At 40.6% G+C, this 53,809-nt stretch overlaps 1 long non-coding RNA gene across 2 annotated transcripts; it reads right to left on the bottom strand.

Moving 5' to 3' along the window:
* Positions 1 to 21,491: 21,491 nt before the first annotated feature.
* On the bottom strand, positions 21,492 to 52,449 carry LOC141786545 (uncharacterized). 2 transcript variants are annotated; one of them, XR_012597825.1, is made up of 4 exons: positions 51,941 to 52,449; positions 31,458 to 31,563; positions 25,339 to 25,555; positions 21,492 to 24,828 (listed from the first exon to the last, which is right to left on the bottom strand). It is a non-coding gene; the product is annotated as an uncharacterized LOC141786545 (long non-coding RNA). The 2 variants fall into 2 exon arrangements; XR_012597826.1 differs by lacking the exon at positions 51,941 to 52,449 and adding an exon at positions 31,673 to 32,897.
* Positions 52,450 to 53,809: the final 1,360 nt, after the last annotated feature.

Genomic DNA, 53,809 nt, shown 5'->3' with positions numbered 1-53,809 from the left:
TACAGAAACACAAGGAGGTGTAGGAAGACTGCACTGCTCTGTAATTCCCACAGCACTGCATGAACAGTGTTCCCTAAAGAGACTGTCCTTATATGTTCATCACAATGATGGGGAAGGTCAACAGAGTGCAGCACAAACAGTGAAAGTAAAAATATGAATATTTTCCAGTCTCTTGTCATCAATCTCCCACATACACTTAGATGTAACTTACAATTTCCATTAACTGTCATCAAAGCTTTAGGCATAGTTATACATCAGAACTTCCTTCCAGAATACTCTGTTATACTGACAACATGACTAAGCACTTTAACTTCTCTATCAATACACAGACACAAGGACTCATCATTCTGATGCACAGGCATGTTCATTGACACAGAAATTTACTTTTGAGGGATGAACTAAAGATTTTTCGAACAATAATGGCTTTTGCAGGTAATTGATGGTGTTTTGCTATTTGTACAAACTGTTCTGAAAAATGCTCTTATTGTTTTGCAATTGGCAATGATGATTCGAGAAATGTACCAAAGCAACTGAAAAAAAAAAAAAAAAAAAAAATATATATATATATATATATATATATATATATATATATATATATATATATATATATATACTATATAAGTGTTGTCAGGCGATTAAAAATATTAATCTGATTAATTACAGGATTTGTTATTAATTAATCTAATTAATCCCATTTTAATCTCATATCAGTTTAAGGTCCCAAAATAAAGACTTTGAATTCCAGGACATTAAAATTACATTAAAAGACATTTAAAAATAAGGTGGGAATATATACAACACATTTTTAGGTACCCTGAGGCATAAGGAACGTATTATGAAAAGTTGTATGGTTCTATCTTTACAAAATCTACACAGTCCTGCACCTAAGGTAAGCTGATTTGATTTTTAGGACGTTTTTTGCTTCTGTTCACATTTTTACTCGATGTGGACTCAATTTTCACTGCAATATGAACTTCTATACTTCTATGAGGTCAGGAGAACCAGGGCTAAAGGCTAAAAACTGTGAGGAACTATATACAAAACACTTTTTTCAAGTCTTGGATCAAAGAAAAGTGAAGTATTCTCAGTTTAACATGCTCTGAACACACAAACTGTTGCTCATTGGTGCAGAGCAGCCCCAAGCTAACACACGACACAAGGAAGATGGAAGGAAATTTTCAAAGAATTCTTTAGATTTAAACACATGACATTTATCGATCATTCAGGGCTTGTTTGGTGCAGTAAAAAGTGTAAAATGACCTGTTTTTTACAGAATTGAGCTAGACCAAACGGTTGATTTTCTGTAGATTTTCAAATAGGACGTATATAAACAAGATGTGGACGGCAGTCCCATTAACAGTGCTCTCTCTAACCCCCCGTGCAAAGCATGTTGCTGACGTCAGGTGTGATACATTCAGGGACCGTCCGAAATTTGAAAATCTGACGAGAACACCACTTCTTCCATGTAGGACAAACGGTTTGTAAATGCTAGGCATTTGAAAATAAGTGCGTCTTTGAAAGCCTCGCATGTTTGGGATCCAGATTAATCTGCGTTCATTTTTAGAACGCGTTAATTTGCGGTGTCATTAATTAATCTAATTAACTGGTTAAAATGACAGCCCTAATATGTGTGTATATATATATATATAAATATATATATATGTGTGTGTGTGTGTGTGTGTGTGTGTGTGTGTGTGTGTGTATATCAGTGGCGATTGCTCTAAGACTGCAAGGGAAGCTCAGCTTCCCCTACAAATGTCCCCCAAAAAGTGGTGCTATGTACTGCTGTGTGTACATTTCATTGACAAAATGAATTCCTTCATCTTTTGTTCAGAATCAGCTACCTATCACAGGTAACAGGCTTAACCTCCTCCTCGTTCATCCCCGCAGCATCTCAAGCGCTTAAACACAGTCAGACGCTGGGCGTCTTCTGACTTCACGGAGAAGCGGGTTGTTCCACTGTGGAAACTGGACGGTTATTGGATAAACGCTGGGCTTTGTCTCGTCCTCGGACACGAAGCGTCTCTGGGGGTCTATGAGACAGTGGGCTGGCCTGGACGCTGGGCTTCTGCATGGTGATTGGATGATCTGTCAGAGGCCGAATCCCTTTTTGATTGACAGTGAAATGAGCCAGTCAGAGATCTTGAAGTATAACCCTCCACGGGAGCATCTTCTCAGTTGTACATTCAGTTGTTCTGGACTGATTCGGTGGCTTTAGCGATCCCAAGCGAGTTTACCTTTCTTAAAAACGACGAGCGTTGTGTTTAAAGATTCTCTCTCTTTTCACCAATACAGCTACAGCTACAGCTATAGCTGCCGAGTTTCTCCCCCGTCACTCACACTTACAGCCTGCAGGTGTAGAGAGGAGCTTCTGTTTAAAGCGGCTCAAGTCTAACACCCACAACACAATGGGCCAAGACCCTTTTAGCAGTCTAGCTCTGCTGGCCATTGAGAGAACACTGGTAAAATCCCTGGAAAAAACACCTGGTTGATACGACAGGGTCACAGATCATTTTCTTGAGAAGAATGGAGGGTAGAATTTACGTTTAAATATATAATCCAATTTATGATGAAGGCTGGAAAAAATGAGCTTCCCCTCCTTGACTTGACCAGCAATCAATTTTACTGTAAAATAACAGATTTTCAAAGTAAAAATTTTAGATCCTAAAATAAAGGAGTAATAGCTGTGATGTTTTGGTGGCTTTAAATTTTTATGTTAGCCATAAGTTCTGACAATTCTTGGTCTGGATGTTTTCACTACTACTCTGACTTCTCACAAACGAGAAACCAAGCGATTAATGTGGAATAACATTAATTTTTTTTGTTATCCATGAGTTCCCACAAATTTTGTTCCGTATGTTTTTGGTACCTGTCTGACTACTTACAAAAAAATTCAAGAAATTTTATTTTAGAAAGAAGAGATTTTCAAAGTTTAAAGTCTTACACTATAGAATTGAAGGAGTAATATCTCTGATGATTTGGTGGCTTTCTTTTTTTTTCTTTTTTTTTTTTTTCTTTTTCCCCCTTGTCCTGTTCATTGTCACAACAACAGAATTATGGTCTGGCTACCGTATTGTGCAGAACACATTTGCTTTTTCCAAAAGGGAGCCGTTAGTGTATAAGGCTCCCTTTGAGTGTTAAAATTGTACTCTTTATTACTGTTTTTGGATATATATTTTATACATATATATACATACACACACATACGTATATATGCACACACACACACACACACACACACACACACACATATATATATATATATATATATATATATATATATATATATATATATATACACACATACGCATACATGTATCCATACAGTTTCCCTCCCGTATATTGCCAAGTTTGAAGATTACTGCTTAACCAGAACAAGGTGATATCAGGAAAGAAACAGTGATAAAGGGAAAGAGTGTAGAGAAGAGACTAGACAGAGGGGGAGAGAGAGACAACAAAACAACAGTAGAGAGCAACCACAACAACTGAACAAATGACTACAGACAGGAGAAATAAACAACCAGCTACTGAGCCTGAAAAGAGGCAGTATCCTGAGGTCTTTGACATCATAATCACAAGAAGCACCTGTGGAGAAATGAACTGGAGAAATCATGAGTAGCAGTGAGCACAACAACGACAATTGTAAAAAGGTACATATACGTATATAGAAATATACACAGAAGCATATACTCACCTACACATATAGGGGTACAGGTGGCAGTACAGAATATTGGGTTTGATTTAGGTCAGGTGATCATGCCAAGGTGTGATCATGCAGATGTGGCCCCGCTGTTCCCAGAGGCCAAACACGCACTGAGACAGCCCTCATATCCGGGCATCTAGCAGCCACAACAGAGCACAGGGCCCAGACAGACCACCACGGAGACAGCAGCACGCCAACCCAGGAGGAGGCAAGGAGGGGGCGTCCCCCGACACTGCGGAGGGAGGACCCCAGGGGGCCAGGGACTGAGGCCTACAGGCCCCGCTAGACGCAGGGCCCCCGATCGAGTGCAGGGGGTAGGACCCAGGGTCACCTGTGCCCAAGGGCCACTCACCCCCGAGGAGGGAGGGTTCGGCCAGGTACCCGGGAGGAGGGACCCAGCCCAGGCCACCACCCATCACGAGTCGGTGCCAGCCCCCAGCGCACCCGGCCAGACACCGGAGACCACAGAAGTCCTCTCCCCAAAAACCCAGTGTCCCCCTTACACAACCCCCTGTCCCAACCCACCCCTATCCCCCTCTCATCTGTACCCCAGCTCACCAGCCCTCCACTGGGACCCTGACACCCGCACATAAACATTCTGTCCATCCATACCCATACGTTGACACAACAGCACAACGACACCACAGCACCACAAAACGACCACACAACAACATCACAACACGGCAGCACCATATCACAACACACCTTTGGAGCCTCCAGCCACTCAGGTGGTGAAATACCCCTCCTTTTCCTCCTCACTCACCAAAAAATAAAAAAAAAAATTAAAATTTTTTTTTAAAAAGGATTAAATAAATAAATAAATAAATGAATAAGTAAATATGTAAATATAAAGCCATGGGCATCCCCCGGGGCGCCGCAGGATCCCCGCTGTGCCACTTGCCCAGAACCCAAGGCAGCAGATCCCTTTTTTACCCCATGCCCCAGGGGGCACTGTAGAAACAGGGGTGTGAGAAGAGCTCCCTACCCCACCTCTGATTTGGTGGCTTTCAATTTTTTTGTTATCCATAGTTCTGACAATTCTTGGTCTGTACGTTTTCAGTACCACTCTGACTTCTCATAGACTCAATCAATTTTACTGAAGAAAGACAGAGATTTTTTAAAGTTTAAAGTCTTACATTTTAAAATGGAGTAATATCTCTGGTGTTTGGGTTGGCTTTTAATTTTTATTATTATTATTTTTTTCTTTTTTTTTGTTATCCATAAGTTCCTACAATTCTTGGTCTGTATGTTTTCAGAGCCACTCTGACTTCTCACCATAGAATGGAACTTATTGTCAATGTAACAAGTACAACGAAATTGAAGTCGCAGCAGCAATCAAGAAAACAAAAGTAAGAAAGTGCAAAAAGGTCCATAAGAAAAAAGATTATGATAGCTTGTCTATCATTCTCCAGTTCAGCCAGCCTCCACCTCCACACGGTCCGGACTGAGCTTCTTTCAGTCATGCTCCATCTCTGTCTTCTGTATCCTGTCTACTCAGGTGAAGCTCTTCCAACATGGCGTTGGTGTCTGATGTTAGCTTCGTTAGCCATGTCTGTGAATAGCATGATGCTACTCTGCCCTCTGGAATTCCCTCTATTGCTGGGTTAGCATGGATAGTTTGTCCAGCTTATTGGAGATAGATCTTACATATCCAATAACGATGGATCCAACAGGTCTATGTCTCAAACAGGTCCATGTCGTCACTTCTTAGTTCACACCTGAGAACCATCACGTCGTCCTCACCTCCTACTCCTCACCTTGTAGGAAGACATCGGGCCTTACACCAGTTAGCGTTGACATGCTACAGGCTGCAAACAGCTGAGTTCACATGTAAACAATGCAGCCATGGTTACATGTAGGATCCCCAGACAAACACAGGAGCAAAAGTTGTAAAAATATCACTAAGCCACAAAAAGTTTGGTGTCCATGACCAACAAATGAGTCACACAAAGTAATGATCCACTCCAAATACAAAGATTACAAAATAAGAGACGAAAAAATTACTAGAAACGGACAGGAAAGAGAGAGCTTCTGCAAAGGCAGCCATAACCAACAGAGCGGCGCCTAGCAATAGGTTGTATTTTGTTATCTATATTTATCTTATTTGTGTTAACTGAAACATATTCCTACCTGTACAATAATATATTTCTTCATTGCTGCTCTGGGTGCTCCATAAAACCCTATTCAGTGTTACTACAAGCTTAATCTTTATGATTAGACTTTTAAGACTTTAGTCTGACATGTGAACTGCAGGTGTCTTGCCGCCCTGCTCTTGCACTCCATGAACACTGCTCAAACAGGGTGTATATCAGTGTATCATGGCTGACGACCTCAACACCTTCTACTGCAGATTCGAAAGGGACCACTTCACACCTGCCCCTCTCCTCTCTGCAGTCACTCTGCCCCCCCTGCCACCACCCACTGACACTGAGCCCCTCATCTCAACTCCATCTCACCCCCGGGGCTCCAGCACACCCACCCCCCAAACCCTCCAAGTGAGCGAGGAGGAAGTGACCCGGCTGCTGCAGGGACAAAAAAACAGGAAAGCTCCAGGCCCTGACGGGGTTTCCCACTCCTGTCTGCGAGCCTGTGCAGACCAGCTAGCTCCTGTCTTCACCCAGCTCTTCAACCGGTCCCTGGAGCTGGGGTGGTCCCCTCCTGCTTCAAGCGCTCCACCATCATCCCTGTCCCCAAGAAACCCTACATCTCAGGACTAAATGACTACAGGCCTGTCGTGCTGACATCTGTGGTCATGAAGACCTTTGAGCGGCTGGTGTTGGCCCACCTGAAGACCCTCACAAAGGACCTGCTGGACCCCCTGCAGTTTGCCTACGGGGCAAACAGATCAGTGGACGACGCTGTCAACTTGGGGCTGCATTACATCCTGCAGCACCTGGATCATCCTGGGACCTATGCCGTGTCCTTTTTGTGGACTTCAGCTCGGCCTTCAACACTGTGGTCCCCCCCTCCCTCTGCTCCAAACTGGCCCAGCTCACTGTGCCTCCTGCACTCTGTCAGTGGATCTACAGCTTTCTGACTGACAGAAGTCAGCAGGTGAGGCTGGGGCAGGCCATTTCGGACATTTGGACCACCAGCACAGGGACTCCCCAAGGATGTGTCCTGTCTCCACTACTCTTCTCCCTCTACACCAATGAGTGCACCTCCACAGACGCCTCTGTGAAGCTGCTGAAATTTGCAGACGACACCACCATCATCGGTCTCATCCAGGACGGTGATGAGACTGCTTACAGACAGCAAGTGGATCAGCTGGTGCTCTGGTGTAGTCAGAATAACCTGGAGCTGAACTCGCTCAAGGCGGTGGAGATGATAGTGGACTTTAGGAGACATCCCCCCGCCCGGTCCTCAACAGCCCGGTGTCCATTGTGGAGCACTTCACATTCCTGGGCACGATCATCACGCAGGATCTGAAGTGGGAGCAGAACATCAGCTCCATCCTCAAGAAGGCTCAGCAGCGGATGTACTTCCTGCGCCTCCTGAGGAGACATGGACTGCCCCCTGAGCTGCTGCTGCAGTTCTACACTGCAGTCATCGAGTCCGTTCTGTGCTCCTCCATCACTGTGTGGTTTGGAGCTGCCACCAGGCAGGACCGATTCAGACTGCAGCGCACTGTGAGGACTGCTGAGCGCATCATTGGTGTCCCCCTGCCCTCCATCCAGGACCTCTACTGCTCTAGGACTCAGAGGAGAGCAGGAAACATTGTGAGGGACTCCACTCACCCTGCTTACGGACTCTTTGAACTGCTCCGGCAAGCGCCTCAGAGCTCTGCGGACCAGGACAAGCCGGCACAGGAGTAGTTTCTATCCGTCTGCAGTCTCCATATTAAATAATAAAAGCTGTTACTAACACTGGCACCTTTTTAGAACAGTTTATAGCTGCACTACGGACCGCACAGTTGCACTTTTCCAACTTCAATTGTAAATATCCCAGTATTCTGTAAATATTTCTGATGCACATTTTATCCCAGCCCTTTTCTACACCCACATCTTTTTATTTATCTATTGTTTATTGTCATGTTTATGTGTCATGTTTGTGTGTACCTCTTGTGCTCGAGACAACAACTGCCGGAGTCAAATTCCTTGTATGTGTTGCATACTTGGCAATAAAAACAGATTCTGATTCTGATTCTGAATCAGTACAGCACGCACAGTGCAACCTTTTCTCAGAACAGTACTCAATTTGTTAATTGATCAAGGGCGCCATCTAGCGACCATATTTAACTCATACACTTATCTAACAGCAAACACAGGAAAAGATACAAATCAGTGTCATCTTATAATGCTTTTAATATTTTGTCATACACAAGTTCGTTTCGCTCCAAAAATTATTTTGGTTCAAACAAACAATGTGATTCAGGTTAATTTGAAAAATCTAAAATTTGTTTTAATGTCATCACTATTAGGAGGATCACTGTGCAGAAATTCAGATCACCTATCATTGTTCTCCTTCGCTTTTTCCTGCAGTAGCTGTCACACTCGACAACCAACACATGAAAAAAACAAAAGCAACTGTGTTTAAATTATAGGTCATTTCTGGGTGTTTCTGGCTCTGCAAAGCATGTTGGTACATTACCACGACTCTGCGATGCAGGTACAAGAGAACTGTGGAATCATTATGCGTCTATGAAATAATAACCTGTTCGGTGCTGTTTTGGCATCCAGCATATTATTGTTGTGCTTTCTACGATCATTGCACCTTTCTGCATTCTCTGTCCTCTTTAGCTTTTTCCTGCAAAAGCTGTGATATTTGACCCCCAAGACATGAGAAACTTTCAAAGTTAAGGGGAAGACAATCGCGAATGAGTGTACCTGCAGTTTAAAGTTTGATTTAAATTATATGTCATTAATAGGTTTTTCTGGCTAAGGCAAAGTGTTTTAGTGCTTAACCGGGATTCTATGATGCAGGTACACGAGAACTGTGCAAATCAATCGTGCTTTTGTGACACAATCACTGAAATGAATAATTCCGAATACACTTCGAGTGTCGTGAGCCTTTTCGGGTTTGTTTTTGAATGCAGCATGTTATTGTGTTTTTCGGGGTGTTTGTCGCTCTACAGAGCGTTTGGGGTCATTATAATGACTCTTTGATGCAGGTACAAGAACAACTGTGGAATCATTATGCTTTTGTGACACTAATACTGAAATTATAAAAACAGAGTACAAAAACATGTAATTCCGTGTCCTGAGCATTTTCTGTGCTGTTTTGGCATCCAGCATGTTATTGTAGTGCTTTCTACGATCATTGCACCTTTCTGCGTTCTCTTTCCGCTTAGGCTTTTTCCTGCAAATACTGTGATATTTGACCCCAGAAACGCGAGGAACTTTCCAATTCAAGGGAAGAAAAGTATGAATAAGAGTTTACAGTTTGATTTAAATAATAACATTTTTATGTTTTTCTCGATAAAGCAAAGCGCTTTTGGTGCTAAACCACGACTCTATGATACATGGGAACTGTAAAACAATTGTGCTTTTGTCACACACCTACTGAAATGATAAATCAGAGTACTTCTCCCGTTTCCTGAGCCTTTTTTGTACTGATTTGTCTTATTTAGCATGTTTTCTAGTCTTTTTGGTGTTTCTCTCCCCGCAAAGCGTTTTGGTTCATTACAGTGACTCTCTGATGCAGATTCAAGAAAGACCGAGGAATTATTATGCTTTTGTGACACTAATACTGAAATTATAAAAACAGAGTACAAAAACATGTAATTCCGTGTCCTGAGCATTTTCTGTGCTGTTTTGGCATCCAGCATGTTATTGTAGTGCTTTCTACGATCATTGCACCTTTCTGCGTTCTCTTTCCGCTTAGGCTTTTTCCTGCAAATACTGTGATATTTGACCCCAGAAACGCGAGGAACTTTCCAATTCAAGGGAAGAAAAGTATGAATAAGAGTTTACAGTTTGATTTAAATAATAACATTTTTATGTTTTTCTCGATAAAGCAAAGCGCTTTTGGTGCTAAACCACGACTCTATGATACATGGGAACTGTAAAACAATTGTGCTTTTGTCACACACCTACTGAAATGATAAATCAGAGTACTTCTCCCGTTTCCTGAGCCTTTTTTGTACTGATTTGTCTTATTTAGCATGTTTTCTAGTCTTTTTGGTGTTTCTCTCCCCGCAAAGCGTTTTGGTTCATTACAGTGACTCTCTGATGCAGATTCAAGAAAGACCGAGGAATTATTATGCTTTTGTGGCACTAATCCTGAAATGAGCAAAACACAGTGCAAATACATGTAATTCGGTGTCCTGAGCCTTTTTCTTTGCTGTTTTGGCATCCAGCATGCGATTGAAGTGCTTTCTATGATCATTGCAAATTTCTGCATTCTCTGTGCTCTTACGCTTTTTCCTGCAAATACTGTGATATTTGACCCCCAAAACGCGAGAAACTTTCAAATTCAAGGGAAGACAAATGCGAATAAGAGTTAACAGTTTGATTAAAAATAATAGGTCATTTTCATGTTTTCCTCGCTGAAGCAAAGCGCTTTTGGTGCTAAACCACGACTCTATGCAGGTAGATGGGAACTGTAAAACAATTGTGCTTTTGTGACACTATGACTGAAATGATAAATCAGAGTACACTCCGTTTCCTGAGCCTTTTTTGTGCTGATTTGTCTTATTCAGCGTGTTTTCTAGTCTTTTTGGTGTTTCTCGCCCCGCAAAGCGTTTTGGTTCATTACAGCGACTCTCTGATGCAGATTCAAGAAAGACCGAGGAATTATCATGCTTTTGTGGCACTAATCCTGAAATGAGCAAAACACAGTGCAAATACATGTAATTCGGTGTCCTGAGCCTTTTTCTGTGCTGTTTTGGCATCCAGCATGCGATTGAAGTGCTTTCTATGATCATTGCAAATTTCTGCATTCTCTGTCCTCTTACGCTTTTTCCTGCAAATACTGTGATATTTGACCCCCAAAACGCGAGAAACTTTCAAATTCAAGGGAAGACAAATGCGAATAAGAGTTAACAGTTTGATTAAAATAATAGGTCATTTTCATGTTTTTCTCGATAAAGCAAAGCGCTTTTGGTGCTAAACCACGACTCTATGCAGGTAGATGGGAACTGTAAAACAATTGTGCTTTTGTGACACTATGACAGAAATGATAAATCAGAGTACACTCCGTTTCCTGAGCCTTTTTTGTGCTGATTTGTCTTATTTAGCATGTTTTCTAGTCTTTTTGGTGTTTCTCTCCCCGCAAAGCGTTTTGGTTCATTACAGTGACTCTCTGATGCAGATTCAAGAAAGACCGAGGAATTATCATGCTTTTGTGGCACTAATCCTGAAATGAGCAAAACACAGTGCAAATACATGTAATTCGGTGTCCTGAGCCTTTTTCTTTGCTGTTTTGGCATCCAGCATGCGATTGAAGTGCTTTCTATGATCATTGCAAATTTCTGCATTCTCTGTCCTCTTACGCTTTTTCCTGCAAATACTGTGATATTTGACCCCCAAAACGCGAGAAACTTTCAAATTCAAGGGAAGACAAATGCGAATAAGAGTTAACAGTTTGATTAAAATAATAGGTCATTTTCATGTTTTTCTCGATAAAGCAAAGCGCTTTTGGTGCTAAACCACGACTCTATGCAGGTAGATGGGAACTGTAAAACAATTGTGCTTTTGTGACACTATGACAGAAATGATAAATCAGAGTACACTCCGTTTCCTGAGCCTTTTTTTGTGCTGATTTGTCTTATTTAGCATGTTTTCTAGTCTTTTTGGTGTTTCTCTCCCCGCAAAGCGTTTTGGTTCATTACAGCGACTCTCTGATGCAGATTCAAGAAAGACTGAGGAATTATTATGCTTTTGTGGCACTAATCCTGAAATGAGCAAAACACAGTGCAAATACATGTAATTCGGTGTCCTGAGCCTTTTTCTTTGCTGTTTTGGCATCCAGCATGCGATTGAAGTGCTTTCTATGATCATTGCAAATTTCTGCATTCTCTGTGCTCTTACGCTTTTTCCTGCAAATACTGTGATATTTGACCCCCAAAACGCGAGAAACTTTCAAATTCAAGGGAAGACAAATGCGAATAAGAGTTAACAGTTTGATTAAAATAATAGGTCATTTTCATGTTTTTCTCGATAAAGCAAAGCGCTTTTGGTGCTAAACCACGACTCTATGCAGGTAGATGGGAACTGTAAAACAATTGTGCTTTTGTGACACTATGACAGAAATGATAAATCAGAGTACACTCCGTTTCCTGAGCCTTTTTTGTGCTGATTTGTCTTATTTAGCATGTTTTCTAGTCTTTTTGGTGTTTCTCTCCCCGCAAAGCGTTTTGGTTCATTACAGTGACTCTCTGATGCAGATTCAAGAAAGACCGAGGAATTATTATGCTTTTGTGGCACTAATCCTGAAATGAGCAAAACACAGTGCAAATACATGTAATTCGGTGTCCTGAGCCTTTTTCTTTGCTGTTTTGGCATCCAGCATGCGATTGAAGTGCTTTCTATGATCATTGCAAATTTCTGCATTCTCTGTCCTCTTACGCTTTTTCCTGCAAATACTGTGATATTTGACCCCCAAAACGCGAGAAACTTTCAAATTCAAGGGAAGACAAATGCGAATAAGAGTTAACAGTTTGATTAAAATAATAGGTCATTTTCATGTTTTCCTCGCTGAAGCAAAGCGCTTTTGGTGCTAAACCACGACTCTGTGCAGGTAGATACATGGGAACTGTAAAACAATTGTGCTTTTGTGACACTTTGACAGAAATGATAAATCAGAGTACACTCCGTTTCCTGAGCCTTTTTTGTGCTGATTTGTCTTATTTAGCATGTTTTCTAGTCTTTTTGGTGTTTCTCTCCCCGCAAAGCGTTTTGGTTCATTACAGTGACTCTCTGATGCAGATTCAAGAAAGACCGAGGAATTATTATGCTTTTGTGGCACTAATCCTGAAATGAGCAAAACACAGTGCAAATACATGTAATTCGGTGTCCTGAGCCTTTTTCTTTGCTGTTTTGGCATCCAGCATGCGATTGAAGTGCTTTCTATGATCATTGCAAATTTCTGCATTCTCTGTCCTCTTACGCTTTTTCCTGCAAATACTGTGATATTTGACCCCCAAAACGCGAGAAACTTTCAAATTCAAGGGAAGACAAATGCGAATAAGAGTTAACAGTTTGATTAAAATAATAGGTCATTTTCATGTTTTCCTCGCTGAAGCAAAGCGCTTTTGGTGCTAAACCACGACTCTGTGCAGGTAGATACATGGGAACTGTAAAACAATTGTGCTTTTGTGACACTATGACTGAAATGATAAATCAGAGTACACTCCGTTTCCTGAGCCTTTTTTGTGCTGATTTGTCTTATTCAGCGTGTTTTCTAGTCTTTTTGGTGTTTCTCGCCCCGCAAAGCGTTTTGGTTCATTACAGCGACTCTCTGATGCAGATTCAAGAAAGACCGAGGAATTATCATGCTTTTGTGGCACTAATCCTGAAATGAGCAAAACACAGTGCAAATACATGTAATTCGGTGTCCTGAGCCTTTTTCTTTGCTGTTTTGGCATCCAGCATGCGATTGAAGTGCTTTCTATGATCATTGCAAATTTCTGCATTCTCTGTCCTCTTACGCTTTTTCCTGCAAATACTGTGATATTTGACCCCCAAAACGCGAGAAACTTTCAAATTCAAGGGAAGACAAATGCGAATAAGAGTTAACAGTTTGATTAAAATAATAGGTCATTTTCATGTTTTTCTCGATAAAGCAAAGCGCTTTTTGGTGCTAAACCACGACTCTATGCAGGTAGATGGGAACTGTAAAACAATTGTGCTTTTGTGACACTATGACTGAAATGATAAATCAGAGTACACTCCGTTTCCTGAGCCTTTTTTGTGCTGATTTGTCTTATTTAGCGTGTTTTCTAGTCTTTTTGGTGTTTCTCTCCCCGCAAAGCGTTTTGGTTCATTACAGCGACTCTCTGATGCAGATTCAAGAAAGACCGAGGAATTATCATGCTTTTGTGGCACTAATCCTGAAATGAGCAAAACACAGTGCAAATACATGTAATTCGGTGTCCTGAGCCTTTTTCTTTGCTGTTTTGGCATCCAAGCATGCGATTGAAGTGCTTTCTATGATCATTGCAAATTTCTGCATTCTCTGTCCTCTTACGCTTTTTCCTGCAAATACTGTGATATTTGACCCCCAAAACGCGAGAAACTTTCAAATTCAAGGGAAGACAAATGCGAATAAGAGTTAACAGTTTGATTAAAATAATAGGTCATTTTCATGTTTTTCTCGATAAAGCAAAGCGCTTTTGGTGCTAAACCACGACTCTATGCAGGTAGATGGGAACTGTAAAACAATTGTGCTTTTGTGACACTATGACAGAAATGATAAATCAGAGTACACTCTGTTTCCTGAGCCTTTTTTGTGCTGATTTGTCTTTTTTAGCATGTTTTCTAGTCTTTTTGGTGTTTCTCGCCCCGCAAAGCGTTTTGGTTCATTACAGCGACTCTCTGATGCAGATTCAAGAAAGACCGAGGAATTATTATGCTTTTGTGGCACTAATCCTGAAATGAGCAAAACACAGTTCAAATACATGTAATTCGGTGTCCTGAGCCTTTTCTGTGCTGTTTTGGCATCCAGCATTGTATTGTTATGTTTTCTTTGTATATATTTATTCTTCATTCACTGTCCTCTTTTTTTTTACTGCAAATGCTGTCATATTTGACCCCCAGAACGTGAGAAACTTTCAAAACAAAGTGAAAACAATGGCGAATAATTGTACTTTGGGCTTAAAGTATTATTTTGAATAATAAGTCATTCATAGGTTTTTCTTGCATAAACAAAGCGTTTTGGGGCTTAGCCAGGATTCTTTGATGCAGATGCATGAGAACTGTGCAAATGAATAGTTTTTCATTATGGAAAAATAACCAAAATGAGCAAATCAGAGTACAAATCCATGTTCTTCCGTGTCATGAGCCTTTTATGGCATCCAGCAGGGTATTGTAGTGCTTTCTATGATTCTTGCACCTTTATGCATTTTCTGTCCTCTTTAGCTTTCTTTTTCCTGCAAAAGCTGTGATATTTAACATCCAAAACGTGAGAATCTTTCAAATGCAAGGGAAAACAATCGCGAATAAGTGTTTTAAAGCTTAAAGTATGATTTTGAATAATATGTCATTAATAGGTTTTTCTCGCAAAGGCAAGGTGTTTTGGTGCTTAACCACGACTCTTATATGCAGGTGCATTAGAACTGTACAAATCAGTAGTCCATTTGTGACACAATCACGAAAATTACTTGTTCCGAGAATTTCTCCTATGTACTGACTCTTTTCGGTGTTGTTTTGTCATACAGCATGTTATTGCAAATGCCCTGCACATGCCCTGCAAAGCGTTTAGGGTCATTACACTGACTCTTTGTTGCAGGTACAAGGAAACTGTGGAATCATGATGCTTTTGAGACACTATTACTGAAATGAGCAATTCAGAGTACAAACACGTGTTATTCCGTGTCCTGAGCCTTATTTCGACATCCAGCACGTCATTGTTGTTCTTTCTGTGATCAATTGCACTACTGTGTTGTCTCTATCCTCTTCAGCTTTTTCCTGCAAAAGCGCTGGTATTTGACCACCAAACCTGAGAAACTTTCAGATTCAAGGGAAGATAATCCGCGAATGAGTGTACCTAGAGTTTAAAGTTTGATTTAAATAATATGTCATAAATAGGTTTTTCTCGCTAAAGCAAAGCGTTTTGGTGCTTAACCACGACTCTGTGATGCAGGTACATAGGAACTGTAACATAATAATGCTTTTGTGACACTATGACTGAAATGAGTAAACCAAAGTAGGTACTTTTTCCCGTGTCCTGAGCCTTTTCGGTGTTGTTTCGTCATACACCATGTTGTCATGGCTTTTTGGTGTTTCTCGCCCCGCAAAGCGTTTTGGTTCATTACAACGACTCTCTGATGCAGGTTCAAGAAAAACTGTGGAATCATTATACGTTTAAGACACTTTTACTGAAATGAGCAATTCAAAGTACCGATACATGTAATTCCGTGTCCTGAGCTTTTTCGATGTTGTTTGCCATGCAGCATGTTGTTGTGTCTTTTTGGTGTTTCTCGCCCGCAAAGCGTTTTGGTTCATTTCAGCGACTCTGCGATGCAGATTCAAGAAACTGTTGAATCATTATGCTTTGGTGACACTGTTTCTGAAATGAGCTGAAAATCCATGTAATTCGGTGTCATGAGCCTTTTATATGCTTTTATGGCATCCAGCATGATATTGTAGTGCTTTCTATGATCATTGCACCTTTCTGCATTCCCTGTCTTCTTTAGCTTTTTCCTGCAAAAGCTGTTCTATTTAACTCTCACAACGTGAGAAACTTTCAAATTCAAGGGAAAAAAATCGCGCATAAATGTTCTTCAAGCTTAAAGTATGATTTTGAATAACATGTCATTAAAAGGTTTTTCTCGCTAAGGCAAAGCGTTTTGGTGCTTAACCAGGATTCTATGATGCATGTGCATGAGAACTGTGCAAATCAATAATGCTTTTGAGACACACTCACCGAAATGAGAAAATCAGAGTTCACCTCCCGTGTCCCGAGCCTTTTCGGTGTTGTTTTGTCTTACGGTATGTTGTTGGGTTTTTTTGGTGTTTCTCGCTCTGCAAAGCGTTTTGGCTCATTACCACGACTCTGCGATGCAGGTCAAAGAGAACTGTGGAATCATTATGCTTTTGTGACACACTCACTGAAACGAGTAGTTCAGAGTACATTATCCGTGTCCTGAGCCTTTTCGCGATTGTTTTGTCATACAGCATGTTGTCCTGTCTTTTTGGCGTTTCTTGCTCCGCAACGCATGATTATGCTTTTATGACATAAGAACTGAAATGAGCAAATCAGAGTACAAATCCATGTAATTTCGTGTCATGAGCCTTTTATGTGCTTTTATGGCTAAAGTCAAGCGTTTTTGGTCCTTTACAACGACTCTATGATGCAGATTAATGGGAACTGTGACAAAATAAAGCTTTTGACACTACTACTGAAATGAGTAAACCAGAGTCCAGTGTCCTGAGCCTCTTTGTTGCTGTTTCGTCATACAGCATGGTGTTGTTGCGCTTTTGTCATTACACATCAATACCTCTGCTTTCTCTCTCCTTTTTAGCTTTTCATATTTGACATAGTTACGAGTTACATCAAAATGACTTCGGAAACAGCCCAACATGTTTTCATGAGAACTTAAAGCACGATTTAAAATATTTTTTCATTTTCCTTTATCGCTCTGCAAACCATTTTTCTTTCACTAAACAGGTCCATGGGTATTGCCGTCCTCACTACTTTGTCACTTAATCACTTCTGTGTGATCTGTGTTGTACAAAAATCCATCTTATTCACTGTTGTGCGTTTTCAGTGCTGTTTTGGCATCCGGCATAGTACTGTTGTGATTATTGTCATCATATCATATTTCTGCTATCTCTGCCCTCCGTAGACTTTTCCTGTGTTGCATTCATATCCAGGAGAAAACAATCGGAAAATGTGTGTTCAAGAGTGATTTTGAATGATGAACAAAAAGCTTTCAAAATCAAACATCAAACGCTTTGAGTTACTTACAAAAAGCTGACAGACGCAATAAAGATGTCTTCAGCATCTCAAATCATAAATTGAATCATGACATGGTCTTTTTTGCTCTGCAAAGCCTTATATGCATAAAACTGTGATGTGCTTTTTATTTGGATCAGTATTTAATTAACACATAATTGCTTTTAAGCTCATGTCACATAACTTTAGGTAATACTTTTTGAATGAGTTGTAACGACGTGCTATTTCACTCTGCAAAGGTAGAAACTCAGCTATGGCTTCTAAAAACATGAGCGGTTGTTGCTTTTTAGTGAAAAAATTACAATATTATCACTCAATATTTTTATGTGCTTCAGAATGCGTTATCAGCAAGTTTTACTGCCTTTATGGTACTTGGAACTAAAACGTGCAAAGCTGTACATTGTGACCACAAGATGGCAGCATGTGACTACAAGTGAAATCACCGCAAAACAATTTCATCTTCAGTATTCAGGCTGAACAATATTGAACTGGAAAGGTGCCTTGCAGAAAATGCGTTGAAAGGCTGACACCAAATACTGCAATGCAAAACTGTGAAATTAATTGCACAAAAGCAGTGCATGACAACTGAAAATGCAAAACATGTAAAATAAAAACTACATAAAGTTGTGGTACAAAGCAATGAATGACAAAATGTGAAATAATATTGCACAGAGCTGCGAAAACATTTGCCTGTGGAAAGACAGTGAAGATCATTGTCTTTACACCCCAGGAATAAACTACTTTCTGGGAAGTAGAACCAACCACTTCCACAGTAAGTGATACTTCATCATGTAAAGCCTAAATGAAAAACATACACACAGATGCATGCATGATGCACACACACACACACACACACACACACACACACACACACACACACACACACACACAAACGAAAGTTGAGTTTATGTGTATATTCACGTGTAGTCTATTATTGTCTCATTTTAGTCTGTTGGAGCTATTCAGTGACCTGATCCCATCCATTCACAAGAGAGGGCCACAAGAAAAAGATCTAAACCACCAAGCTACAACCTCACAAGTGAGGAACACCTTAGCTACATTGCCACAAAAGATAAAACCAAACCAAAGCAATTAAAAAAAAAAATAAAATACAAAAGGGTAAAAAGGTCAACAGGAAAACACAGCAAGACAACCAGCCATGTCACTTCTGTATGGCTCGCCATGGTACCTGGTGATCCAAAGGCAACAGAGGAATGGATCATCAAGTCTCTAACTGCTCGGTCAGGTGCCATGAGAGCTATGGCGAAAAGAACGGCATCTGTGGCGATGACGGCTTCACCTGTTAGGAATGTGTCTAAATTCGTATTTTAAGTAACAGTTTTTGCATAAATCCCATTTTAAGGCCTAGTAGGTTGCAGTTTTTATTGTTTTTATCAATGTGTTTTATGCCAAAGTTCACATTGCAATTTGCGATGAGCATATCAGTTGGTGTCTATTTATTCATTCATTTATTCATCATTTACTATGTAATTAATTGTCCTGATAATATGAAATAAATTATGTTGCCACATCGATAGTTGTTTAACAATAAAAATTAATGACTATCCCTTTGCAGCTGGACTGGCCCAACTTACCCGATAAGCGTCCCATTTTACCTGATCAGCTGACCCATTTTACCTGAACTCTGCTTGTGTAAAAAAGTTGGCACAGCTGACCAATCAAGACCTGTAGGGCCTAAAAAAAATACTGCATAATTCCAACACAAAATGTAAAGAAAACAACCATTATTATTAGCCATAAAACCACATTTTAATAGAATGCATTGTTTTTTGTAAATGCCTGAAGCTATTTACCAAGAAGTGGCCCAATTTAGCTGATGTCACCCTACATTGTGACCACAAGATGGCAGCATGTGACTACAAGTGAAATCACTGCAAAAACATGTCTTCATCTTCAGTATTCAGGCTGAACAATATTGAATTAAAGATACACCACCCACCCACCAAACCCAGTTATGAAATTAATGGTACAGGCGTAATTTTAGTATGTTCTGTCTTGATGTGCGCGCTGCACAGGATCTCATGTGTTCACCTCTGCTTTATTGTTCCAACGGTGGCACAGCAGCAGCCTTTGGTTTTCTCTTCAAGCCTCTCAAACCTTTTCTGAAGATTTTCTGAGTTTCCTATCTCTCATTTACCTGCAGGAGGCCTTGTCTCCATTGTAACTCCACATCACTCATCCTTCCTTGCTGGACATGACTGACCCGTTTTCTTGAGCTCCATGTCATTTAAATCCTCTTCACCTTTGGCTGCTATAGAAATACAAAAGAAAAACAATTCCCACCCTGATCATTCATCAGTGTTTACAGATGCACGTTTTCTGTATATAAAGTCAGCGCAAGCAGAAGTGCCCCTGTCACTCTGTGGTTTACATTTGCTTTAAATTTCATCCTGATCAGTTTGCGGAGTCTGATATGATGATCAGTGCGGTGCTTACGCTGAGTTCACTCGTGCATATTACACTGCAGCTGATCGCTGTTCCTTCTCCCGCTCCCCCAGGAGTCACCTTTCTGCTCTCTTTGGGATGGAAGTTATAGTTTTGCTGTTTTCCTCTCATTCTTTAAAAATCAGCAGAGGAGTTTTCCTCCAGCTTTCAGAGATCAAACCTGAAAGCCTTCATGCCACTCTGTACCTCTGTGCAGGGGCGTGTCCAGACTTTCAGACTGGGGGGCGCAAACATATAAATTATTACCATTTGTCTTGACTCACTACTTTAACTATGAGTAACTATGGTTGTATAACTATTATAACCCAGTGTATGATTTTAGAATAAAATGTACTGTGCATCAGCCTGTCTAATAAATTAAAAAAGACTTTTTTTCAAGCCCAGATAAAAAGATAGAGCTGACTGTAAACTGTGCCATTAGATAAGGCTAAACTATGTTTGTGTTAAATTGATAATTAATCTATAAAGGTTTTAAGATGTAGTATGTTTTTATGTATTTAGCAGTCGGGGGTGGGCCGCGAAAATGTCTGAGACTTAAAAGTGGGCCCTGAGTTGGAAAAGGTTGGGAACCACTGAGTTAGAGCATCCTGTCTCTTATGAAACTCCTGAGCGCAGTGAGTGTGTGTTGAAATTTTCAGTTTGCAAACCAAAAGCAATTCAATGATACTTGTTCAGTAAACAGCAGTGACTGCATGCAGAGTATCTAATCCTAAAGAGTAAATTAATACAAGACCACATCTCTAACAAAGACATCAAAATTATGAGTGCTTTGCATTATGTTGAAGAGATATAGTGTACTTTATAGTGGACGTGAGAGATTAAGTGTTGGTGAACGATAACCATGTGTGAATGATACAGCATTCATTTACAGAAGTCAGTGCTTCAGAGTAAGGGGGCCCCCAAATGAAATTTGCCTAGGGCCTCATACTCACTTGGGCCCTGTTGTATTATTTGGTTGCAAAGGGAAACTGATATCATGGAACCAAAAATATGGCTCCAATATTGTGCAGATCTACTACTCATGCTTAGCTAAAGGGGTGATTCAGATAAATGTTAGGGAAGAAAAAAGCATTTCAAACAGGAATAAAGATATCGCCTCATCTTAGAAATAGAATGGACCTTCAGAAGTCTAAAAGAGTACCAAGTGTAACACAGATCAGTAGCTATATACACACTATGTAGTCTTGTGTGTATATACAGGAATTTTTTGGGAAAATTGTTTCAAAGTGTGCTTTTTAACAAGGATTGGAGAATGGACCCTTGTATGCCTTCTGTTGGGGTTAAAATCAAGAACACCTATAATGAAAAACTGTGGAATGTTGACCTATGCTGCAAGAAAGTTTGTAACTTAAATGGATTTCAGAAAAGACACCAACCCTCTCAAGAATGGCACAAAGTTACATTTGCACTGCTTCCCATAGATTATTTGACATATCGCACCAAAAAGGAAAATTGGAACATTTCATCATACATGGACTCCCTTTCTTGATTATGTGGGACCGAGAATGTGTATGGTATTCTGGCAGATGCATCCTAGACTGAAGGGGGTTCGCTAAAAGAGAAGGAGAGGTTCTGTTGTCTGTATCAGTTCATTCCCCATATTTATCTATGTTTATTGTGTGTAAGTTTTGTCATGTTCATCTGTGCTGTGCCTGTATACAAGTTTGGGGGATTGTGTTGATTGTGTGGGAGAGAATAGAACAGAAAATAATAGAATAGAACTTTATTGTCATTGTAACATGTACAACGAAATTGAAATCACGGCAGCAATCAAGAAAACAAAAGTAAGAAAGTGCAAAAAGGTCCATAATAGATGATGACAGCTTGTCCATCATTCTCCAGTTCAACCAGTTCAACCAGACTCCACCTCCACAGGGTCCAGGACTGAGCTTCTTCAGTCATGCTCCATCTCTGTCTCCTGTATCCTGTCTGCTCACAGCAGGTGAAGCTCTTCCAACATGGCGTTGGTGTCTGATGTTAGCTTCGTTAGCCATGTTTGTGAATAGCATGATGTGACTCTGCCCTCTGGTTTTCCCTCTATTGCTGGGTTAGCATAGCTAGCTCGTCCATCTTATTGGAGATAGATCCTACGTCCCCAATAACAATGGATGGAAAGACAGGTCCAAATCGTCACTTCTTAGCTCACACCTGAGGACCAGCATGTCGTCCTCACCTCCTTCTCCTCACCTTGTGGGAAGACATCAGGCCTTACACCAGTTAGCATTGACATGCTACAGACTGCTAACAGCTGAGTTCACATGTAAACAACGTGGCCATGGTTACATGTAGGATCTCCAGACAAACACAGGAGCAAAAATAGTAAAAATATCACTGAAGCCACAAAAAGTTTTGTGTCCATGACCAACAAATGAGCCAAACAAAGAAATGATCTACTCCAAATACAAAAATTACGAAAAAGAGACAAAAAAAAAAAAGACAAAAAATGGACAAAAAAAGAGAGAGCTGCTGCAAAAGGCAGCCATAGCCAACAGGGCGGCGCCTAGCTCTGTGTTTCTGACTGTATGATGATCCATAATAGGAATACTTGAGTCCAGATCAATGTGAGAGGATGACAAATGCCCACATTAAAAGTTATGTGGGTGATTTAATCAGTTATTATGTGAGTAAAGCAGGGTCACATTATCTGATGGCTACGCTGTTGTCTCCTTACAGCATGTTCTTAAATAGTTGTTTTTTTAAATTATAGCCACAACACTCATTTTAAATTTTTACTCATTTATTGAACATGTTTAGAGGGATTACATTATATGACGATCGTGAAGATAAGTATAGATGAACTAAAACGTAAATTTAAAAGGATTTGTACATGTATCTCATGAGAGAGCAGGCACAGCGAACTACATATTTGAAACAGTTCATATAGACTTTTACATAAAATGTAGCTCTTAGCAAACGTAGATTATAGTATACATTTCCTTTAAAAGTCGCCTGATCTAATGTAGGGTTTTTAGTTCCTGGGTTATGTAGCTGTATATACGATGGTTTCTCCTTTATCAGTAGGAAGCCATCACAAGCGGTGCTTACTCGTGGGTAGCAGATAAAGCAACATCAATCGACTGCTTTGTATAAATTACACACAATTTCTTCAGATTTTGCAAACATTTACCCCAGATGTATCTTTGAGTACGCCATTTATGTAACTCAACTTCTCCTCCTCTTTTTTGGACAATGCACACATAGTCAATGCCCGCCATCGCCCCCTGCGGTCACATATTCCGATGGTCACAGGTTTCAGTGCAGCACCGTTCAGACATCTAGCTGCATGCAATTATTTATTTCGTCCACTAGATGTCACAGTTGTGCCGTGTAGCACCGCTAAAGGAACAGAGGTACAAGGGAAATTTTAGAAGACAATTCATGTGTTTTACTGTCTTCTTACACTGAATAAATACTGGAAGAATTGTGAATATGTCAGCTCTCCCTCCATGTGCCAATCATCGCACGTTTCACAGACCTTGAAAACATTTTATTGCTCCATTCATCCCTTGTGGCAAGTGTTTGCAAGTTTCAATGAAGGTAAACTACCGGGATAGATTACAGATTAACTGCAGTGCGCATGTTTCGTTTCGACATAAAGTTGTCCTCTTTTTGCTCCTTTTAAGTTCTAGAGTTAATTTGATGAAAGAAAAAGAAGCATGGAGCTATTTTTTTCTAGGAGGAACTAAAAACGGGAATTTCTTCAGTGGCTTCTAATCAAACTTTCTCAATTCACACAAAAATTGCCCCTAGATGTGGACTATTTCCAGTTTGTTGTCAACCAGGAGATGCAACTTTTTAGAACATTTTCCAGCCAGGTTGAGATGCCGGAGAACATCACCCATGCTTTTACTGAGCTGTTAGCGCTGCACAAAGTCTGATCAATGAGACCAAGGAGTTGAAAATGCTGACATAGCACGGTGCATGTTCACTTTCAGGGGGTGTGGCAGGGGCAGTTTCCCGTCAGGAAAGAGGGTGCACAATCAATGGTATTTATGCATTTATTTATAATTTTCAGCAAAAAAAATCATCTATGGTAAAAAAACAAAACAAATGCACTGTGAGAATTTGAAGTTAATTGTACTTGTACTAGAACTTGTACTAGAACGCCTGTGGCGAGACGCAAGGATGGCTGTAACAAATGTGCACTATGAGAGTCTTCACAGCCTTGAAGATGAAGGTCTTCTAGATCCCTCTGATAGCATCCACCTCTTCTTTGTCCAGCATGTTTTCCTTCCGCATCTGCAAAGGGACCTGGGCCCTGTTCTACGAAGCAAGTTTAGCCTAGCGAGATAGCCTTGGAGCTACCTCGCTGAAGAGACCACAATCAAAATCAGTCAGAGAATATTGTGGGCTTTTGTTATGTTGAGGTCCCTCAAAGAATCGACCTTCAGTTCCAGTCACCATTTCAACATAAAAACAAAACAAAACAAAACAAAACAAAGCATTTACTGTGGTGCTCAAACAAAATAATTTGCATGTTTTTATAATTCTTCTAATTTGTACCAGCAGTAAATAAGACTTTAGACAGGAAAAGACAGGAAGAGAAGAGAAACAAAGTTTGCAGCATAACACACTTCTCAAGAATAGAAATCCTTCAGTAAGTGCATATCTTTTTTAACAGATGAAAGTTTAACATAGGATGGCCTCTTTTTTATTTTCATTTTTTTACAAACTCTCATTCAGTAGCTTAAAGATCATAAAATTGAACCCCTTTAAGACACATGGTTCTTAGGAGAATCATGGACAGGGGTCAGGGACACAGTTTTGTTAGAAAAGCCAGAACAATATGACTAAATAATTAAATCAATATCTAAGTCTTGATCTAATTTTCTGCTTGCTCTGTAAGACTCTGTGTAAGACTGAAAAAGTGTTGCTGGTGATTTACCAGTGACAATTTTTTTTCGGACGCCACCTGTGTCCACCCCTGTGGACACAGGTGGGTGACTCCAAAGAAGGTGACTGCCAGTGTAGCAGTGGGGGAATTTTTCTGCTGGCGTTACCACTGCAGAAGGCCTCTCTCAAGGATGTTTGTTGAGATCTGGATATGGAACTGCTTTTCAACATCAACTCCTCGACACATGGTTTCCAAGATATCATCAACACTGTCAAACAGTAAGCATAATCAGTAGATGTAAACTACTTGTGTTGAAAACAAATGCACAAGGATAACTTCATGTATTTACACACTAGATTTACGTTTTGATGACTTCTCCATTTTCCTGGCTCAAGGCATTTGCCTTACCCGTCTCAAAATGGTCTATTCCTCTACAAAAGTACAATAAGAATCTTGGTTGAAAAGAATAGCAAAAACGGGTAATGTAAGTTGCATCTTCAAGTAAAATAATCCCATATAATACATGTAGTATCTTCAGATATTTATGAAGAGAAGCACGCATTTACTTATTATTCGACTTAGCTTTTAACTTGGGGGGGGGGGGGGGGGGGGGGGGGGGGGACTTACAACAGGTTTTCTATCACAGCAACTTGTTTTTTAATCTTCTTCACTCTTCAGTGCTGTGTTTTGTAGATTATCTACAACACTAAATCAGTAATCAACTAATTTGCATAACAAGTCACTTGTATGTTACGGTTGCATTTTCTTAATATATCACCTCTTCATGGCCCATATCCCTGGACATGTCGGCATGCCTTTTTCCAAGACCAGCCTGGGCAAGGTCAAACTCTTCAGAAAGAGGTTGGGGTTGTCTCCGGATTCAGGTTTAACAGTTATCCATAGATGGTATCCATAGCTAAAAGGCCTCCGAATTTTTAGATGCTGTGCCATAGGTTTTCAAACTCTGTATCTTTTGCTTTCCAGAACAAGATTTCCTGTGAAAAAAAATGGGAGAGATCTGATTTTGAAATATAAAGTCCGAATTTGAAATATAAAAATACTGTTACCATACTATACTAAAAATACAAAAAAGAATTAAAACATGACACACACACACACACACACACACACACACACACACACACACACACACACACACAGAGATAACCTGGGCCCATATTCACAAAGGTTCTCAGAGTCCTCTCAGAGAGCTCCTAACTAAAAATTCCTAGCAAGGAGTCTTAGCTTAAGAGTGATTCAGGAAGGTTGTAAGAGCAACTCTGAGCAAGGAGGAGACAGAAACTTTTATCTTAGGTTGTGTCCGAAATCATTCACTCATTCTCTACTCACTCCTCACTATATAGTGAATTAGATGTAGTGGACTACATCAGCTAAATTAAAACAACATTTCCAACACTACTCACTCACTCGCCAGCCGCTAACAGTGACGTAATTACACTTGCATCGCTCATGGACGGCTAGGGATTTACAGTAATTATTACTCTCAAACACTGCAAAACGGAATGCAGCATAAAGTCGAAATGATGAGAATAAAATTGAAATTTCAAGATCAAAGTGGAAATGACTAGAATAAAGCTGAAAAACAAATTCAAGATCAAAGTCAAAATGACGGGAATAAAGTTGAAATGACAAGAATACAGTCAAAAAATAATTTGAGATCAAAGTCGAAAGGACGAGAAAAAAAGTCAAAATAACCTGCTCTGATGTTTACCGGCAGTACGCCGGTTACAGTCAGGTCCTCAACAGTCACAGACACAACTTACAGTAGTAACAGCTGCCATACAGGAGCCTAAATGACAATCTTCGGAATCTGTGTTTGTGTGACAGGGTTGGTCTTTTATATTTTTATTGCATGTGGCGTTATATGAAGTGTGTGGGTAGGTAATGACTTTTCTGACTGGCCCTGAAGTACCCCCCCCTAAAACCAGCTCATTGGAGACCGGCGGGCAGGACTTCAGGACAGACACCTAAAAAGAGCAGCAGATAGCAGAGAGGGACGACAGTAGGACCGCAAGCAAAGCACGAGAAGCAACCCTGAAAAGACCCGATTGCTCTAGGAAGAAGAAGCAGCAGCCAGTTGTGGGCCTTTACGGTTTCCTGTGAAGAGAAGGAGGCTGATGTTGGGGAGTCACCGTGGAGTTGCCAAGGGGACCGTTGCTGTGAGGCACTGGCATTAGCTTTGAGGAGAAGCAACGTTGGATGCACCCCTCTCTGAGTTAAGTACCCTCACAGGACCTTTTTATATTGAACCTTGGACACGGTTATAATTGGGTCAAGGAACTTTTTAAACACAAAACACCAGTTTCATTCTTTTCTCTTTGTGGGTTTTAAGTGTTTTAAGGGGTTTAAGATCCTTTAGGGAGCTATTCTTTTATGCTAGTTCTTTTTTAGGATTTTACTCAGACACTTCTTTCTAGACCTGCAACCTGTCACAGAGCCATAATGTGTGTGTGTGTGTTTTTGTCAAAGATTTTCGTTATATTTTCTGTTATGTGTACAGGAAAGAAAAAGACATTTCAGGTACACAAAGCAGAACAATTTCGGAACAAAAACATTATATTCAATCACACTTATTCACACTACAAGAACTAAGAGACAAGACAACACACTCAATCAACATGGGGTATCAACAAGTGGACAAGTGGTATCGCAGAAATGAAGGGGAAGGGAAAGACAAGAGAAAAAGAAAGAAAAAGAGGAAAGGAGAAACATGCATTTAAGTATGTAATAATATTCAAATAATGAAAATAAATAAATAAATAAATAAGAAAATTAATAAATAAAGAAAGAAAGAAAATCAGCAAGTCAGTAGTTCATAGGTTTTCAGCCTCAATGACAGGGTATCTATATGAAGTAAAAAGGGTTGCCAGATTTCATGGGAGGTCTTAAGGGAACCTTTCAGGGAGAATCTGATTTTCTCAAGTCTCATGCAATGTAAAATTTCTTGAATACATCTGTTATGTGTAGGTGGGGATAAATGAGTCCATTTAAGAAGAATGAGCCTACTTGCTAGCAAGGTAGAAAAGTCAAAAATACAATATGAAAATTTTGACCAGCCAGAGGATGGAAACAGTCCAAAAAGAGCAATAAGAGGGTCGGCGTTCACAGTGCAGCCAAGGACTTTCCCTAATGTATCAAAAATGGTGCCCCAAAAATCAGTCAGTTTAGTGCATGACCAAAACATATGCATGTGCTCAGCTGGAGACAGTTTACACCTGTTACAGGAGTCGTCTCTATCTGGATAGATTTTGGCTAGTCTCACATTAGTGAAGTGTCTCCTGCGTAAAATCTTACATTGTAGAAGTTGTTGTCTGGCGCATATAGAAGAAGTATGAGCAAGGTTAAGTATGCGGTTCCTTTGTTTGTCGGAGATTGTGATTCTGGGGTCCTGGTCCCAAATAGCCCCGAGGGAGTGGAGGGAGGTGGGGTTTATTCTGAACATTGAGTTTTACAAGACTGAGGTCTGGGATTTATGGTTTACTTTGGTCAAAAGAAGGGAATCCATCAAGGTCTCTGGTCTCTTTATTTGACCAGGATTCAAAAGCTGAGTCGGAGCAGGATGGAAGAAATAAAAGGTTTTGATAAACTGGAGCAAGTTTCGATGAGGAATGTAGGCCAAATTGTTTCCTTAATTGACTCCAAATTTTCAAGGTCTCAGAAATAATGGCGTTCTGTGCTATTCGCTTGATTGGTGAAGGTAACTGTGAACAAATCACTGACCATAACGCAACGGGTGAGGAGGCTAGTTCCATGCAGGCCCATAGAGGGTGATTATTAGGAGCCATCTTAACATTCCAATAAAGGATTTGCTAATATTGCTAGCCCAGTAGTATCAGTAAAAATCAGGTGAGGCCAGACCCCAGAGAGATTTAGGAAGTTGGAGAGTTGATCTTTATTCTAGCTTATTTATTGCACCGTAAAAAAAGGAATTAATCAGCTGGCCAAGTGAAGAAAAAAAAGATTTGCAGATGAGCACTGGAACATGTTGAAAGATATAAAGAAAGCAGGGAAAAGTACCGTCATTATGATCAGGTTGATACGACCTGGTAAAGGTAAAGGGATAGTGGACCACCTGGTCAGATCTGATCTGCAGTGCTCAAGTAAAGGTTGAAAGTTTTTTGCAAAAATACTCAGAGAATGGTTTTGTTACAAGAACACCAAGATATTTTAATCCTTGGGTCGTTTTCCTAAAAGGAAAGAGAGCGAGAGGGAGGTTCTCTGCAGTGGAGTTAATTGGAAGGTACTCGCTTTTATGTAGGTTAATTTTTAGAGGTGTCCCAGTCCGATATTAATATCGGATATCGGTCCGATATCAGCAAAAAAAAACAAATATCGGTATCGTATCGGAATGCATCTAAAATCTCCGATATAAGCACTCTGATATAAGCAGTCCATTCCAGACTCCGCTCCTGCTGTTTTTATTTGATTTATTTAGGTTATTTTCTGGATTTTCTAATTTATTCTTTATTTTATTCAATTACTAGTATTTTTTCATGTTTAATGTTAAAATTTCTGTTACCCGTTGGTTAATAATAGATGGGTCAGTTTTTCCTCATACCTACTGTTGCTGACTGCTGTTCTTTGTTTGAATAAAATCACTGAATCAAGTCTTTTCTAACATGACAGACATACTACAAAATAAGTAATAAAAGTATGCATGTTTAATGCTGACATTGTATCGGATTAATATCGGTATCGGCCAATACTCAATGCTGCAGTATCGGTATCGTATCGGAAGTGAAAATGTAATATCGGGACATCCCTATTAATTCTATAGTCAGATAATTTCATAAATTGTTCTAGAATATCCAAGATAACAGGAAGTGATGAAGTTGGATCGGTGATGTAAAGCAGAAGGTCATCTGCATAAAGAAATAAGCCAAATCGAGAAAATCCCTTCAAATTTATCTTCATAACGAAGCCATACAGCTAAGGGCTTGACGGCTAGAGCAAGCAGAGATGGGGAAAGCAGGCATCTCTGACGAGTGCCCCAGGATAAAGGAAATGAATTAGATTTTATACCGTTAATATTAATCTTAGCCACAGGGGGAAATGTAAAGAAGCTTAATCCATGATATGAAGTTGGAGTCAAAACTGAATTTACTTAGAATATGGAACAAGTAGCTCCACTCGACCCGATTAAAAGCCTTTTCGGCGTCTAGAGATAGGATGATTTCAGCCGGGATGGAGTCTGAAGAAGAGCAGATGATGTTGAATAACCTTCTAGTATTACTGAAAAAGATTGTCGACCAGAGATGAAACTGGTCTGGTGCGGGTTCGTTAGCGTAGGGGTGACCTTCAGGAGACGAGTGGCGAGCACTTTGGACAATTTTTAGAGTCAACATTTAAGAGGGAGATGGGCCTATAGCTGCTGCAGTGGAGAGGATTTTTATCTTTCTTAAGTAACAAAGTTATTGACACTTCTGAGAATGTAGAAGGAAGTTTCCCTCTTGCAAACGCATCATTAAATACCCTTGCTAGGATGGGAGCTAGTTTGCTAGAAAAGGTTTTGAAAAATTCAGTGGAGTATCCGTCCAGGGGATTTGGAGCTTTGTAAAGACCCGATAGCTTCTTGGACCTCAGCAAATGTTATGGAGGCTCCTAGATTACTAAACACATTGTTGTCTACTTGAGGGAATGTAAAGTAGTCTAGGGGGTTTGGCTCTGACCAGTTGTGGAAGGAGATTTCGGACGAGTAGAGTGTTAAATAACAATTAGAGAAAGTATTAAAAATTTCCCTAGGATCTGTTGTAACTAACCCAGCTGGGGATGCTATGTTAGGTATGAGTTTAGAGGCAGTTGCAGAGCGGGCTTGATATGCTAATAGTTTGCCAGGTTTATCAACTTGTTCAAAGAAGCGTTGCTTTGTTTGTAAAAGCTGAATTTCAACTTTGCTGGTTGATAGCAATTCATATTGAGACTGTAGCTGTAATCTCTTTTTGTATAATGCAGCTGAGGGATTGGAGGCGTATTAGGCATCTAAAATACGGATTTTATCGGATAGTTCTGTCAACTTAGAAAGCTATGATTTTTTAGAATGGGAAACAAATAAGATGATCTGCCCGCGTAAATATGTTTTAAAAGAATCCCACAGTATATCACTGCTGATATCAGGCATGTCAATTATTGTAATTGTTAAAGAAGAAATTGATTTCCTCAATGAGAAATTCTTTAAATTTAGCTTCAGAGAGCAACTGTGACTTAAATTTCCAGAATTTGTGAGCAGGTCTGCAGAGGGAGAAAGTAATGTCTACTGATGCAAGGGCATGAACAGAGATGACTATACTATGATATTCACAGGCAACAGTACTGTGCAACAGTTTATTATCCAGTAGGAAGAAATCTATTTGTGAGAAGCTATGGTGCACATGAGAAAAGAAGGAAAATTCTTTGTTGTAAGGAAACCTAGTTCTCCAAGGGTCAGACAATCCCAAATGGTCTGTATGAAATTTTAAGGTGGTTGCTGATTTTGTTTGAGCGATATGTTTAGCAGATGATCTATCAAGTGTGGTGTCCTATACCAGATTAAAATCGCCCCAAACAATGATAAGGTGGTCTTAAAGATTAAGTGAAGAAGAAAAAAAAAAAAAGATACAAATTTTTCATCATTCCAAGTGGGAGCATACACTGAAGCCAGGACTACAGGGGTGGTTTGTCAGAGACTATAACAACACGTCCGTTAGGATCAGATATAGTAACAGAGGTTTCGAAGGAGTTGTATAACAATTGCAAGCACCCCTTACCCTCTCAGTAAACCCAGAGTGGAATAAGTGACCCATCCAAGCCCTTTTTACACAAGATATTTCAGAATTGCGAAGGTGAGTTTCTTGTAAGAAGCACAGATCTCCCCTTCAGGTGTTGCACGTGTGATATTACCTTGTTGACTTTGACGACATCATTCATTCCTTTGACATTCCATGAGACGAAACGAAGATTTCTACCAGACATCAAGATGGATTATTCGCAGAACTGGCTGACTGAGCTGTGAAAAGAGCAGAGAGAGAAAATGAAACAGAGAAAGAGAGCAGAAAAAAGAAAAACAAGGAGGAGGGATAACAAGATACAAGGAGAGACAAAACACACACACATACTTGTCATCAGTGGCGAATCGTGGCCCCAGCCACTGGGCCTCCAGTAGGACCATGGGACCACACGTGGCAATAAACAATAAAACAAAGAAATAAAAACAATAGCCAGAATCATGTGACATGGAAGTTTAGTATATTGATAGTTTTGTGGGATTACAAATTTATCATGTGCCTGAACACTGCAACACTTAACACAACTTCAAACAATTAAAAAAATTAAGATATAAAATTGTACAAAAAACAAAAACAGGGTTTCAAGTAATCCAGCAACCACACAGTCTTCTCCATTACTTTCCGCCATTTCTATTCACGTTCTGCCAACTAGATCTTCTCTTTTCTCCTCACTCATTCACAGCTACAGTTAGGCGTTTATCCATCAAAGTGATACTCTGGGATGGAACAAGTTGGGTCCTATCACAAGGTTTAGGGCAGAAATTACCCCTACAGCAGTGTTTTTGTGCAGCAGAAGCCCAGAGCACTCACACCAAACACCTCCTCCCTGCTCGTGTGCCGGTTTCTAGTGATGCTACAAGATGTGCCGAGGCTTCGAAGCGCGCATCGAGGCTTGCTTCATTAGGAGGAGGAGCCAAAAATGATGACGTCCAAAGCCTCGTTGCCCGACTGTACCACGTGACTGCTTCGGAAAGTGGTTCAGAGCTTACCGAGAGGTTTGACAGCAGCATAAGCCCATCAGGCTCCATTCCAGGTGATATTTTTTACTACTTTCTCCTGTGTTTGTCTGGAGATCCTACATGTAACCATGGCTGCATTGTTTACATGCGAAATTAGCTGTTAGCAGCCTGTAGCATGTAAATGCTAACTGGTGTAAGGCTTGATGATTTCCCTCGAGCTGAGGAGGAGGTGAGGACGACGTGCTGGTTCTCGGATGTGAGCTGGGAGGTGACGACGTGGACCTGTCCTTCCATCCATCGTTGTTGGGAACGTGGGATCTAGCTCCGGGGGATGGACGAGCTAGCTATGCTAACCCAGCGGCATCGTGCTGTTCACAGACGTGGCTGACGGAGCTGACATCGGATGCCACATTGGAGGAGCTTCGCCTGCTGTGAGCAGACAGGATCCAGGAGACAGAGACTGAACAGACTGCTGGGGAGGCTCAGTCCTGGACCCTGTGGAGGTGGAGATTGGCTGGGCTGGAGAGTGGTGGACGGGCTGTCATCATCTAATTTCTTATGGACATTGTTGCACTTTCCATGCTCTTTCTTACTTTTGTTTTCTTAGATGCTGCGGTGACTCCTGAATTTCCCCTCGGGGATAAAGAAAGTATTTTCTATTCTATTCTATTCAAAATGTAGGCTTTTGATAGAGTTGATCAGTCACTTATAGTGTTGATACTAGAGTTGGGAAAGCAGTTTTAGTTTTCAAAATAAAAAAGAGTAAAATCTCCCCTGTACTGTATATTATATTATATTGCCCATATATAAGCATATTCAGTGCTCCCTAGTTCCACACTTTCACTGTGCTCTGCCTGTTTGAGCTCATGCAATTTTCCTAAAGCAACAGAAAAGCATTATTACACAACCTGCCATATCATTGATACTACCATTTATGGGGAATTTACACACAGAATATTAAAAAATGCTGTTTTATATGAACATGTGTTCATTTATGTAGAGAATTTATTTTGTTGAACATTTTTTTATTTTCATTTTTGTAATTAACAGTCGTTCCCAAGAGCAAAAATAGGCACAGAAGTTCAATCACACATTATGTGGTTAAGCTATAACTGCCTGTGATTGTGTGCCTGATCAGCAGGTGGTTTCGTGAGCACATGAAGCTTCGCGAGATGAACCCTTTCTCAAACCACTTGGGCTTAAGTGGTTCGATGCTTCATGAGGCTTCATCTCACCATCACCACCGGTTTCCTCTGCACTCAGACGGGGCCATCTTTTACTTGACCAAAAACACAAATAAACGGACTCCAACCGAAAAAATCTGATATCGGTCTGAATTCACGCTTTATTTAGAGAATTTTCAGCTCGTTACTTTCACATAAAAACACCATTAAATAAGGCTCTAGTTCTCATCGTGTCTCTTCGTCCTGGCAGACTACCTGCGTTTGTTTATATCTGGCACGCCGTGCGCGCGGACTGATAAACTAAGCGGCGAGATCCTCGTAGCCAGCTGTGGCTCTGCAGCAGAGGTAGCGCCGTTTTACGACACGATGAGAACTAGAGCCTTATTTAGCGGTGTTTTTGTGTGAAAGTAACGCATTGAAAATTCTCTAAATAAAGCGTGAATGCAGACCGATATCAGATTTTTTTTGGTGGGAGCCTGTTTATTTGTGTTTTTGGTCAAGTAAAATATGGCCCCCTCTGAGTGCAGAGGAGCAGGGGGGGGGGGGGGGGGGGGGGGTGTTTGGTAAGTATTCGCGAATGGACGGAAGATGACAGGAAATGATCCCACCCACACCTGAAATAAATATGATTGGCTAAGACAGCTGTCATTGTAAAATTGTGTCCACATTCCCTTGAGTTACACAGGCATTCGTTGCAGTTACTGAAGGCCCTGCCTGCCAGAATGTGTCGCTGATTTACCCAGATACCATCAAAAGGAAAATTGTGATTGGTCCATTTTTCATTTAGTTATATAAACCCATTGTTTGCCAGGACAAGTTTATAAAAATAATATAAAACTCATTACTATGATTTCATTGAGTAAAATAAATAAATAAAAAATAAATAAAGAAATAAAATAACTATTAAGGAATTCTTTTAATATTTTTATTAGGCCTCCACTGAATACCTTGAAAGGCCCAGAGGGTTCCCCTCTGCTTCTCATGCACTCAAAACAAAACAAAAGAATCCCTTGGGAAAACTAAACTTCTGTATCATACAAGATACAAGACTTTCTATTCCTACAACTCCATCTTACCCCTGCTCCCATTACAAAACAAGAAAACATACATGAAGAGAATTAACCCCTAAAACAAGGAATGGCAACTGCTCAACAGATTATGCAAAATAGAGCAGCACCTAAAGCACTAAAGTTTCCAGTATGTGAGTATTAAATGTTAAAATATTCAAAGCATATAACTGGTGGTGGTCGGATTCACATTGGGTCACTAAGTTATCTCATTTATCACTACTAATGCACAGCTGCATAATTCAGGTCATTGCTGCCTTTCATATGGTTGTGGGGGCTCTGCACACTGTCGTTGCTGACACAAAGGTCGTCGGACCTCCGCACACTGTCACTTCTGTCACCAATGGTCATCGGACCTCTGCTCACTGTCACTGCTGACAAAAGGTCGTGGAACCTCTGCTTACTGTCATTGCTGACAAAAGGTCGTGGAACCTCTGCTTACTGTCATTGCTGACAAAAGGTTGTCGGACCTCTGCACACTGTCATTGCTCAGTTCCAAGGATGTCGGACTTCTCACCTCTGTCATTGCTCACATCATGGGTTGAGTTGCAATCATCATATTTCCTTTCTATCTTCACTTACCCCAATTATTTGTGTTATTTAACATTATTTCTATGCCTTCTCTTTGCTTTTATCTAGAATCATCAGACTCCCCCTAAGGTACGTATTCTTACGGGTGATAATCATAATTCATGCCATTGTACCCCCTACATTGATTATTTTGCTCAACGCTTGATGGGTTCTAACCGCCAAACTTCATTTGCATGCATTTATTCATTAAATCTGTTCATAACTTTTTCTGTTGTATAAGTCTCTCTTAATTGAACTACTGTCATATCTGAGGTGTGGCATTTTCTTCAATGTTACTCAGTGAATGATTTGACCTCTGCAATATATCAAGCCACCTGAAAGATCAAAACTTTATTAGAACACAGCATTGTCTTTCACACATGGTATGAATCATAGCAAAAAACAGATCTTAAAGAGTTCAAAACAGTCTGCATGATAGGCCTGGGGGATATATCGATTATACTGATTAATTGCTGTGAATGCAGCAATGCATTCACAGTATATGTTCTTCTGTGACAAAAAAATTTATTCTTCTTCTTCATTCTTCCGCCCGCTTTTTTGGACCGCTAAAACTCCAGCAAACTTCAACCGATTTTCACCGTTCAAACTTCAAAACGTGTGTTTCAGTGGGGACAAGGGGGCTATGACTTTTCAGAAACTTTTCACGAATAATTTCCGAGATATTCGACAATTTACGAAATTTTGGTCACATAGAGATGAATGGGGAATTTTCAAAATTTTCTCCCTTCAGGACATTTTCTCAGCCTGCTTCAAACCCTCCTCATTCAGTCATACATTCAGCTACAAACTCCATTCAAACTTCAAAATATTCAGCTATCTTTTGGCTTCATTCAGTGGGTTTCAAATGTTTCCTAGCATTCATAGTTTCTTCACAATGACCCTTCAAAGGTCATGATGCATTTCAGCTCTTCGAGCCGTTTAACATTGGTGTGTATTGGACGGAATGTTTTGGCTCAGAGTGGGAGATTCAAACGACAGAGCACGGAGAGGGGGAAACAAGACCTGAGAAACTTCTGGGTCAACTGCTCTCTTGGCCACATTTTTTGAGCTATCAACACAAATAAGCCCTCAGCATGTAAGTAGTCTTGTCCTGCTTCTGACAAAGTGGTTTTTAAAGCAAAAGGATGGAGCACTTTTTCACAAAATGGCCAACTGTCATGAGAAGTTAAAAAAAATCCCCATATACCTCCATGTTAATTCCTGAGGGGTTTTCTCAGAGATCAGTAAATTTTCCCTCATCTATCTATCGCTCTCGTGGGTTCGTTTCTTGACCTTCATGCATGAAATTTAGACGGACAGCTTCCTCTGGGTCTCAGGATTCCTACGGTGTGTTCATTTTTATTCTAGCCCTCACGGTTTTGGCAAGGTGACAGGAGATTCGGACTCTTGCTTTGCCACAAAATCTTCATAAGATTACAGTAACAAGGGCAAAGTTGTGCACCTGCACCTGCTGCCCTTGACGAGCTGGTCACCGTGGAAACCTTTGATCTCATGCAGCTGTTTATAGTAACTCATCAAAACATCCAGGAACAAAGACAAGCATGTGTCTGGTAATTTATCAGTAATAACCAATGTAAAATCTGGCTTCAGATAAGCCTCAGCAGACAGGTTTACATGATTGAACACACACACACACACACACACACACACACACACACACACACACACACACACACACACTCACACACACAGGGCAGAAAGTATCACACTTTAACAGCATTTGACTTCCATTTCCCTGAGTCAGCTCCTTATTTTCCTAGATTTTTTTCTTTAAATTTAAATTCCTTCCTTTAATTTCTGAATTGATTCAGCCATTCAAACTTTTAAATCCAATTTTAGATTACACTGATTCATGCTTCATCATCATTCTTTTTGTCAGAATTGCAAGCACCTTTACAGCCTGATTTCAAAAAGGGGTGTTGGGAATCAACAGACTCCACCAGCTCTCTGATGGCAGTTGGTAAACAATAATCACCATGGCAACATCTGGCTTCAGATGGGCCTCAGCCTACAGGCTTACATGGTTAAAAAACTCACACACAGTACACACTGGATTACATTTTAACAGGGTTTAAGATAGCAGACTTACATTTACCCTCAGTCAGGTCATTATTTCCATCAATGTTCTTTAAAATTTAATTCATTCCTTTAATTTTTGAATAGACGCAACCATTTCAACTTTAAATTCCTTCATCCATTCAATTTATTGTCCATTTATTTCCTTTCATCCAAGAGTTCATGGCAGGTTAATTTAGCATTCTGCATTAGCATTTGAGCGCAAGCTTTTACAGGACTTCTTTAAACAATTTTCAGACATATCCTCAGTCATTTATGATCAGCATTCTGCATCAGCAGTTGAGCACAAGCTTTTCAAGACTTCATTCAACCATTTTAAGACACATCTTCAGTCATTCATGTTCAGCGTTCTGCATTAGCATTTCAGTGCAAGCCTTGCCTGACTTTATTCAACCATTTTCAGACACATCTTCAGTCATTCATGTTCAGCTTCTGCTTTAGCATTTCAGCGCGAGTTATTTAAGACTTCATTCAGCCATTTTCAGACATATCTTCAGTCATCCATGTTCAGCATTCTGCATTAGCAGTTCAGCGCAAGCTGCTTCAGCATTCTGCATTCACAGCGCAATTTCTTCAGAAATTGCTTTTCTAGTTCGAACTTTTTCTTGTGGACGATTTAAAAAATTTGAATTTGAATTTTTCTCCCCCGCTATTGTGCACCTTTTATACTGCAGCAAGCGCTGACTCCACGTGTGTGCAGCATGCTTTAACAGTTCACTAACGAAACAACAGAAACCTAAGTGTCATAAAATGTTCTTAAATATCTTTGACACCCAGCACCTTGACAGACACGTGTTCCTTATGGTCTGTATCAACAGCCCTAAGAGGTTAATATAAACTAGACCTCTCGTCAGTAAACGTTCAAATCCCTTTCCTCCAATCCTCTGTTTTCTATCAGTCACCTTTCAGGAGTTTGATTAAGATCTTTAACTCAAACATTTCCAAAGCTGGGACCCTTTCATGTTCACCTGCAGATAATTAATAATGTGACTGAGGCGCGTCAAACCTGCTGCTCTTCAAAGTTAATACTCTGATCATTTTGAAAATTAGATAGTAAAGAAATATACATTAGTTTTTCTCAGAACATCCCCACTCTACTGAAGAAAATCCCCTCTTATGGTGACATGGACGGATCATGATTTGTGAAAGTAGACTGCGGGGAATAGCTGATATCGGAACGACAATGGGCGATCGAACTGAGCAGTGCTGCCTGGACAGACATGACTGAGAAGTTGTTTGGCTTTTACCTGGGGAAAGCTGAGTTCCGTCTTTCCCTGCAACTCCCTCTGTTCCACCAACTCAATCCTCCATTCAGCAGTAAGGCATGACATTTGTGAGCCCACACTTGAATAAATAGCATTTATTTTTACTTATTTGTCTGTATTAAAATACAGGATAAACAGGCTACAGCCTTAAAAAATAAAACTAGACAGAAACAAAGTGGGTTTTTTAAATCGTTTAAAAGCAGAATATAACAGAACAGTGCTGTAGTGCACTGAAACAGTACTGTACACGCTTTTCCTAGCAGGATTTTTAAATTCAAAATGTACAAAATAGTGCAGCTTTCAATGTGAATGTGCCTCCCTTATAACTACAAAGCGAAGTTTTTGAAACAGAAGAAGAGCTGAAACTTTAATTCCAAGAGTCAAATAGAGGTTACTTTTATTATTTTAAGTTTTTGACAAAATTAAAACAAAACTGGTTTTGAGTTGTCTCTGTCATTTGTACTTATCGTTTTCTTTAAAAGGAAAAAAAAAAACATCAAAAAATCGTAACTTGAAATTTTTCTGAAAAAATCAAAGATTTTATTTTAAGGCCATATCACCCAGCCCTACTGCATGAATTTCCACTGGATTTTTCCTGCGCGCTCTTAAGTGCTTGGCTGTGCGTCAGCGCGCACAACCTAAGCACCAATTTCAAGTTCAGTTTTGATTTTTAAAATTAAAGTCAAAAAGCTCACTCTTTCTTTGTTTTTTAAAATCCTTTATATCCTGAACAGAACATCTAACAATTTTCAGAACATACACGGATCCTGAAGACAGCCGTTTGTCCTGTATGGCAGCTGCCACTACTGTCAATTTTGCCTGTGGCTGTTGAGGAGCTGGGTGTACTCAGTGTACTACCGCTAAACATCAGGGCAGGTTGTTGAGACTTCTTCCCCTCATTTTGACTTAAGTCTCCCAATTTTGACTTTAAATTTGAAATTCCAATTTATTGTCATCATTTCGGCTTTAATCTCAAAATCGTTTTTCGACTTCATTCTTCTTCATTTCAACCTTTTCTTCAACTCTATTCTCGTCGTTTTGACTTTTATCTCAATTTTTTTTACTTTATCCTTGTCCTTTCTTCTTTAATCTGGACATTTTAACTTTATTCTCGTCATTACCTCTTCATCTCGAAATTGTTTTTCGACTTTATTCCAGTCATTTCAACTTTAATCTTGACATTTCAACTTGGTTTGCGTCATTTTGATTTCAATCTTTTCGACTTTATTCTCATCATTATGACTTTAACCTCGATTTGCGCAAAATTGTTTTCTCCGTCCAAAATGGCCCTAATCTGCTTCCCTAGAAACAGATCCAGCCACTGATGATTACTTTTTTTTTTCTTCAAAACATTGTCATACTCAAACATTTATATTTCCACAGGTATAATGCCGGTGTTGCTCATAAACGGGATAAGTTAACTGTACGGAGCCTAAAAAGGGGGACTCCAGTAGATTATAAACCCAACTATTGATAAAATATAACCATGGTGTTGTAGTGGGTGGCTATGAATGGTGTTAAGTGTAAACATCATGTCAGGCTTTCCAGAAATGTGTATTAGGTGTTTCATCTGTAAGTTTGAAATTATGCAAGTGTTCACAAGCTGGTCTACACAGAGATGGTCTTTGTGGTGAGGTTGTCCTCACAGCTTGAAGGGTGAATTTGTGCTGTAGCTGTATATTTGCATAGTCTTTCGATACCAGTAGTAACTTTGAGCCTAAATTGTTGCTTTCCTCTTTCCATAAGCTCCAAGACCCTGTGTTTCCCCTGCCCCTTTGACCCCCATCCAAACTGGACTACAAGTGAAATCATTTGTTGTGACCTTTTGTTTCTGTTTTTACAGGACCTCCAGAGCTGACTGAGCTGTGAGGGTAGCATCGCCTGGACCAGCATGGACCAGCTTGTGAACATTTGCGCCTTTTCTCACTAACTGATCAAACACCTAAAACACATTTCTTGGAAAGCCCAACATTATACTTACAATCTATATCATTTACAACACCAAGAACAACACTACACTACACTCGGCGCTGCCCAAGTAGCTGCCTGTTGAAGCAGCTCTCTCTTCTTTGTCCGTTTCTTGTAATTCTTTTCGTCTCTTTTTCGTCATCTTTGTATTTGAAGTGGATCATTACTTTGTATGGTTCATTGATGGTCATGGACACCAAACTTTTTGTGGCTTCAGCGATGTTTTTACTACTTTTCGCCTGTGTTCGTCTGGAGATCCTACATCTAACCATGGCTGCATTGTTTACATGTGAAATTAGCTGTTAGCAGCCTGTAGCATGTCAATGCTAACTGGAGTAGGGCTTGATGATTTCCCTCAAGGTGAGGAGGATGAGGTGAGGACGACGTGCTGGTTCTGGGGTGTGAGCCAGGAGGTGAAGACGTGGACCTGTCCTTCCATCCATCGTTGTTGGGAACTTGGGATCTTGGGATCTAACTCCGGTGGGATGGACGAGCTAGCCGTGCTAGCCCAGCAGCAGAGGGGCTGCTGGGGGGCAGTGTGGCATCATGCTGTTCACAGACGTGGCTGACTGAGCTGACATCGGACGCCGGTGACACATTGGAGGAGCTTCGCCTGCTGTGGGCAGACAGGATCCAGGAGACAGAGACTGAACAGACTGCTGGGGGGGCTCAGTCCTGGATCCTGTGGAGACTGGCTGGGCTGGAGAATGGTGGACGGGCTGTCGTCATCTATTTTCTTGTGGACCTTTTTGCACTTTCTATACACTTTCCTACTTTCGTTTTCTTGATTGCTGCTGTGACTCCTGAATTTCCCCTAGGGAATAAATAAAGTATTTTCTATTTATATATGAATATTAGGGCTGTCATTTTAACGCGTTAATTAGATTAATTAATTACACCGCAAAGTAACGCGTCATAAAAATTAACGCAGATTGATCTGGATCCCAAACCCGCGAGGGGTTCAAAGACGCACTTATTTTCAAATGTATTTTCAAAAGCAGGTTAAACTGAGAATACTTCACTTTTCTTTGATCCAAGACTTGAAAAAAGTGTTTTGTACATAGTTCCTTACAGTTTTTAGCCTTTAGCCCTGGTTCTCCTGACCTCATAGAAGTATAGAAGTTCATATTGCATCGAGTAAAAATGTGAACAGAAGCAAAAAATGTCCTAAAAATCAAATCAGCTTACCTCAGGTGCAGGACTGTGTAGATTTTGTAAAGATAGAACCATAACACTCAGGGTACCTAAAAATGTGTTTTATATATTCCCACCTTATTTTTAAATGTCTTTTAATGTAATTTTAATGTCCTGGAATTCAGATTCTTTATTTTGGGGCCTTAAGCAGATGTGAGATTAAAATGCGATTAATTAGATTATTTAATTACAAATCCTGTAATTAATTAGATTAATTTTTTTAATTGCCTGACAGCACTAATAAATATATAATTATGTTTATTTATTTGGGTCACTCACTCCCTTTCAGGCCATATTCTCCTTACTATTGTCAAACATCTTTCATGACCAACACCAGCATGATACCTGTGGAAATATAAGCGTTTGAATGTGACAATGTTCTGAAATTTAAATAAAAAAAATACACAAATACATAAATAAAAGATTTGTTTCCAGTGTGTTTATACAACAGATTTGTTTTGCATGAAGTAGATGACCAAACACCAATACTACTAACACCAAACACAAGTGTGAAAAACTGTAGAAGAGAACATAAGATCATGGTGAAATATATAAAACTTTTCACAAAGTGCACTTTGTTAAATTAACAGTAGCAGCATCAGGGGTGTGCTATATCATACCATTTACAACAATACTGGTATAATTTTTTTGACAATATAAATTTGTCATTTCACGGTATTTACAGTGCAGAGACACAATGACATATGACGCTTCCTGCTGTGTACGAAACAACAATGGCGAGAGCGAAAGTAGCACTACAGCATCATCGTCCTCACATAAGGATTTAGTGCCTAAAAGAGGAGCAGAGCAGCGCAGAGCAGCGCAGAGCAGCGCAGAGCAGCGCAGCGCAGCTCAGCGCAGAGCAGAGCAGAGCAGCGCAGAGCAGAGCAGCGCAGAGCAGCGCACAGCAGCGCACAGCAGAGCAGCGCACAGCAGAGCAGCGCAGAGCAGCGCACAGCAGAGCAGCGCACAGCAGAGCAGCGCAGAGCAGCGCAGTGCCCATAGCAGCTGGATACCCGAGAATACAAGATCACAGGAAAACCACGTTTCAGCAGGAATCCCACCCATGACGACACACCTTCATGGTAATTAATTAGTATGTTAAGTAGGGATGTCCCGATATTACATTTTCATTTCCGATACGATACCAATATTTATCCGATATGATATCAGCATTAAACATGCCTACTTTGATTACTTATTTTGTAGTATGTCTGACATGTTAGAAAAGGCTTGATTAAGTGATATTATTCAAACAAAGAACAGTAGTCAGCAAAAGTAGGTATGAGGAAAAACTGACCCATTTATTATTAACCAACGGGAAACAGAAATTTTAACATTAAACATAAAAAATACTCGTAGTTGAATAAAATAAAGAATAAATTAGAAGACCCAGAAAATAACCTAAGTAAATCAAATAAAAACAGCAGGAGCGGAGTCTGGAATAGACTGCTTATATCGGAGTGCTGATATTGGACATTTTCGATGCATTTCGATACGATACCGATATTTGTTTTTTTTGCTAATATCGGACCGATATTAATATCGGACTGGGACACCTCTAATGTTAAGCTCATCTTGCCCTCTCCAAACTTAAGCGCCTTTAGTCCATGCCTTCTCCTTTGTGTTGGTGTCCTTATAGAAAGAATGTGTTGTTAGAATAATGAAGTTTTTCGCCTGCTAGATTAACTTTTCCTTTTTTTTATTTTTTCCTTCTTTTCCCCTTGTCTGCATTATCTTTTCTGCTGAGCACTGTGTCATATGACAGCGTTGAAAAGACCAATGCATTTTTTTTTCTAGCAGTCAGATTAACTGCTATAGTGACCATCACCAGCCCTCCCTGTAGGCTACTCCATCATTCTAAACTTTATTTAACCCCTGATGTGAGCTATAGGGGAGGGCCGTGCCACACCACAGTGTGAAAGAAGGGGAAATAATGACAGGCAGGACAAGACAAGACAAACAGAAGGGAGGACAAACGTCTACTACTGTTGATTTAAGATAGCAATTCAAGTGCTGGGCTAATGCAATACAGGAAGTAAAGGTTGTACGAAACCAGGGACACCAGAAATGGGGTCTTGAAAGCGTGGGGAGCTTGGGCCTACGTGGATAGGAGAAGAAGTGGCATGCATCACAGGATGTGAGAAGATGTGTAATAGTACCCGACTCAGCATGCTCTGACGGGATCTATCATAACTCTTAGTTAGTCTCGACAGAAGCTTGAGTATCTGCACGCATGTGAGGTGGTCACCGAATATCCAAGTAAGTAAAACACAGCCAGGGGCGCCCCCCGGGGGCCACCAGGGCATCCGGGCCCCCCCACACAGTCCCCAAACCGGGCCCAGGGACAACCCTAGGACTCAAGGGGGCACAGACCTGCCTCCCCGCCGATACCAAAGACAGCACCCAGGGCCCAGAGCAGCGGCCCCCCCTGCAGATCGCACCCGCCCTCCCCGACCACCCGTCCGCCCGGCCCTAAGCCACCCCCACCCCCAGCACCCAGCCACCCCCACGCCCCCCGCGGCAGGCCGGAGGCCCCAAGCCACACAAGAGCCAGCCCCCCCAGGACCAGCCCCCTCCCCAGAGGGGAGGCCACGAACCACAGCCAGGCCAGGTGGGGCAAGATGTTGGCATGTAGCGGTGGGATGGAGGTCCAGGCCCATCCCCCAGAAAATCTGAGGCCATGAGAGGCCTAGCAGACACAGTGAAGGGGACAGAGGGATGGGGCAGCCCAAAATATTTGAGAGAGATGTGATAATATCAACCCAAAATTGTTGGACAGGTGTGCAGTTCCAGGTGGCATGAAGGTAAGTGTCTGGAGTGTGTTGGGAGCAGTGGGTGCAAGTGTCAGATTGTGCTAAACCCATTTTAAACATCCTATGCCCTGTAAAGTGGACCCTGTGGATGATTTTGTACTGGATTAGTTGGATATTACTGTTGCTCTTATGGAGAAGGTGTTTTCACAGATTTGGTTCCAGAAGTCAGCATTGGGGGTGAGGGCCAGGTCTTGTTCCCACTTTATAAAGAATTACGATACTTGATCAAACTTACACGAGGCTAAAACCAGCGCTCGAAGCATAGCTTGTTTACATTCCCTGCAGCTGGAAGGAGGAGGGGGGACGGAGCGCACTAGCGCTGCGCGTAAGGACACATGAGTTAGTTAGGTCAAGATAAATGTTTATATTTCCGAAGACTTAATGCACTTAAAAAATATTTTATGTATGGCACTCTTAAACTGTGGTATTACTTTTTGATTTTAGTTCTTGTAGGCAGAGAAAATAGCCTTTGAATTTGGTACCGTCTGTCCCTGTTAGCGTCGATTTCCTCGTCACCATTGATTAAAGTTTGTGTCTTACTGAGGGAGAGGAGACAACTTTCTACTGTATCTAATGTCCTTAGTGGTCACATAGAGCTCATACAACCCCACTTCAAAAAAACTGAACTATCCCTTTAATGGGAAGAATACTTGATTTAGACCAGTTTATTAAATAATCTGATGGATGGGAGAATGATCGGATTGAATTAATAGTTTCTTTTAATGATTTAGATTTGGATTTCTGATGTAACAATATGTCATCTGCATATAAACTGATTTTGTGATGAGATGTTGGAGTCTCGATACCTATAATGTTACTATTCTGGCGAATGGCTGCTGCTAGGGGTTCAATAAAGATAGTAAATAATGGGGGGGAGAGTGGGCACCCTCTAGATTAACTTTCCTCTGGATCTGACCTACTTACTTTGCTTACATTTCAAGCTTGTGTAGTAGTAGTAAATGATTGGAGAAGTGGCATCCATACTGTGTGTGCAATAAAAATGCTGTTGTTCAGAAGCAGCAATCACTAATAATGAGTTGTTTGTTTTTTTCCCATAACGTCATGAATATCATTATCACAAATTTTTGGCTGGTCGGCTACTAGCTAGATACATTCAACAAAAAGAAACATTAAGTGCCATTCCAGCCATTCAGGGGGCTGATAGCAGACTTCTGTGTGATCCTAAAGAAATAAGTGGGACTTTTAGAGACTTCTATGTTAAACTATATACCGCCGAGCTAACAGTGAGTAAAATAGATATTATATCCTTTCTCTCAACTCTCAATCTTCCTCGATTATCAGAGGACCAACTTGAGCAACTGGATTCACCCATCACTATTGAAGAAATAATGAATGTCATCAAAAATCTACTTTCAAGTAAAGCTCCAGGCTTAGATGGCTTTACAGCAGAGTTTTATAAAGCATATTCTGCAGAGCTAGCACCTTTGCTTTTAGAAACTTATAATGAAGCATATGACAAGGGCAGACTTCCTCCCTCTTTGACAGAGGCTGCTATTACTCTTATTTTAAAAGCTGGTAAAGATCCCTTGGATTTCAAAAGCTATAGACCAATAAGTCTGACGTCCTACGATAAGTATATATTATCCAAAATCTTAGCCAACCGACTATGCAAAGTTATAACTTCCCTGATCCATCCTGACCAGGTTGGCTTTATACATCCTCCCTGTTCTGCAGACAACATCAGAAGGTTTATTGATATAATGTGGGTCTGTCAGGACTACACCTATGGAGATAATTTTGTTTCTTTATTATTCAATCAAAAAGAATAGATTTGAAACCAAAAAAGAGATTTGTAATCAAAAGACAATAAGTAGGAAATGAAAAAAAAAAGTTGAGATCAAAACAGAGCAGGTTGCAATTGAAAAAAAAAAGTTGAGATCAAAATATAACAGTTTGCATTTGAAAAAAAAAAAGTTGAGATCAAAATACAACAGGTTGCATTTGACGGACGTCATGCTCAGCAGACCGCTGCTTCACCGGCTGGCCGAGAGGTCTGCACAGAGCGGACCGCGGTGCCGTTAACGAGAACCGAGATGCGGCTCGGCAAGGCTCAGCTGGCCGCTGTAGCATGGCTGCTAGCTGTTAGCGCACAGTTTAAAGCTTCTGTGAGCTTAGATGCTTTCACCACATGTGAAAATGATCCATCGTTTGATTTTTCAGCTCGTAGGGCTCGCGTTTGTTTTCACTCAGGTCCAAACAATTGATCAGTGAGCGTCACGTTGTCATGGCAACTGACCGGAGGAAGGCGTATGTCACTGTGTGTCAGAGAGAGACAGAGAGAGACGAAATAATGCTACACCAGACAGTTGTCCTGAAGTTTTTAGTGCAAACAGTATTATAATTATTTATTTATGTGATTGGTTGAACAACATTCCAAGAGTGTCTTGAGCATTCTCACTCTGCTTTGACTGGTGTTAAAATGTTATACATAAATGTTATACGTCCGTGACATGTCCCGTTAGGCGCGACTCTGCTCAACGAAGTTGTAACGTTGTCAGGTGATGAAAAAGACACCTGATCATGTGTTAATGGAGTGCTAAAAGTGAATTAAAAAGCTTAGCCTGGCGTGGGGGGGCAGGTAAAGCCTGGCGGGCCCGCCAGGCTTACAATACACTGGGAGAAACCCTGTACTGTTGTGTAGGAACCATGCCCCCGCGTGTACCGTGGAACAGTGTTTTAATCACTAACTATCTTAGCTAATGTAACTATGCTCAGGCCGTGACTAGCAGAGACAACCATGCTAATTAGCGTGCTTGCAGCAGTAGGGCATTATAATTCATTATACTGTGTTGTTGTTTTTGTGAGTGTACAGCGGACTCTAGCCAGAGGCTATCAACTTACCTCCAGGCGTTGTGTAAGGAAGTGGTAGCTGGCGCTCGCACTCGGTAAAGCCAGGTCAAACCAACCAATAGAAACTATTCTGTCATCCACCAGCGTAGGCCCCGCCCAGTAAGTGCAGTAGAATTCGCAAGCAAAACTTTGGAGTTTGCACACAAAAAGGAATGATTTGCAAGAGAAGGTTTTCAACTTGAAAGCAAAGAGGGCTGATTTATAAGCAAAATGGAAAGAACTAGGTTCTCAGTTTAATTTTTCAACCGCAACCTGTTGTGTTTTGATCTCAACTTTTTTTTTTTCAAATGCAACCTGTTGTATTTTGATCTCAACTTTTTTTTTTTTTCAATTGAAACCTGCTTTGTTTTATTCTCAACTTTTTTTTTTCATTTCCTACTTATTGTCTTTTGATTACAAATCTCTTTTTTTGGTTTCAAATCTATTATTTTTGACTGAATAATACAGAAACAAAATTATCTACATATACACCTCCCCTCTGGCAGCCATCTCCTTGGACGCCGAGAAGGCTTTTGACAGGGTTGAGTGGCAGTTTCTGCGGTGCTTCTCAAAGCTCCAAAGTTCCATCCTCGCCTCCTCCACTTGCGTCTTAGTCCCGCCCACCAGAGATGCATGCCAGAGACGCGAGGAAACAAAGAGAGAAGAGAAGGAGGTTAATTTTATGAGCATTGAGATGTCCTCTCCTCCGGAGCGTCACATGAAGCGACGTATTTTAGTGATGACGGCGTCACAGCTGGATAAACCGGTCTGAGCGCACGAGACAAACTAAACTAAGGAAAATAATGAAACAACAGGGCGCTCAACCGCAGAAAATTCATATTCACTTTCAGATCAGTTTAACATGAATATGTTCATGAATGAAAAAGAAAAATGTCACGTTTTCCTAGGCCCAGATTGATAGTTTTTAAGTCTTATATTGGGGCCACTTTGTGTTCATAAATAATGTGTTTATTCTGCTATAAGCACTGCTATAAGCACTGGTGGGACAGGAGGAGAGAGAAGTGGAGCTGTCTGCAGCGGTGCCTTTCATCCATTACGCGCACGCAGAGGGACAGAGGTGAAACTGTTGCTGTATCAGCCAATAATGGCATGATCTCACACCCATCACTGATAAAACAACAGTTTGCTACTGTATGAAAATGGCGTGGTTATGTGTTATTTTTAAAGGTATTATTGAACTGGCTCGAGTGGGCCAGTGGAGTGCGCAGTCAGCTGACCCGGAGCCTTTGAGTTTCACTTTCAGCCTGCATGTGTTGTCTGTTGTCCGGTCTCTGGGGCTCTTTCTAATTGTCTGTTGTCATCCTCAGTGAGAATGAATGTTGTAATCATCCAGATAAATATCAAACATGAAAATTCTCGGGGCGGCTCCGACGAGTCTGTGAGACGATGGTGGGGCTAAAGATTCATCTGTCAACCGCTCACACGAGAAGATAATCTTGCCTGAACGTCGGCCGATTTTAGTCCACGACCAGATTTCTTCCCCGATTGTCGGGAGGACCGAATCTGGGTTAAATCGGGGCAAGAATCCTGTAGTGTGAGCCAGACTTTATGCTTAGACAGCTTATCTTGCTCCATGGAGCTCACGTTTCACACATGTGGACAGCTGACGCTTTATAGCCGGCTCTGATACGTCACAAGGGGACGTGTCTGTCAGTGAAAAGACTTCCGCGAAGCCTGCTCTTGTGTTTCCTCGATTATGCCTCCTCCAGCTCAGTCTCCTCTCTCCTCTCTCCTCCGAGCACATTTGGCGCTTTGAAATGTCCTCCAGCATGGCTGATCACAACATACTTCCGGTGTCGCGGAGGAGAGAGGAGATAGGAGACTGCATTTTGGCACATTGGGAAGCACCCCTGCTCTCTGCCCTGGAGTCTTTTGGTTTTGGCCAGAGGTTCATAGATTGGGTCAGCCTTATTTACACTCATCCCACAGCTTCTGTTCTCACTAATGGTGTCATATCCTCTCCATTTGACCTAGGTAGAGGCACTAGACAGGGGGATCCTCTTTCTCCCCGGCTCTTTGCTGTTGCGCTGGAGCCATTAGCAGTGGCTATCCGCAGTGAGCCTACATTTCCAGGCATTTTAGTTGGAGAGCATCGCCATAAATTAATGCTATATACATTCTCTTATTTGTTTCAGATCCTCTCTCCTCTCCCTGTTTAAAATTAAAGATAGGTTTTCTTCCGTTTCAGGTTTTAAAGTGAATTGGTCAAAGTCTGAGGCTCTTCCTCTTACACCATACTGCCCTAAATCTCTCTTCCAATTTGGTAACTTTGCCTGGCCCAAGAAAGGCATTGAGTATCTAGGTATAACATTTCCACCTGTGCTAGCTGATTTGATTAAAAGAAATTTTGACCCTTTAACAGAGAGCTTGCGAGCTGATGTGACACAGTGGTCCCCACTTTATCTCTCCATGTGGGGTAAGGCAAATATAATTAAAATGATGCGCATCCTATATAGGCATATCTCCTTCCTTTAAAATTTAACAATGAACCAAAAATCAACTTAAAGTGCAACAGCAACATAAAAAGGCATATCTCCTTTTAATATTGGTTGAACGACCATTAATAAAATAGAACTCAAAGAAACATTAAAAGACATCTTCCTTGAAATAAGGAGAATGAAAGAACCTGAGCTTATAATTTCAGATTTTTTTTTCAAAAAGACACGCCAGATATAAACAAACAGATATAAACAATAATAATGGAATGCAAAGTGAACGGCAGGTCATCCTCGCTCTCATAATCACTCATCTTCACGTTGTTATTGCATGATTCGTCCTGGCAGACTACCTGCGTTTATTTATATCTGGCACACCGTGTGTGCGGACTGATACACTAAGTGGCGAGCGCCTCGTAGCTAGCTGTGGCTCTGCAGCGGAGGTAGCGCCGTTTTATGACACGATGAGAGCAAGAGACTTATTTAGCGGTGTTTTTGTGTGAAAGTAACGCGCTGAAAATTCTCTAAAAAAGGCGTGAATGCAGACAGATATCAGATTTTTTCGGTGGGAGTCTGTTTATTTATGTTTTGGGTCGAGTAAAATATGAGTGCATAGGAAACCGGCACATGAGCAGTGAGGGGGTGTTTGGTGCGTGTGCCCTGAGCTTCTGCTGCACAAAAAACACTGCTGTAGGGGGAATCTCTGCCCTAACCCTTGTGATAGAACCCAACTTCCATCCTGGAGAATCGCTTTGGGCACGGCACAGTGTGTATGGCCAGTGTGTCGCAGGGCGTTCAAGCTCCTCCTCTCCTCTGCTTGCCACGTCTGCACACGTCCCGTCTCCGCTCATCAAAAGATGTGTGCGGACGAGAACACAGCTTTTTTCAGAAATCAATCCATGGGTCACGTGTGTGCCGAACCGATTACGTCGATCTGGTCAATGATGATCCGCTGCACCACTAGTCACACCGGTGGACAAATGTCATGTTTAAAACAAAATATTTTCATATTTGAATTTTAAAGCTCATTAACTACAGATGTATTTATTCTGGAAGTTTATACTGTAAAGGAAAAAATAGGGGTTTTAATTAAATATTATAAATTATTATTTATATTTGTCACAAAGGACACAAAATGTAGCGTCACGTCAAGCACCCACATAAATGTGGAAATAGAATTAAATATTGATAAATAAGTAAATAAAAGCCCTCTACTCTCACGGTTAATTATCTTATGTCTTATCTTAAGTAGCAGACACTGCCAGCATGAAATACAGCAGAAAATAATATTCATATGAGAGGGTGGTTCTAAAGCCACATTTCCACCAAGCAGACCAGTTCGGTTCGTCTGGGTAAGGCATGGATTTTGTGGTGTTTCCACTGACTTATCCCGGGAAAGATCCCCAAATAACCGAGACGAGCCGTCCCACGTTTTAGGACCCTTTTCGTATGCAACTATTGCAGTTTTTCTCAGTTGCTTTGGTTCATTTCTCAGATCAGAATTGAAATTCTCAAAACTACTTGTTCAATCTTCACATCATTGTGTCACTTGTGCAGTAAATCAATTTCAATTGTTTGGACATGCATGCAAATGATTATGTAGAATTCTCTTTTGTTTGCTACATTATCAGGTGCTTTAGTCATATTTGTAGCCCACCTTTACCCACTATATTAGGAAAGGGCCTCTAGGTTCTTAAATATTATATTGAGAGCTAATGAAGAGATACTGCTTCATCTATGTTACTGTGTAAAAAATCCCAAGTGTGCCTTTAATATTCGATACCCACTCTTATTACGATCTTTCATACAGAGAAACCAAGATCAGATTAAATGATCAAACTTTTAAGTTAAATGCAAACTTCCAGTTTACTGAACATTTTTAAAATCAACATTATAACAAGTAAACCAACAATAAATCATAATTGCTCCTGAAATCTGTATTTTCTCAGTTTCTTGGCTTAAAATAATAAGTTTCTTAACTTGAAATAATATGTTTCTTAACTTAAAATAATAACCTATGTAAGGGGCCACACACACTCACACCTGCCTGGTTATTAAGTTTAGAAAAACCCTATAGTTGCAGGCCTGCGGTGAGGCCCAAAACTTAATTGCTGCTTCACTCTAGGAGCAAACCAAAATAAACCCTGAGCTTGTAGTTCAGTCAGTACTCACAGCCTCCAGTCCAAGTTCACGTGAAGAGAAATCCAAACAGTGTCCTACGATGACAGCTCCATCCTCCCACTTTGGCGAATGCAGGGTTAGCCTTTAGCAAGCGATGTCCAGGAAAGCAAAGATAAAATCCACACTTTGAACTTTTCCAGCAGTCTATTAGCACTTTGAGAACGACCAATCTTCATATCCAGTCCGGAATGATGAGAAAGAAGTCTCCATAGAAAGCTGACTGAGCAAAACTAGTCCGTTGGCGGCGCTACATCTGCTAGACTAGCGAATGCTACATGCTACGGTGCTAAACTGCTTCAAAAGTTCTGTAAACAACCTACTGCAGGGCAGACTTCGGGCAGAAATTATCCATAGTTGATCCACAAGCAATAGACGAGTGTTCATTGACGACCATTGAGCTAAAAGTCCAGAAAACTCTTCTAATTACTCAAAAATAGCAGCCACATGGCAGATTCAAATTGCGTCTCTCCAGGTCAAGCTAGCGTATCCCACTTCCGGTTTCTTAGTAAAGCGAATACGAAACTGATCGGCAAGGGTTGTGTACACAGCACTTCCTTTTAGCTCTTTCACAATAAAAACAAAATATAATACATGAAAACATTTTGTATTTCACTCGTTTTTAACTGATACTCATCACTCGTTTACTTTGAACAGATTTTAAACCTTTTTAACACATACATGAAATACAATTTTAACCATATTTATTTGTACTCTTAGATAATTATTTTATTTCTTTATTTTGTTTTTTTTTGTTTTTATTTATTTATTTTACTCAATGAAATCATAGCAATGAGTTTTATATTATTTTTATAAACTTGTCCTGGCAAACAATGGGGTTAATATAACGAAAGGGAAAATGGACCAATCACAATTTTCCCTTTGATGGTATCTTTGTAAATCAGCGACACATTCTGGCAGGTAGGGCAACGAATGCCTGTGTAACTCAAGCGAATGTGGACACAATTTGACAATGACAGTTGTCTTAGCCAATCATATTTTGATAAACTGTGGGCGGGCTCATACCTGTCATCTTCCGGGGAATCGCGAGTACTTACCAAACACCCCCTCCCTGCCCCTCTGCACTCTGACGGGGCAATATTTTACTTGACCAAAAACACAAATAAACAGACTCTCACCAAAAAAATCTGATATCTGTCTGCATTCACGCTTTATTTAGAGAATTTTCAGCGCGTTACTTTCACACAAAAACACAGCTAAATAAGGCTCTATAGTTCTCATGGTGTCGTAAAACGGCGCTACCTCTGCTGCAGAGCCACAGCTGGCTACGAGGCTCTCGCCACTTAGTGTATCAGTCTGTGGCGTTCCAGATATAAATAAACGCAGGTAGTCTGTCAGGACAAAGAGACACTGCGAGAACTAAAGCCTTATTTAGCGGTGTTTTTTGTGTGAAAGTAACGCGCTGAAAGTGCTCTACACAAAGCGTGAATGCAGACCGATATCAGATTTTTTCTGTGGGAGTCCGTTTATTTGTGTTTTTAATCAAGTAAAATATGGCTCCGTCTGAGTGCAGGGGAAACCAACAGAGGAGCAGTGAGGGGGTGTTTGGTGCGAGCGCTCTGGGCTTCTGCTGCACAAAAACACTGCTGTAGGGGTAATTTCTGCCCTAAACCTTGTGATAGGACCCAACTTGTTCCATCCTGGAGTATCACTTTCATGGATAAACACCAAACTGTAGCTGTGAGTGAGAGAGGAGAAAAGAGAAGATCTAGTTGGCAGAACGTGAAGAGAAATGGCAGAAAGTAATGGAGAAGACTGTGTGGTTGCTGGATTACTTGAAACTTGTTTTTTTTTGTTTTGTTTTTTTTTTCAATTTTATATCTTAATTTTTTTAATTGTTTG

This window comes from Halichoeres trimaculatus, unplaced genomic scaffold, assembly GCF_033239565.1.
Source record: "Halichoeres trimaculatus isolate MK-OKI-2021-1 unplaced genomic scaffold, fHalTri1.1 fHalTri1_scaffold_42, whole genome shotgun sequence".
NCBI classification, from domain to species: Eukaryota; Metazoa; Chordata; class Actinopteri; order Labriformes; family Labridae; genus Halichoeres; species Halichoeres trimaculatus.
This window is presented reverse-complemented; position numbering and strand designations above follow the sequence as displayed.